The 72,089-nt window shown below is 44.8% G+C and overlaps 1 long non-coding RNA gene across 1 annotated transcript; it reads left to right on the top strand.

Annotated features, from left to right (window-relative positions):
- The first annotated feature begins 43,138 nt into the window (after positions 1-43,138).
- LOC112678506 (uncharacterized) lies at positions 43,139-65,792 on the top strand. The gene is made up of 4 exons (XR_003147619.3): positions 43,139-44,863; positions 63,523-63,662; positions 64,052-64,198; positions 64,519-65,792. It is a non-coding gene; the product is annotated as an uncharacterized LOC112678506 (long non-coding RNA).
- Positions 65,793-72,089: the final 6,297 nt, after the last annotated feature.

Genomic DNA, 72,089 nt, shown 5'->3' with positions numbered 1-72,089 from the left:
CTTGCCAGTAGCCACCTTCTCCAACACTGCAGAATCCTGTCCCAAAGTTGCTTTGTCAAGATATTCTTTATTTATGTATTTATTTCAGTGAGAGAGAAAGAGAACACCAGCAGGGGAGGTAGGTAGGGGCAGACGGAGAGGGAGAAGCAGACTCCCCCTGAGCAGGGATCCTGACACCAGGTTCCATCCCAGGACCTTGGGATCATGACTTAAGCCAAAAGCAGACACTCAACCCACTGAGCCATCCAGGTGTCCCTGCTTTGTCAAAACGGAGAGTAGGACTTTACCCAGCACTAACTCGCCACTACTATTTGGTAGATGGATAAATGTAAAGTGTCCAAAGTACACCCATGTGTGCAAAGACATATTCACATTTGTTGCTCCCTAACCAAACGTAGCTATCTCCAGAGATCCCCATTTCTACTGATGTTGAAAATTTTAGTCTTACTAATTTCATGATAATTTAGCCAATTGCAATTTTATTTCAATCCCTTTTGGGTACTTGGTCATTCAGACATCATTTCCCATGCCTTCCCATTTCTTCCCATGCCTTCTCCCCTTAGGGTGATCTAAGTTCCGTGGAAAGGAACATTTCTTCTAAAAGACTGAAATTAGGGGCATCTGGGTGGCTCAGTGATTGAGCATCTGCCCTTGGCTCAGGTCATGATCCCAGGGTCCCAGGATCCAGTCCCACAGCAGGCTCCCCACAGGCAGCCTGCTTCTCCCTCTGCCTGTGTCTCTACCTCTCTCTATGTGTCTCTCATGAATAAATAAATAAAATCTTAAAAAAAAAAAAGACTGAAATTATTTCTGAATAAAATGTCTTAAAACCATAGTCTTGTTAGTAGTAAGTGCTCCAGTCTGCATGGAGACACAGGCACGAGTCTCCTGTGGTTGGCCCAGGGCTGCCCTGCCAGGCATACGCAGTGGATCTGCCACCAAATGGGCAGCCCAAATGTGGCTCTTGAGGCTGGGCTGTGCCAGGGCTTCAATGAGGATTCCAGTGGTTTCTGGAATTACTGCAAAGAGACCTTAGATGCAAATATCTTTCAACAGAAGGGATGGGACATAAGAAGGACTTCCTTCCCCGCAAACTGTCATGGAGCCTACTCTGACTTCTAGGAGCTTGACGATCACACTGATGGGCCCAAATATGAACTAAAATCACCCCCACCTTCATCCTTGTTTTGCACCCTATTATCAGTAAAGGCAACAAATAAGCACCAAAATTTTTGTGGCTGAACACAATCAAAACGTATGTCTCATCCAGATAACTGCAAAACAAGAGCTCCCCTCTAGCCACGTCCTTTCAACGCAAAGTTCGTCCCTCTCCCGGCAGATGGAGGAAAGTGTGGTAGGGGCATCTCTGATTCTTAAAAACCTCAGCCCCGAAGTGACATGTTTCACTTCCACTTGTGTCCCCGTGACTGATCTCTGTGCCCCTCCTCCCCCCCGTCCCTTCTTCACAGTTGACCCACTTTCCCTGTGTGGCTGCAGGGGCCCCGCAGGAAACCAGACGCGCACAGGGAGGCGACACCTGCCAGGGCTTCAGGTGGAACCTCTTGGCTGCTTGGGAACCTGACGTTAAGAGGCGAACATTGGGGACCAATAAACCCGGGTTAAAGTCTCAACCCACCTCTGCTATGCTAGACAACCTTGAGGAAATGACTTGATTTGTAACTCAAAGGGACGCATGAAGATACACTTAAAACATTTAGCAGAACATTCGGCACGTGGTACATGTTTGATAGACATTAGCTGCTAGGTTCACTGAGTTCTCCTAGGCAGACTGCATGGGCCAGAGCAGGTCCCCAGGCTCTGTGGCATCTGCTTCTGGCCACTGGAACCATCTGGATGGAACCCATCAGTTGGGGGAGAACAGTGAGCCCCCTTGCCTCTTTATCCTCCTCGGAGCTGCCATCACTAAAGAAGAATTGAAGCAGAAACAGATTCAGGGAAGTCCAGGCAGGGAAATGGAGGAGGGCAACCAGCAGATGGAGGATGTGCTAGAAGGGAGTAGGTGGGGGTTGGCCAGGAGTCTGAGTGAAAAGCAGGATCAACACAGAAGACTCAAGCTACATGGGGCATGCCCTAGACTTCTCCCAGTCCAGCCCCTGTCCACTTCTCAATGGATATGGGTATGGGTGCTGAAGGTTGTCCTGTCCGAACTGCGTTGGGTAATGATTCACCAAAGCATTCATCTCAAAAATGCACTCACGATATTCACCATTTGTGAAAGGTTGAACTACGTTCCCCCTCATCAAAAAAGGTATATTTCCATCCTAGCTTCTGGTACCTGGTATGAATGTGATATTATTTCAAAATAGGATCTTTCCAGAAAGAAGTCAAGATAATGTCAGCCAGGAGTAGAGGCATGAGCAGAATCTTCTGAGAAGATTCTGAACCTCCAGGAAGGAACCAACCTATTGATGCCTTGGTTTTAGACTTTTAGCCTCCACAACTGTGAAAGAATGAATTTCTGTTGTTGTAAATCATCCAGCTTGTCGTATTTTGTTACAGCAGCCCTAAGAGTCGGATGCAACACTGATGGATTTAACAAATACTGTTAAGACTCTATTACCCTTCAGTATTAGAACGAAAAAGATTTCATTCTTGCCCTCCTAAAGTTTACAGTGTGGTGGGAAAAACAGACATTAATCAAATAGTTCACTATGAAAGTCCAAGGGGCCTCCTCTCCTTTTGCCCCAATTGTGAGAGCAGAAATGAACTCGTAGTCACTCTTTATTCCTAGACCCTAGCATAGTGCTTGAAATATTATATTAAAGTTTAATTAAAGGTAGATCACATGAAGCTTGGTTATCTCGTGATCAGTCTGCCGCAGCATTGTATTCAAAACAGCAAGGCCTCCAAAAGCCTTAAATATAATGATATAGGTCTTGAGGCAAGAATCCTGGAGAAAGTGGCAAGGGGTGTGTGGGGTGGGGGGCGTACATTGCAAAGCACACAGCAAGATTTCCTAAAAGTCCGACTTAGGATTTTCTTCTTCAGAGCAGCAGCTCCAAATTCCTTACCTTTCACCTGCCTCCCTCTGGAGGTTTGCCCCAACTCCTGGTCTTTTCTCATGCAAAGGAATATGACCTCTCTTGGCTTCTCAAATATGGTTCTGCTTAGATACTGGGAGAAGAGAGAAGCTATCTGATATTTAGACTTCATTCTTTGTGTTTCTCATGGATTTGTGAATTACCATATGAATGAGCAAACAGCCAACTCCAAGGTTTCAGGTCTTCGCTTTCTGCCAAGTAGGAATGATTCTGAATTATTGAAGCAGGCTCAGAACTCTAACACTATGCAAGAGCCCTTCTCCTAGGGCAGGAAATTAACCCATCCATAAAGGATCTCCAATGATCCAGTGTCTTACTGGGTGGTAAGCACTCTAGCATTTTCCTCTGTTTGGCCTCAGCTGACTGCCTGGTCAATGTGCCCTGTTGGAGGCCAGAAGGAAGAACCCTGGACCTGGGATATACAGGTATGGACACCTGGGGAAGTCCTTCCACTTCTCTCCCTCTCAGAGCAAGCTCCAGGTCATGGTCAACTTAGATTATAGGCAAGATCAAAAAGAGCAACCAAAGAGCAGAACCTCCTTTTGGGAATCTGCAAGTTCTTCGTTAACCAGCACCTCGTCAAGCTCCAAGCTCATCAGCGTTGCTTTGATGACAGGTTGCTCAGGAGACTCATGGAGCAGCCAGCACCCATAGAAGAGCAATGACCTGGATACCACTCTCAGCATTACTGGACCCACCAGAAGCCAAGTGGCCAGTGGGGAAATCTCAAATCCTACCATCAGGGAAACGCACTGAAAGACTGCAGGACTTCTAGAACGGGGCTTGACATGACCTGACACCTCAATTATCCTCCTCACAGTAAATTCATTCAGGATGAATTTTTTTTTTTTAAGATTTTATTTATTCATGAGAGACACAGAGAGAGAGAGACAGAGACACAGGCAGAGGGAGAAGCAGACTCCAGCCTGGGAGCCCAATGCAGGACTCAATCTCAGGACCCCAGGATCACGACCTGAGCCGAAGGTTAGATGCTCAACCGCTGAGCCACTCAGGTGCCCCCAGTATGAATTTTGATGTCATATATGCAATACTTCCATAAGAATTACCTTGATGATTAATTAACATATCATTAATCATCTTTATTAACCCATTATTAACTAATCAATCTTTTTTTAAGATTTTATTTATTTATTCTTGAGAGACGAGAGAGGCAGAGACACAGGCAGAGGGAGAAGCAGGCTCCACGCAGGAAGCCTGATGTGGGATTCGATCCCGGGTCTCCAGGATCATGCCCTGGGCCGAAGACAGGTGCTAAACCGCTGCGCCACCCAGGCTGCCCTCAATCTATCTTTAAAGTGAAAAGTTAACAATCAATTCATAGTACTTGGATCCTCAAGCCACTGGCAGAGCCTTTATTATAATTATTTACTAACTGTGCAAGGTATTTTTGAATACATGTATTCACAGGTTTCTTCCTGTCCCCTATCTATACATCACTGCTGCCTTGCCAAATAGATTTGTCTAATCAATACCTCAGTGTCCTTATCTTTAAAGATGTCACCTTGTGTTTGCAGCAGTTAGTCCATCAATACACGTAAAGATTTCTGAGCTGCTTCTGTAGCAGTGAAATGTATCATACATTCATTTATACCACATTCATCTCAAGGACCATCCAGATAGGGAAAACATCAGGATCTTTTCTATTAAAGCATGAAAATACTCTCTTGATTGCTTAACACACCTTATCACTGTGTGGTCGATTCGCCAATAAACAAAACCATATTTTAAAATGTGGATGTTAGAATCAGATTACTTTGAAGGGAATGATATTTTAAGTCCTAGGACTTGTTATGAGCCTGTTTAGTGTATCACCTCAAATATCCTGATGACAAATGAAAAATGAAAAACAATGCAGATATTTGTCATATTCTTACCGGACAATGGATACTGTAAATATACATAGCCCATCAGTTCTCTGTCACAAGGCGTGGAGAGAGACACAACACACCAATGCTGGAGAAACATATTCAGAAAGGAAACCCAAAATGGTAAATCACCGGAGTGTTGACACTTCTTGAACTTGACCTTAAAGGTCTCAACAGCAAAGGAGAGTTATTTTTAAATGGGCCAAACTATAAACTTAATTTATGTGGGGTCTTGAGATATGGACAAGTAAAGGTGACATACATATATAATTATGAGTCGGACAACTCATTTGATTCATTTTATTAATTCCACTTCAATTTTTGACATTTGATTAGCCGTCTCTGTATTTAATTCCCAAATCCCAAGAGCAAATGCCTAACATCTACTATGTTTGTGTGTGTGTGTGTGTGCGTGTGTGTGCGTGTGTGTAGAACACAACCTAACATAGGGTAGTGAGTAGTTTATTGTAAAGTACAGGATCCATATTAATGCACATCCTTGTTGACTTTTATCAGGAAGACAGGGTGAGTCTCCTTGAGATATTGTTTGTCTCACTCATGGGTGTGACAGCATGATATATACGATCTATCATGCTCATTTCCTTCATACGTTCTTTGCCCTATTGGAACAGGCACGAGATGATGGCAATCTCATGAAAATGCAACATGATTTGTTTATTACTGAAGGTTTATTTAAGGCTGTCACCATGACCTGTATCCATTAGTAACCTCACAGGTTCTTAAAGCGACACTAGCGACAATACTTGATGTTTTTTTAATTCTACTGAGCTTTGGGGAAAAGCCCCTGCAAAGGAGGTTTCTTTGCACCCCTTCTCTGCTGCCTTTCCATCCCTTTTGAGATTTATTTTTGAATTTTATCCACCTTTCCACAAAAGGCTTTCAGGACTATATAAGCCAGTGTTACACAGTGAGGCACTCTACAGAGAATAAGAATAAAAGTACTCTACAATCTTTTACAGTGAGACTGAGTTCCTGGGATTCGACCTGATTTTGAAATGTTTATTTACTTCCATGGGGAAAAAAACCACAAATCTGGCTGAAAGCTGTGCTCTTGTTTTCTCATGTCTACTAAACCAAATCCATCACGTGTAGCAGAGCAGTCCCTGTGCTTCCTGCATCCTCCAGATTGCAAGCAAGTGTAGTTTCTGGGGCATTTCTTATGAACACTGTATGGGATACACCCGGTGCCTGAATTCTTCCGGCAAAGAATTTAAGCATCTGACCAAGCGCTCCCTGGGAAAAACAGCTGCATGGATGAGAAGATGAATTGGGCAAGTCCTTAAAGAGCATTTTAGGATCAAGGCCTTCCCTTTCAAAGCACAAGCCCAAAGCTCTGGCCTCAGCCGTCCGTCTGGATGACATAGACAGGTGCGGCAGTACCTGAGGATTGAACTTGCAGCCCCGCGGAGCATAACTCTGTTCAAAATCACGTTCAGGGTCTGCAAACAGATGCATAAAGCACTGTGTTCTTAAAGTGTTTTCATTTCATCATGAAAGTGTTTATAGTGTCCAGACATATGAAACTAAGCAGAAGACAGGTACATCCATTGTGAACCAGGGCTCGCACACAGCAATGATGCTTCAAAGACTTGAGTGTACCTTGTAATTTACCCAGGATTCAGCAGTTAGGTTAGGGACACACACACACCCCCCACGGAGACCTCACCCCACGAAGCCCTGCCACCACGAAGCACACCAATTTTCCTGCTAGGGAAGAAGAGCCTCCGGCTTTTCAAAACAGAAGTCATTCTGGAATACCAAAATACACCGATGGCTGAATTAATTCTCTCACCTTCTGTATGAGTTTGTAAGGGCTGCTGTAACAAAAGATCACAAACTGGGTGGCATCAACATTAGCAGGAATTTACTGTCTTACAGTTCTGGAGGTAAGATGTATGAGGTCTGGGACACCTGGGTGGCTCAGGGGTTGAGTGTCTGTCTTCGGCTCAGGGCGTGATCCTGGGGTCCTGGGATCGAATCCTGTATCAGGCTTCTCACAGGGAGCCTGTCTCCCTCTGCCTGTGTCTCAGCCTCTCTCTGTGTGTATCTCATGAATACATAAATAAAATCTTTTTTTTAAAAAAAGTACAAGGTCAAGGTGTCAGCAGCTTTGGCTCCCTCTGAGGGCTCTCTGAAGGGAGGGTCTCTCTCTGTGGTGTAGAAATGGCTATCTTCTCTGTGTCCTCACATGGTCTTCCCTCTGTGCCTGCCTGGATCCTAATCTCCTTTTCTTACGAGGACACCACTCCAGTTGGAATAGGGCCCACCCTCAATGACCTCATTTAACTTAATCACCTCTGTAAAGACATTGTCTCCGAATACCACCGCCACATCCTGAGGTAGCAGGGGTTAGTCAGGACTTCAACAAGTGAATGGGGGAGGGGGCACAATTCGGCCCATAACACCTTCCTGTAGGTATTTCGATGTCAGACAGCACAACCTTTTAGACATCTTGTTTCTGTTTTTTTGCATAGAAGAATAAGACAAACAAATTAACCATTGGGTTTGGGGGAACTAGTGCATGCCCGGGTTTCTTTGCCAACTCCTTTAAACTCAGTAGAATTTTTAGAAAACCCACCAAATACTGTATTTGACCAGAACTAGAAAACCACAGCACTAAGTGGGGATAAACCAACATGCAGGTGGGTAAGTGCAGGACAGGGTGCCCAGAATCACCTGCTGGCTGCTTAGCCAAGACTTGCAGAACATGAAATGAGAGCAAGACCATTCCCACAGGGACCTATCCATCAAAACCATCTGAATGAGAATAATACCAAGAAGACGGAGTGCCTGGGCGGCTCAGTCAGTTAAGCATCTGCCTTCAGCTCAGGTCATGTTCCTAGGGTCCTGGGATCGAACCCTGCATCGAACTCTCTGCTCAGCTGGGAGTCTGCTTCTGCCTCTTCCCCGGCTTGTGTTCTCTCTCTCTCTCTCTCTCTCTCCCTCTATCTCAAATAAATAAAATCGTTAAAAATAAAAATACCAATAAGACATGAACTACAGGGCCAGGATATTCAGACGAGCTTGCCTTGGGTTACCAGATGGAAGAAAGATGGTTTTACCTGGAAAATGGACAACTTGACAAAATAGCCTTTGGTTTTTTCCTCACACCTCTGACTGGCAAAGAGGAAGGTTCTCAGGCAGGCCTCCAAGAATGGGATTTTTGCATTAAACACAAGCTCAGGGGGATCCCTGGGTGGCGCAGCGGTTTGGCGCCTGCCTTTGGCCCAAGGCGCGATCCTGGAGATCTGGGATCGAATCCCACATCGGGCTCCTGGTGCATGGAGCCTGCTTCTCCCTCTGCGTCTCTCTCTCTCTCTCTCTCTCTGTGACTATCACAAATAAATAAAAATTTTTAAAAAAATTATTAAAAAAATAAAAATAAAAAAATAAACACAAGCTCAGTAACAAGACCATCTAGCACCACTCAGTCTGCTTTTCTTGCATCGAATGAACAATATAGCTGAGGTCTGAATCTTGCTCAGAAGATAAAATGGTCTTAATAATCTTCAGAGATTTGTAACCGAGCTCGTGCAAAAGAACTATAAATTATGTTCCCAGTCTGGCTACTCGTCCTTTACACTTCTTTTCTGTACCAAAATCTGAAGAACATGCTTAGAAGCAATGGGGCATGGAGCTACAAGGGAGCAGGAGAGGTTTCCTGTTCAGGAGAGGGAGGAGGATGGGGAAAATGGATTATTACCACTGTTTGAACCACAGGACTTGGTGAAGAAAGTCCCATTTTTCAAAGAAGGTTCTAAGATCTTGTTTGAATTTATTAATAACAGGGTGGATTTAATGTTGAAATCCTCCTGAGAGGGGATCCCTGGATGGCTCAGCGGTTTAGCACCTGTCTTTGGCCCAGGGCGTAATCCTGGAGTCCTGGGATCGATTCCCAGGTCGGGCTCCCTGCATGGAGCTTCTGCCTCTGCCTCTTCCCTGCTTCTCCCTCTGCCTGTGTCTCTGCCTCTCTCTCTCTCTCTCTCTCTCTGTCTCTCATGAATAAATAAATAAAATCTTAAAAAAAAAAATCTTCCTGAGAAAGCACAAAATAGACCATCCCAAACTCAGCAAAAAGCCTAAAACACCATCTGTTGCTCTGTTGAACCATTTGACTGGGCTGGGGGAGGGAGAGGAGATGGCTGACAAATTGGAAGATGCTCTGAGACACACAAATAACCGCTCTGAGGCCTCTGCTTGGGAACCTAACGGAGAGAAAAGGAACTTCCTGGGTGCCTGGTTGGGTTGCCTGGATCTTAGAAATGTGTGAAAGCATGGAAATGGCACGCTTCCACAACTTTACGGAAGCAGGAGAGATTAAACAAAGGTGTCAGAAAAGTTTGGAACGAGGAATACTTTAATGCTGCTGCTTTGAAAGGATTTCCTTCCCAAAACGCACACAGCCATCATTTCACGGTGGTTTATTTATGAAACTATTAAATCGAAAGTACATTTAAACCAGCCTCTGCAACAAGGCCGGCCTGGCCGTCGCCCCTGCCTCCCCAGAATTCAGGAGTCTTGGGGGGGGGGGGGGGGATTTTCCTGCAAACAAAATGCTCTTTAAAATGCAACACATGGCAAAATGCAGCATTGTCTTTATCTGGGACATCATGCCTTTGGCACCAGCCGCACTGTCTCTAAACATCAGTGTCCTCTTCAATCGGTAACATGCATGAGCAGAGAATGGCTTTTGGTAACGAAGGGATGGCCTCCCGGATCTGCCGGGCAAACAGCAGTTTGATTAGATCATCTGGCCTCTAATAGCCAGGAAGGCAGCCGCAGAACACTCCAGACCAAAGGTGTCGGCTGGCTTTGCAGCCGGAGCGGAAAACCCTCCTCCAGCCTGCACAGCAAATCTCCCTGCGCTGTCCCCGCGACTTCAAGTTGACCCACAACGACGAAGCCCGAGGGAGCAGTTAGCACACTAGCTGAGAGCGTCGCCCGGGCTGTGATTTCCGCGGTGACCTGCGCGCTGCGGCCCCACTGGCTGCCCGCGGAGCCGGCCGCGGTGCCCGGACCGGCCGGTAGGTGGCGCGCCAAGCCACCGCAGCCGCTTCGCCCCGGCCAGGCGGGCAAGGATCGCGATTCATAAAAAGAATAAATTCTACTTGATGAACAATAATAATAAAGGAAATGGAGTACTGGGCACCATAGAGATGAAATTTTAAAGCCCCGAAATCAAGTTATTTGAGATTATTTAATTTAATTTACTAAATTTGAATAACTGTGCGATGTAATGATGCATGGCAGGGCATTTAGGTTTTATAGCTTCTAAATGCTTCTCTTTAGGGTGATTGCACTCAGTGGCACCGTCGCCAGAGAACTCTGTCCCCATCTCCAAGCTGTGTAAACAAATTGAGGAGAGAATGATTACACGTTGGGAAAAAGGCAAGGAGAATCTTATTGAGAGGAGACAGAGAGAGACAGCCCCCCAGCTACCAAATATCACCCCTTTTCGGATCACAAACTACCTCCCAAGTACTCAAAGACCAACAGCAAAGGTTGTATTCATATTAGCACAACAGCAGAACCCAAGCTAAGCACTGTCCAGGTGCTTCTTGAAGTAAGATCCTAGTAAATCGTAATAAGACAATTAGGATCTCTAGCAACCTTTACGTTCACGTCTCTGGGTTTTAAGTTGGTGAATGTACACGTCTAATAGCTCCTCAACCGACAAATTAGGGCACTGCAAAAATCTAGGAATTGATCCGTGAAGATTTTCCGCAAGCAGAGGTAAAGAAGGGTCCTTTGATAAAAATGCAGCCCCACATTCTCGTCAGCGTAGCTCCAGTGCACACATTCTACATTTGCAAAATGTGCGTGCCTAGCTGCATCAACATAGGGAGCTGCACACACGCGAGTATTAATTCAAATATGTGTGAGTGTGTGCGCATAGACGGGTATATAGATGCTGTCTGTGCACCACTCTTCTCTATTGTTTTCAACATAACTGGTTTTGGCACCCGCTCTGTAGCACTTTGGAAGGGCCTTCATTAGCACTGGGATAGTATCCAAAAGGAATCCAGAAAAATCAACACATGGCTGCTCTTGTTCTCACGATAAATGACAGCTTTGGTGGAAAACAACAACAGTCAAGAAGCAAAACAAAAACCAAAAAGCAACAAGAGTAGCAATAACATGAACAGAGGAAGTCAGACATCACTAACTCAGATTTTTTTTTAATTTTAATTTATTTATTTATTCCATTTTTACAACTTTCTTCCTTTCCCACTAAGCCTCGGGGTCCTTCCCCGCAATTAAAAATATAAATAGTGAAAGTATCTTCGGGACCCTGGGGCGGGGGGGGGCGGGGAACAACCGTGCGGGCTTCTGTCTCTTCATCGACACAGACATGCTTATTATAATCTTAAAATTGTGTGAAAGCGTGTAAGTGGCCCACTTGTGTGATTTTATTGGTATGGTGTGACAAAAAGCTGCCCATTAAACTATCTCAGCCCCTCCAGACTGAAAGGTGTCCCCTGAAACATCCACACCAATAGAGCACAATTCTTTGGGACCAGAGGTCTGAAGAGATGAGCCTTTTTTAGAAAACAGAACCTCCCTAGTTACTTGAACGTCTTCCCTCAGAATCCTAGATAGGAACTCTTGGGTCATTCAGATGCCACAAGAATGGGAAGGGAAAGCAGTAATCTCTAAATTAGTCAACAACTTCACAACATCCAATGTGTATGTGACTGTACCCTCACACCGTGGCTTAACAGGTAGATAATAAATCACACTTCAAAGAAAAGCAGTCGGGGCACCCGGGTGGCTCAGCGGTTGAGCATCTGCCTTTGGCTCAGGTCGTGATCCGGGGTCCTGGGATCGAGTCCCACATCGGGCTCCCTATAGGGAGACTGCTCCTCCCTCCACCTGTGTCTCTGCCTCTCTCTGTGTGTCTCTCATGAATAAATAAATAAAATCTTTTTTTTTTTAAATAAAGAAAAGCAGTAGTCAAACTATAGAAGATTCTATTCAAAGAATTGATTCCTTTGTACTTCGGCTGTCAAAGCAATAGTGGGAAACAGAAGTGTGTGTGGCCCTTTAAGGCCGGTGGCTCTGCCCAGGACACCAGACATCCAGGGGGGGACCCCCGGTGGGTCTTCAGAAAACAGAGGTTATGATGCTATTCAGTCCCCCATCAGCCCCCTGACTTCTCTTTCCTCGGTTTCTCAGATTCTGTGAGTTGTTCGTACTGGAGGGTCTTGAAATTTTTCAAGGAAAAGAGGAAAGTGATGAAATGATATTATGAAGAGGAGGGGGAGGAGGAGCCCTGCACGATGCTGGAGGTGAGGGTCCAAAGGAGGAGAAAGCTATGCGTGAGCAGGTGGCAAGAGGAGCATCCGAAGGAGCCAATCTTAAGCCTCCGACATGCTAGAAGGGTGGCTCTGGAGGGATACAAAATACAGGAACGGCCTGAGACGTAGATCCCAGCAGACAGGGCGCAACGCGTCTCCAAAGTAATCCATTCACTCCACAAACGTGGATTCTGTTGTGACGGGCCCCCTGTTAAGCACTAGGCATCCAAAGGTGAACACGGTATTCCTTCTCGAGGCCTTTCTGATGTAGAAGCATGACCACCATTTCGTCTGACTTTTAACCCCATCAGTGCGTGTAATCCAGGGGGCAGAGGCTGAAACCCTATGGGTCTGTGCACAGGGAGGACACCGAGCCCCAGGGCCCAAGGGTGCTGTGTTCTGGCAGCACCTTTAGCTGTCTTCCCTTCTCCCCCTGACCACTGCACACTGAGCACAGACCCCCTCGGGGGCTCGGGAGCTATCGCGTATGCAGCCTAAGTATCTGTTGACAACAGTTCATCCTTCGAAGCAGCTCCATTTCACCCTATTGCTGATAATTATTATGAATAAGCTAACACAATCTCATGTTTGACAGAACTGTCTCACTCCCCAAGAAGGGCCAGAAAGCCGATTGAAAGGTTTCCAAAAGGAGGAAAGATTCCAAGTAGAACCGTGGCTACTTCTCAACAGCCTTTTCAATAGCCCTTCTCTCTTTCGTCTCCCCCAAGATGAGGAGAGAAGCAGCCTGGCGTTTGGCAGGGAGACCAATGTCAACACTCTATATTTACTTATTTATTGGCAGTTTGGAAGGCAGCCACCATTTATGGTCCTTCATTCCCAAATAGAGGGAGCGATGATTCCTGCCAACAATGTCTCCACGCCACCTGACTGCCCTCTCTCTACACAAGCCAAGAGGGGAATGGGTCCAGGACGTTCACTGTTGGCCACCATATTTATAACACTTTTAATGCTGCCTGTACTCTAAAGGACCCCAACTGGAGAAGATAGTGGGCTACAACTCCCTGACATTAACCATGTGGTTGAGCTCTCACAGAAGCAAGGTTTTGAAAGGCAGAAGCTGACTCTATCCGTACCCAGCCACACAACCCCAATATTGATGTTCTCTTTGGAGGTGTGATGTAAAGACCTTGGAGAGAGTCCCAAAGTGTTTCACGGACACATGGATGGTGATATGTTTGGGAAATTGTCCTCCTGAGAAAAGACCAAATAAATTGGGATTTGTTTGGGGAGCAAAAAGAGACAGCTAGGATGGGAACGTAGGCCATAGAACTGTCTTTTAGAATGATATCGGGAGAGTGAGATTGTCTTTGAATGAGACCCAACAGAGGTTTTCAACTTCTAGCACAGCTAGAACAAGAGAAATCAGAACATTTAAAAACCAGATGGGCCATTAGCGAGAATCTGGTCTAACCTCTTCATTTAACAGATGATGCAGTTTATTCTTTAGGAAAAGATTCTAGACTAGATGTAGGTCCCCTAAGTCTAAATAGAGTGCTAGAGTCACTTCTCATAAGTGTCTCATAAGAAGAGTCACTTCTCATAAGACAGTGACACAAACACCAGAAAGATGAGCCTAGACATCATCAAAAGCACAGACACATGTCACCAAAAGCACTCAAACCACAAATTAAATTCTAGATCAAAGTAAGCAAGTTTGTTCAGTCAGGAGCACAGCACACCCCGGGTCAGGAGTCGAGAAATCCTGATGATGGGAGAAGACAGCTCTTAGTGGGCTGCCTATCATACTGCTTTTGAAAGCAACCTGACTGTGGCAATAAGAGGCAGAGCAAGTTCGACCAGTCGAGGGCCTCGGAGAATGTCGTCTTCTTAATTGCTGGACCAGGCCTAGTTATGAAATCCCAGCAGCCTTCTAGACAGGCACTCAGCTGCAACTTCCCAGGTTGTCCACACTCATGGGCAATTTCATGGGAAGCAGGTTGTGGACACACCACATAAGCTACAAATGCTCAGTTGGCCTCCACCATGGCTGCAGCATGAAATTTCCCGTTTGCTCCACAACCTCCAAATTCGAAGCGAAATTGCCACCAGCTGTGCTTTCAGCTTTCTCCACTGCAAATGAAGAACGAGACATCTTTGATGATAATGTGGGTGGAGGAAAATTTAGGGAAGCCCTCCTCCACTGAGAACTAGTCAAGGTTGACCAAAGTCAAAGTCAACCATACCCCAGGAGTTGTCATCCACTCTCAAAGATGACATCCTGTGGATACGGAGTCCATTAGCTGGAACAGTGAGATTGGACTGGAGGTCCAAAAAGACGAGAGTTCTCATCTTTCCACTAAGATAGTACGCAATCAAGATATAAGTGTGTCCGCAGGAGAAAGGTGACCTGGACGTTGTCAGCAGGTTAGACATTAATTACTGAGGCAGAAATGAAGTAGGTGACAGGCCTTTGGCTTCTGAAACTCTTCACTCTCCTTTTCACCCTATATTTTATGCACACCACTCCCTCCACCATTCCCAACCCATTTTCCACCCCTATCTGGTTAACCCCCGATCATCCTTTAAAAGTCAACACAGATATCTTCTCAGTGAAATCCCCCAACGTCTCCCAAACAGAATTAGGCACACTGTCCTCTGTGATTCCAGATATAAGATATGTATATACTTATCACTGACCACATTAGGCTGTATGAAACAGTAAGGAGGAAAGATAACTGAACTTTGGGATCAGGAATAAGACTCTGCACCTTAAGTCTTCAATTGATGAGCTCTGTGTCCGTGAGCAAAGTATCCAATCTTCCTGATCCTAAGGGCAATTCTATCTGTGCAATAGAGACAATAATGGCCACTTTGGAATATTCTTGTGAAGATGGCATGGCTCCTAGCATGGAGCCAGTCTCACAGTCAGTGCTCTATCAATCAGTCCCCTCACCTTCCTCCTCCCTCCAAAAGCAAAAAACATGTTTTTCATCATGTGTCCTCAGTGTTGAGCACGAAACATACTAGAACATTCTAGGGCCCTAATACATGCAATCATCAGTGAATATGATAACTAAGGACAAATATGGGCCTGGGGTTTTTGAAAAGAATTTATTTATTTGAGAGAGAGAGCACGAGGGAGCTCAAGCAAGGGGAGTGGCAGAGGGAGAGGGAGGAACAGACTCCCTGCTGAACAAGGGAGCTCCAAGCGGGGCTCGATCCCAGGACCCTGAGATCATGACCTGAGCTGAAGGCAGACGCTTAACCGACTGAGCCACCCAGGTGCCCCAGGGGCCAATTTTTTTTCCCCCAGGGGCCAATTTTTAATAAAAAAATGTCAGGCCTAGAAAGGGCCCTAAGCCAATAGCCTTTGGCCCCACGATCATTACAGAGAAAGCTCAGGAAAAGCAAGGAGCAGGGCAGGAACGAGACCCTCCTCTCCCACTCCCAGGCCCGGACTCTCCCACCGTGCCTCGCTGCCAGCACAGGCTCACCTGCTTCTAGGTGTGATGGACCAGAAGCTGCGTGGGCCTTCCTGGGGTCATATGTCAGCCGGCCTCTCTGCCCGTGGACCTGGAGACCAGCGCCAGCCTTGGTGGCTGTTCTGATATGAATCCCCCCCAGCTATTAGTGGTTACAGGCAATTTCTCATCATCCACACTAACACGGCTTCATTCAAATTGGAAATGATAGATGATTAACAGGCATGAGAAACCGTGTTGTGCTACATTCAGAAAGGATGCAAATGACAAAAACATGTTGCCTTCTGGATAGGCAGGGAAATGGCGTATAGCACAACGCACCCGGCTTCTTGCACCTCCGTGTCTGGCTAGACGGTTTTATGGCATTTAGCAGCGCTGCGCGAAGGCACCCACGGCATACCAGAACTCTCACAAAACAGCGTTTTCATGTGCTAATGGCAGCTGAATCAGAAACACATGGATTTAATTTCCTTCAAAATACCCCCGGGTATAAAAATCAATGCAGGCAAGCCATTTGGCTAACCGTCTTTGGGGCTTTTCTGAGCCCAAAAATGGCGAGAAATTGTCGGAGCTGGCTGGTGAGCCCCAAATCCCGCCAGGTTCAGCCCTCCCCAAGCACGGCCCGGCCTAATGCGATGTGAAGGCCCGGCTGTCTTTTTGGAGAGAGGCAGGTGCTTGCTGCGCGGTACCTTGCCGGCTGCCGTCTCTGCACATTTCCCACTTTCCGCCCTGAGTTCATTTCCTCAGCCTCTCCCGCCACACAGCCATCAGGGAGATCTCATTTTGGCAGCAGATCGGGATCCCTGCCTGAAAGTTGATAGAGGTTGAGCTATTTGCAGAAATAATGCTTTCCAGACGTACTAAACAGTACCCCTCTTTCCAGATGGAGTGGCATTAGTGTTGCTTCCAGCCATTTCCTCACCTTCTGGTATACTTGTCAGTTCTCCCATATGCACCACAAGCCTTCCGTATTCTGGGGAATCTCAGAAAACTGCTCAGGCCCTCCGCCTCTCATCACTTGCATGCACAAACGCACGCACATACACGCACATTTACACAGCCTCCGCTTCTATGGACGCACATACAGTTTTCTTCCCTGCCCCCCACCCCACCCCCGCCACCTCCTGGGAGCCCACGTAGATTTGCAAGAGAGCTAATCACTATATGTGATCGTTGAACATCCCCGGGGATTAGGAACATCCAAAAAGCCCCTCGGCTTCGGTGGATGTTGCTACCAGCACTAGGCATCAATGATTATTCACATAACTCACATTGCCTTTTGGTGGCCTCTAGTTTTGAATGTCAGAGGGGGGCCTTCGTGAAGAGGCTGCTCCCTAGAGAGGAGCGCAGAGGCTTTTTCCCCCAAATAAATCTGTTGGGAGCTGCGTTAAGCGTCTTTGTATGGTGGCCAATACATAAGACACTTTGTTTGGACGGCGGGACCCCAGAATGTCACCCCCACGTGCTCTTTCCTTACTGAGAAATTGTCCCACTCGCCACATTGTATTAGCTCTGGGTGGTTTAAACATGCCCAGGCCAGAAATCAGGCTACTTCGAACAGGCCATATATCGAGGTCCTTCCCGGCTCTGCGGTCTGATGCTCTCAGGAGTCTGGATGTTGCTCTCATGTCCGGAGAAGCAGGGCACAGGGAGGGTGGCAGCCCAGTAGGGAAGCCATCTTCATCTTTCTAACACTTTGCCTTTCTCCTTCCTTTTCTATTCCTTCCTGAAACTGGGCTATATTTTTCCAGGGGGAAAGCAGAGAGGGGATGAGAATGCTGTACACACATGCAGAGTTTCTCCTCTCCCATTGCTCTCTTTTCTCAATCTGCCTGACTTCAGTCCTGAGTGTGTTCAGGATGGCTATGCTCTCCCCCCAAAATCTAAGATCTGCTCTGTCTCTCTTCTCACAGAGTAAAGACCCATGCATCCTGGAGTGGATGAAGGGGTCAGGGTTAGCTTCTCAGGAGAGCCTGGCACTGGAAGCTCTCAACGCTACTACATGCCATGAAAGTCAGGTTGAACAGTCAAGGTCAGTTACTAAACACAACAAAGACAGAATAAAACAGAAAACGCATTAAAACAAAATACAAATCATTGGATATAACTGATACCTTCCTCCTCAACTCTTCAATTATTACACAGAGTCAGTATATCCTGTGTGACCTTGGCAAGTTACTTAACCTCTCTGTGCCTCGGATTCTTCACCTGTAAAATGGGGCTAACGCTAGTAAACACCTCACAGGTTTGTTGTAAGGATTAAAAGAGGGAAGGGAGATAAGGCATTTAATGTGCTGAGAAGGTGGTTGGAGTGTAGCGAGTGGTCTCCAGGTGTAGGCTCACAACCAAACCGTAAATTTTCTTTTTACCTCCAGGAAACCTTCCATGCTTTTTGGAACTGAGAAAACCTTGGCTGTCAACCTGGCAATTGCCACTGGTGGATTTGATATGTATCACACTTTTTGGGTCATTGTCTTTGATGCTTTTGTCTTTGGGCGAGTTGGGTGCTTAGGCTTCTTCCTGAGGGATATGGTCCTCAATGATGAGCCACTTCTTCTGGAAGGGCACTGTCCTGGCCATCTCACGAAAGAGCTCACACATTCGAGCCTAATTTCTTAATCCCCACATCTTTTGATCTTGCCAGAATGACAAAGATAAGATCATTTTTGGAATCTTTGTACCCGATTGTGCCAAGAGGACACATTTCGTCCAATCAGGAAAATGGAGAGCTTAGCAATCAAATAATTGCTTTATTTGATCAACTGTGCATCTTCTGGCCTTGATCAAGTCTCCAGATGCCTTGAGTCTTCCTGACCCAAAGCTTGGCAGATTTGCCACATTTGTTAAAAGCCCCAAACCCTTTTCTCTGATGCTTCGAAACACACAAAAGCAACAACAAAAAGCTTTTTACAAGTTTCGGCAATTTTTCTTAACATTTCAGAATGCATCTTACTGTTTCATTGATGCGTCTGTACAGTTTACGGGTACGAATCAACTATTCCATATTCATTTGCTCCATGCTCACACCCTTTCATTTTTGGAAGTCCCAAAAAGCAAATACTGCCCTCTCTAATTCTTTTGCACTACTGCTGTTGATAAAAGGAAATGAAACGTATTAGTCACCACCCCTCAACCCAGGCTTCTGATTACATTGCGGGAGCCTTGCTCATTAATGCAGGTATGGGATGCCGAGCAGAAAGGAGGGGTTTCCATTCAGCCCGCGATGGGAGTAACCAGTTGATCGGCAGGACAAACCAGCTCCACGAGGGGGAATACCTTCAACAATTCTATCAACATTGATTTACTTTAACCAGGTGATATTTTAATGAGCCAACCCCAGCGCTCCCTGGATGACACGACTTCTCACATGAAGAGAGCACACCACCTTTAAAGGAAAAAAAAATAAAATCATGAAAAAAGCCAGAGAGTTGACACTTGCAGATGAGTCTGATTCCCTTTGTCCTGTGGACATGCGCTGTGTTGGGAGAGCTCCAAGAGCATCGAGCTGATTCTTGCTGTCATCGGAACTGACCCTCGGGCCCCCAGGAGGCCCACAGCCTGTCTGCTCTATAGTGACAGGGAAAGGAGCCAAGCTTCAACTTGGGGTTCTCAGATGTGTAGCACAACAGGCTACATCCAACCCTGACGAGGGCAGCTGGATCACATGAATTTTTAAAGTAAAACAACTGATTTTGTTGGGGGGAGGAGGAGGGGGGGAAACGGGTCTTGCTTTTTCCCCCCTGTGAAATCCCCACGGAAGAAATGCACGGACCCAGCATGTTGATTTTGGCATCGGCACACACGGTCCCTCTGTTCTGAAGATGAGCTGACACGTGCAGATTTGCAGATCAGCCATTTCAAAAGGTTAATTAAATATTACCATTGTTTTCCAAGCTATTAATGTATGTTCTTTCTTCATGTGAAAGGCTTCTCCCCACTCAAAAATCAGGGTTTGGATTTGCTTCCCAATCTCTTCCCCTTTTAAAACCTGGAAAGAGAGTGACTGAGGGGCCTAGCGAGAGACAGAGAGAGAGACAGAGAGACAGAGAGGGAGATTCCCAGGCCAGAGGCAAAATACAGTTTGGAGCTGAAGAAGGAGCGACTGTGGCAGGCATTGTCTGAAGCAGCGCCCTTGAAACACATTCTCAGCTGCAGCTGGGGATTAGAATTATGTCATTTAAGGAAGGTTCTAGAAAGGGGCCAGGAAGGAACCCCTGCTCTTTTCACCTTTATTTATTTGTTGACATAACTGACCACACTGGAGCTCAGTGCAAGCCTTGGCCTGGGCTGGTTCTGGGGAAGGGTCAGCAGGTGCGTCGGCCAAAGGGCCAGTGAGGACTGAGGCAGGGACGTATCCCACTTTGCAACGTCCGTCTGTCCCCTGCTACTTCCGAATGATGTGGTTTGCTCTCTGCCTGAGGCATCCGGAGGCTGGCAGGACAAGGCCTTCGTGCAAACGGGAGAAGCATCCCAAGATGGACGACAAGGGATAATAAGACAGAGGTCAGGGAGAGGACAAGGTTTCTCTCCGGCAGGAAGTGCCACCCTCTGTGACTGCAGTTTACAAGAACCCTGAGCCAGGATGAGCACAGCAGTCTGCAGGAAATCTCTCCAGACAACCCATCTTCCAGGGCAAGCGGGACATGTTTTGTTTGCAAAGTAATAATGCCTCCCTCGATGTGGGGAGGAGAAGCTAACCTAACAGTGTAATGCATGGAAAACAAAGAGGCAGAATGAAGGCAGGTGATGCAGGGATGCGGTGGGCAGTGTGGGGCGGGCACCGATGGAGAGGGGAAGGGAGACAGCCGGTACCCAGTCTGGTCACGGGTAAAGTTGGAAGCGCATCCGCGCAGTCACACCTCCCCTGCCTATCTGCCTGCCCGCCCATCCGTATACCTACCAGGCAGCCTGAAATTTCATCTGCAGAGGGCTACGTGGCAGTATAACGTGGTGCTTACAACTGCACACTCTGCAGTCAGAAGATCTGGGTTAAAAGCCCATCTCCATCACTCTCTGGCTGGGTTTCCTTAAGGTTTTTCATTTCCTAATGTTTCCATTTTTTTAAATACAAATTGCTGATACTGTAGGGTTGTTAAAATGATAAAATGAAAAAAAAAAAAAGAAAAGAACAAAGTAGGTAGGGTGTCCATTGTACCGAGAGTGCTCTTGAAATAGGAGGAAAGAAAAGGAGAGCAAATCCTGGACAAGCGGAGAAAAGAGGAGGAGAACACAGGGGAAGAGGGGGAGCATGGAAGGGGAGGGCCAAGAAACCTTTGTCCTTCTGGAACCATCTGTTAACTAGCCATCCCAGGGTGTCCTGGGTGCAGCTTCCCTGGATGAGCTCATTTGGATCTCCTGCAGCCTTCACCGGTACCCTGTCCGCTGCCTCTGCCCCAACATGGTCTCCCTTTGCTGGTGGGATCACCTTGACAAGCTACCCACACCCAGGGCTGAGACCCTGCATACATGCAAGGCTTGGTGGTAACTGGGCGGGCTGGGATGGAAGGCGCAAAGGGAAACACATGCTTGAGTGGGCTGAAACCCTGGAGGAGGAAGGACCAGCACACGTGTCCCCAGCACGTTTGAGTGCTGAGAGGCAGCCTCCAGAGAATAGTGCTGGATCTCCTGTAGGATTGTTGCCTGAGGGACAGATGTGAAAGGAAAACCAGGTAACAGAGGGATTTGGGGCTGTACTCTTTCCAACCAGGTACTGCTAGGACCTAAGGCATGCTAGATAGACCCTTAATAAACTGTCGGAACGTACTGGAGAAGCCCCTGACCTCATGGAGGTTATATCACAGCACAAAGGACCAGAGACCGTGAATCATAGAGCACTGTGCTGGGGAGTCGGGGACGTGATCAGGTGCTCAGCACCAGGGGAGAGATCCAGCAGAAAGCCCATTCCAGGCAGAGGAACAGCTAATCTAAATAAGCAAGTATGGTGAACACTCTCAGAGTTGTCTGCTCAGCCTAGTAACCACCCGCACCCCCACCCATCAGCAAGTGAGCAGCGGTGAGGACACGATCTAGCCCACAGGCTACCACTAACTGATGTGGGGGTGGACAGATTCCCAGTTCCCTGGCTCTGGGCCAACTGGCCTAAAAGAGGGCTCCTTCCTGACTAGGGTTGCCAAACCTAACAAATAAAAATTTAGGATGTCCAGTTAAATTTGAGTTTGTGTAAGTATATCTCACAAAACTTTGGGGAGATACTTATAACTTAAAAATAATGAATTATTTCTCTGAAATTCTTACGTGTTCGGGCATCCCATATTTTATCTGGCAACCTGGACCAACCTGCTTCTGTAGGAAGCAGTTAAAAGAGAACTGAGTCAGCCATGCTCCAGGCGCTCAAAGTGCAAAATGTTTTCTGCCCTGTGAAGAAAGCCAATCTACCAAAGGAGAGAATAAAATGAAGTCAGAAGTCAGTGAGAAGCAGAGATGAAGGGAGCAAGGTGGCAGTACCCAGGTTCCAGTCTGCTCCCTGCCCTTCTTACACCTTGCTATTCTGCTCTATTTGCTGGACCCTACTCCCCACCCACCTCACCCTCGCTCCCAGCCCCCTTAGACAAGAGAGAAAGCAGAGGCATTTTAATTCATCAGCTCAAAGGTAATAAAGTCAAGCAAACGCACCTTTAATACAGTAAGTCCAGCGTTACTATGTTAAATGGTACATGGTCAAAGCCATATTACAAGAGGAAATACTATTCTTGTATAGATCAGACAGGGTGTTCTTCAAAAGGAAATTAATCCTCAGGATGGTGAATTATATTTGATTTCCAAATTTAAGGAGAATATAAGCCAGAGTTGAAACACACACCGTCTCCCCATCCCATCTCACCTATAGAGCCAAAGTTCTCTTGTAAACCAAGCAGAAAAGTTCACTGATAAAGCCTGGATACCTAAAGAGCCTAAAGTTTGTATGATAAATTATTTGCCATAAGTTAGATTTCTTGGGTTTCTATCCTATAAAGAAGTCCTATAAACCAGTAAGCAAAACATGATGGGCACCTCCTTCCAAAAATAGGCAAGGGGATATTTGCAAGAGAAATATGAATTTGCAATAAAAAATATTAAAAACATTTTCAGACTCATCATTAAGTAAATAAATGCAAGCAAAAATATCAAAATCCCCTTTTAGACTGTTAAATTGGCATGTTAAGAAAATTAGTTCTACTGAAAGGTAGCCAGGGTACAATAGAGTGAGCACTCTTTTGCACTGGTGGTGAATCCCTAAAATACAGTGTACCAGTGGTATGTCCCTAATGTGCAGTATACTAATGGTCTATCTCTAATGTGCAGGGTACAAACTGTATATCCCTAATGTGCAGTATACTAACGGTACATCCCTAGTGTGCAGTGTGTGAACAGCATATCCCTAATATACAGTATACCAGTGGTACATCCCTCATGTGCAGTGTGCTAACAGTATATCCCTAATATACAAAGGACTTCTGCAAAATAATAAATGACAAAGACCCCAATAGAAAAATGGGCAAAGAGTTTGAACAGGCAATTCATAGAAGAGATGCAAGTGGTCACAGTAGGATAATAGAGGCATACATTTCCATTTAGATGGGGATTTGGATTTAGATAAGCTCTCCTCCTCACAGTCAGGGAAGGTCAAGATGAAATGAGATACCAGTTCTTGGCCTCTGATATCATAAGACTGATAACTTCTATTTCTGAGAAGAGCTTTGGGGACTAGCCAGTCCCACACAGGCTATCGGTAGGCATAAATACCCCTACACCATTTCTAAAGGATAATTCAGCAGAACCAGCTGGGTAGCTCAATAGTTGAGTGTCTGCCTTCGGCTCAGGGCACGATTCTGGGGTCCCGGAATCCAGTCCCATTATCAGGCTGCCCATGGGGAGCCTGCTTTTCCCTCTGCCTATGTCTCTGCCTCTCCGTGAGTCTCTCATAAATAAACAAATAAATAATATTTTTTATTAAAAAAATAAAATAAAATAAAAATAAAGGATAATTCAGCAATATCTATTTAAAGCACCTGAAATCTCTGACAGCTCCCTGTTTCTTCCTTATAGATCGAAAACTGTTGGGGATCCCTGGGTGGCTCAGCAGTTCAGCTCCTACCTTTGGCCCAGGGCGTGATCCTGGAGTCCTGGGATCGAGTCCTGCGTCAGGCTCCCTGCATGGAGCCTGCTTCTCCCTCTGCCTGTGTCTCTGCCTCTCTCTCTCTCTCTCTCTCTCTCTATGTCTATCATGAATAAATAAAATAAAATCTTAAAAAAAAAAGAAAAGAAAAGAAACTGTTGTTTACCCTCCTCCTCGTAGAAGGAAATTCCCAATTCTTACTATCTCAGGAAATAATCGTTACCCTGCGGTCCCGTCTTCTCTAATTTAAGAAACACATTTTAAAACTTTGCAAACCATGGCATTATTTTCCATTTTCGGTGTTTTGATCCATTTTATCTATATTCCGGGCAGTCTTTGATGAATCATCTCTCATTTTTTAACACTCCATTAAGAATGCGGGGACTGACGTGGGCACAATATTATTCTAAAAACTAAAGCTCAAATGCCAAAGACTGTAACAGCAACAACGTTTTCAGCAAGGATGGGGAAACAGTGATTGCGTTCAAGTGGAAGAGGATGTCAGACATCCTGGGCATCCGAGCAGCCCTGCTACTACATGGCCCATTCCTCCTCTTCCTTCCTTGGATTTTTTCCCACTGCCCCTTCAACTAAGCACCATATTCCCTCCTTCAAGGTTTCCTTCGTTCCTGGGCAGGAGGCCCTGTGCCTGGAACCCTGCCCCATCCCATCTCCGCAAGCTGTCTCCTGCAATCATTCTACCAGCCTCTGAGATCCTGCTTCCTCCACAAAGCCCTCCCCAGCTGAGAGCAAAGTGATTCTCCTCCAGCTTCCCACCTGTTCTGAGCCACTGCACGCTCCCTCTCTCCTCCTCCCATTGTCTGTACTGAACAGCAGTGGGCTCGGTGATGTCCTGGCCACTAAATGGTTGCAGTTTTCCTTTCCTATGCCTGTCTGCATCCGCAATGGCTGAGGCTGAGTTTATAAATGTGCTCTGCTTGGATCAGCAAGGCGAGAAGCTGTCGAGGGGCTGTTTACATTCTCCAGAGATCACCTTGCACAGCATCACCAAGGATCAAAGTTCTGTGGCTTGGTAAACCGGGCTCACGTTAGGGTCAAGTGTGCTCCCCGTGAGACTTACTTCGACCTTTCTGGGCCTGGCTCCAGTGTCCTTGGGACAGAGCAATGCTGCCTTAAACTGGCAAGCTCTGATAATTAAACGAGTGATTGTGAGTTTAGTGGAACGGAAGAATGGCTTTTTTTTTTTTAAGTAGTTAAAAATGTCCTTAACAACTGAATCTAAATATTAGAATCCTTCTTCCCTCAATTATATTTTCCTCTTTTGTGATTCAGCATCATTTTAATTGAACTGGATCCCCCAAGACTAAAAATCTGGTATCTAGGACTATAAAACACCTCCAGTTGGTAAAATAGGTGAGAAGTTTTCTTTTAAATCCTTTTTTAGATTTTTTTGTCTCTATCCACCATTAAAATTAATTTCGCACCCATTTTCCCCCTTGTACCTTTGGGAAAGACTCTTGCTTTTATAGCTTTCTCTTAATGTCAAAACAAAAGCTCCCTTATACTTTTTAGAATCTTGAGATCTTTTTTCCAACAAAGAGGAAAACAAATGTGCTCAATTTAAGGCAACTGGGGAAGGACTGGATCACTTCAAAACAGAACCCGACCCTCTTCAACTTCTAAGAACCGGTAGCTCCAGCATCAATAGACAACATGAATGGGAGAATGCCAGGAATCACACAGTTTTCTCACTCACTTATTTTCAATTTTTTTCCTAAAGTGTGGTATGGATTTTTGTAAGCCACACTTTGAATGATATGCAGTTTAGAGTGAGATACAGAGATATTTTCACAATATCATATAAATGTTATTCTGTAGTCAACAATGAAGTGAAGAGCAAGGGTTTTTTTTTTTTTCCTTCCCTACCACCCCCCCTTCCCCACCACCCCCACCCCTGCTTTGAAAGGGAACAAGAGAAACAGAATAAACCCAGGGTCCAGATCTCTGGGCCATGTGAGTAATGTTTTCTTATTTTATAAAGGCTCTGACAAAAATACTCCAAGGAGGACAAACAATAATATATAATAAATTATAGATGCTGGAAAACTGAAGGACATTATGCTTCAGCATTTCTGCCTTCTAATAAACCAGTGGGATGAGATGCCCTTCTTCATCTGTCTGCTTGCAGAGCGTTTGTTCATTCACACCCACTGTGTCGTGGGTCACCTGCACAGGACCTCAGCAGACAGACTGTAAAAGGTGAGTGGCCGCTGACTGCTGAACCCTGCCTCCCTCCTCCTCCGGCCATCTGATTTGGTCCAAGGGCATCCTTGAGAGTGGGGACAGATGAGCGATGATTCTCCTCTCTGTTGCAAGGAGGGGCCATGGAGACCCACAGGTCCCAGTCTCTGCAGAACCTTTGTCGGCATCAAGGTCTCAGTCCCTCCCACACCGAGCTGACAATCCCGTCCCCAAATCCAGAAGATCAGCAATAATTGATTTGGCTTCTGGCCCGTACCCTTCTGGTGCAAGAGCAACAGCACAGTTCACTAGCTCTTTCCGATTCCTCCCTGCCCTCCCTTAAAGAGAACTCTCGCGTCTGATTAAAATCGGTAATGCGCTGATCCTGGAGTGAAGAGGTGCTATTTATTTCTGTCAAGTTCTGCTTGGAAGGTTTGAGGCTTCCTCCTACCAGACATTTTACTAGTAAACAGAAAAGTTACCCATATTGTCATGCTTGCCCTGACCTGCAAGCTAGTGAACAATAAATCTTAATTACAGTTAAATGCCAAAATCTGCAAAGAATGAGACAGCACTAGTCAACTGTGAATTGGTCCGACTCCTGCCTCGGCTGGGGTGCAGCTGCAGGAATACATAAATTAGTTTGTGATTTGTTTGTGCCGGAACAATCACTCGAGGCTGTTTCTTAAGAGGGTTTCCAGTATCAGTGGACGCACTGGCATTCATCCTACTGCCATGTCAGATGCAGGTGGCATCTGGGAAGTTTTATTTTAAAGGACTTCCAGCATTATGCTTGGGTTAATAAGAAAGCGCGATTTCTAAATATCTCGGCAGTTTTCCAAAATAGGGCTCAGTCTCCTGACATCTGCTCTGTCCATACTTGGTACCTTTGGGTTTATTCGGGGAACGGCTGAATAACCTTTTGTTGGTAATCTCCTTTTTTGCACCGTACAGGGCCACTAGAGCACGAGGCACGCAACCCATGCAGGAGCTTTTTAATTTTTTTTTTCTTCTCCTGCTGCTGGAAGGCTCATGAGCCCCTTGGTATTCAAGTGTTTGCTTGTCATAATGCTAAATAAAGCCACCCTGTTGTCCCCTTGCCTGGGTCCTCTTGACATATTGGCACCTATATGCAAGAATTAGAAAGGTGATTGCAGACATAACTCTGTTCAATGGCTCCAGGCTGTTCTATCAATTTTGAGACTGACAGGAGATAGGAGATGGAACCCGCAAGGAGGAATGGAGTTTGGGCTGCTGGGTGCTTTGTCCCATGAATCAATCTGCAATTTACTCATATTATTTTAGATGCAGATCCTGTTCTCATTGGGAGTCAATCATGTGTTAGATGCCCTTCCCGGCAGTTTCCTAAACAATAAGGCAGGCCCGGCTTTCCGGGGACTCTGGAAGCAGCGCAGGGTGATAGCAGGCCCCGCGCTGAGGTGCTAGTTCGCTAATTACCAGGTGGCCGTGGCCGTGGATGGAGGCAAGAAGGAAGGGGGGGCACAAAAGAGGCTGAAATAGGTTCTTTCTGTGCTGTTTTGTTTTGTTTTGTTTTTTAAGCGAATGAAAGGGGGATTGGCCCGGCCGGTGAGTCTCACCCCGCCCCGCACCAGGCCACCCTCCAGCCCAGGGTGCCCCCCCAGTCCCGCGCACCGGCTCCTCCCGGCCCTCGCAGGGCCCCATCCTGTCACCAGCGGTCCTGCTTCCTGTTTGTGTTGCCGCTTTGTTGCTTCCTGGTGGTCAGCCGAGCCGCCCTTCTGCTGAGCCTCCACCCTGGGGCTGGCTCTCGTCCCAGCCCTCTCTTGCGCGAGCAAATCTGTCTCTGGCTCCGGCTAAGCCCACGTTTTTAAAGGACCCGTCCTAGTGCAGGAGGCTGTGCCCCCCAGGCGCCCCCTCCGCTGGGCTGGGGGCTGGGGGGGGGTGTTGCGGGGGGCAAGCCTCGCACTGGACCTCCGAGCCTTGGAAGAGCTGGCTCGAAGCATGATCCCATTTGCCCCCCTGCCTGCCCTTTGGCCTTCCTTTGAGGAGGGGACAAGCGTTGTTGCCCGCTTTCACTGAATGAGAAAGACACCCAGAGAGTCTGGGGGGCTGCAGCGTCCTGGGGAGAAGTAGGAGGAGCACCCAGTCTGTTGGCCCAGACTGCACCCGGGGCACCCAGATCACGGCTAACACCCACCCGCGTCCAGCCTCCACCGCTTGCCAAGCCTCCACATGCTTTATTGCATTTAATCTACACAAGCACTTTGTCAAGTAGGTGTTAGTTTTATTTTAAACCAGGCAAAGGGAGGTTCACAGAAGTTATTATCTCGCCCAGGGTCATGCAGCTGGCACATTTGCCTGATTCAACTCTTCTCTCTGCAGATACCGCGGAGGTTCCCCCGGTGACACCCGTATTTCCATCCAGGTGTCTCTACTCCAGTGCCACCCCCTCAGAGGAAGCTGCCTTAGATAGATTGCTCTGCCTCACACAGCTCTCTGTTGCTCTCTGTCCCCTCACCCACCTTTATCTCCCTTTGGAGCATTTATCACTAGCCCATATTATGTATATTTCCTTGTCTGGCTGTTGCTAGCATATGTATGAAGTGAGGGACTTCCACTGTTCTGCTCACGCCTAGATCCTCCTGGCACAGGGCATGTACCTGATAAATATCTGTTGGGAGGAAGAAAGGGGAAGGAAGGAAGGAAGGAAGGAAGGAAGGAAGGAAGGAAGGAAGGAAGGAAGGAAGGAAGGAAGGAAGGAGGGAGGGAGGGAGATAAAGGAGGGAGGGAGGAAGGGGACTGCATTTCTCTCCAGCTTGAAGCTGAAACAGTCATAATGTTTGGCCAGGTTATCAGAAATGACAGGCAACAGTCTGATCTATATATGGAAAACTCAAGCTCAAGGTTGCCTTGCTCAAGATTCTACAGTAAGCCACTGGTAGATCTAGGACTAAACCATCTAACAGACTGAGTCATGCCAGTTATCCCTACAGTGGCTTCCCATACCCTGCAAATTCCTTCCTCCGCTCTGTAGCTGGGAGCTGCTTTATTAAGCTTCTCAAAGTTTTCTTCCCGCCTTCCTTCCTTTCTTCCTGCAAACTCTCTCCTGAGCATCACTAAAAGGAAAACCAACACTTCAGGGGCTCCGGGAAGCAGAAGGCAGCAAGCCTGTTGAGTTGACCTCTGCCTCTTCCAGACAGAACAGGAGTATTTTTTGTAGAAGTCAAAGAATTTAATTCCTCTGTTTGTCTTGATCCTCAGAAGTAACGCCCTCCAGTGTTTACTAACCCCCATCCTTAGAAGATCCAAGAGGAATTGTTTGGAGCAGGACCCTAGTAGAGACCCTGTGAGACTCTATAGAGCAAGCCCCCAACAAGAAACCCCATGAAGGCAACAGAGTCCCTTCAGAAACTGCTCCTTCTTCTTGGTCCTTTAACATTTTACATCAGAACTTCAGCAAGAGAAGGAAAGCAGCATATATGCAAGTCCATTCCTGGCCTCTGCTTCTGGGCCTAGAAACAAGACACCCACAAAAGTCCAAAGGCAGCAGCCTTGATGCACTAGACTAGACGAATGTACTGAACTCAACTGTTCTCTCTTCTTTTTTTCTTTTCTTTCCTCCCCTGCCCCATATATGGTCCTTTCAACATATACACTCAGTAGAAGTGAACCTAAAAAGAACTCACTCTGAACTGAATGCTTCCATCCTTCCTCAATCGTGATGGCCCACAGGAGGCAACACAACGAAGCTTAATTGCAGGTGGTGGCGTAGGGGGTTATAAAATGTGTGAGGCACAGCTTCACACATTTTTGTGCTTTCACTTCAAGGGGACAAACCTTTGGGAGTAGATGAGAATACCCGTTAGAGTGGATTGATTGGAGGTTCCAACGTGACTTAAAGGATTTCAAGACAGGAGAAATCACTCTTGAGGAAATCAGGAAAGATTTTATGGAAGAAGCGGCTTCTCGGGTAAATCTTGAAGGAACGGCGGAATTTTAATAGGCAAAGGTGGCATGAAGGGAAAATGCTCGAGATGGAGGGCATGACAGCTCATTGGAGATAAGAAGTGAGAATGAGGAAAGACTGTGTGAAGTGGCTAGAGTACAGGGTACCTGCCCACAAACTGGAAGAGAAGGCTGCAAAGGAAGTAGGCCAGTCAAAAGCATTTGCACTTAATTTGAAAGGCAAAGGGTGTAATGATCTATGTCTACCGTGGGATACTACTCTGCAGTAAGAAGAAAGAGATTTTTAAATTTTGATTTAATTTAACCAGTGCAAATTCAGTGCTGAAAACCGACATTTGATTCAGTTATTGGAAAATTTTAAGGTATATTTGAACAACCCGCTCAGTGAATCTTCTCTTAGAACTGTAAATCTTATGAAAGCTAAATACAAATTAAATATATCTGATTAAATTTAACTTCTAAATTAAGATGCACTGTAACTGTGAAGTACACACTAGATTTTGAAGCTCAGTATAAAGAAAGGATATAAGATATCCTATTCATCATTTTGATGTGGGTTACATGTTGCGATAATATTTTGGATTTCTTAGGTTAAATAAAAATGCTATAAAAGTGAAAACCAAAAAAAAAAAAGGGGGGGAGCCATTGAAGGTCTTGAAGCCAGGCTGTCACATGATTTAAATAATAATAATAACTTTGAGGAAGTGGGGCAGTCAGATTACAAGGGAGAGATGAGGCAGGGGGAGAAGAGGCAAGAAAATTTCACTGAAAGATTTTTTTTTAACAGTCGCTTCAGTAATAACCTATGTCAGAGACTCAGAAATATGCTTTTCAGTCCCCAGACGTGGCTCAGAAGTGTACTCCCTAGTTTTAGGGATATTTCCACTGGGCTAACGCTAACCTTTGCTCACTCCCCCAAATACTTCACCCTCGGGGAAAGTTATGGATTCTGTTGGGAGAGGTCAGGTCCCGTGAAGGATCAAAGGTCACCCTGAAGGGTCCTGGACCAAACCTGACCCCTGGTTTGATTTGGAGGAAAACCTGACAAAGTTTGTTATTGCATTTTGGGCTGGAATTTACCATTGGAAATGCAGCCTTTGTCACTGACACAGGGAGAACTGTTTTGCATTTGATGACATTTTCAAAATGGTGTGAAAAAACCTTGACGTTTTTATTAGAAAATCTATAAAGCCCAAACAAATGGTTTCATGCTGCTTTGCCTCATTCTTCATAGGTTCGTTGGCAATCCATCATCTCTCCCACCTCTCCCGTGCCCTCCCACTCCCCTTGAACCCATCAGCGACAACGTCTCACCCATGAACAAAAGGACTACTCAGAGAAGCCCTTTCAACCTTAGTTGTCCTTTGCCTCTCAACTTTTACCCCTTAAATCAACTACAATCATTCCATTTTCACTGGTTCCCTTCCTGAAAGGCTGAACAGTGTTGTCACCTCCTTGCAGAAACTCTTCCCTTAACTTCTCATGACACTGAATTACAGAAGCTTGACCTGCCTTCTCTTCAGTTAGAGACAGGACTCTCTCCAGTCCCCCTTGCCTGTGATGAAACATCCAGTTTAAAGCAAATAATTGGATTCAGAGCAAATAAATGAAAGTATTCTCTCTAGAAAAAAAAAATTGTAAGTCCCTTTCATAGATTGCCATTTTGAATCAAGATCTTATCCATCCTAAATTTCAAATAAGGTAACTTATCTCGTTCGGCCTTGCTTTTGACTATGGCCCGTGCAAACTTACCCCGTGTATCAGAATGCAACTTCTTACCTATGCCTCAGTCTCCCTAAAACTAACTGTGATTTGACTTTCTCTCTCCCATCTGTGGTTTCTTCCCTGCTGACCCTCTCCCAATCTCTGCATCCCCCTCATCAGCACAGGAGCTGACACGGTAGATTCTCAAGCATGGAGATTGTGCTCATTCAATGGACCTTGTCACTTTTTTTGCATTTTTGAATGACTCTGATGCCTCTCCCAACACCATCACCATTTGGTTCTCTCTTGGTTCTCTGCCTAGCTCCCTCATGCCTATTTTGATTAATCATCTTTTCTCCATATTCTGTTATATGCTCACCTACTCCTTTCTTTCTTCAACCAAATTTGCCTAATAGTCACAGTTGCCACGTAATGTGTTGACATAAGTCTTGGGTTTTAATGTTTCCATTGAATTCTCAGAATATCCTTGGGAGGTAGGAAGGGCAGAGGTTATCTTTGGCCAATTTAAAGATGATAAAATGGGGGCACCTAGGTGGCACAGTTGGGTAAGGGTTCAACTCTTAGTTTCAGTCTAGGTCATGATCTTAGAGTTGTAAGATCGAGCCCCACATCAGGCTCCATGCTCAGCAGGGAGTCCACTTGGGATTCTCTCCCTCTCTCTCCCTCTGCCCACCATGCTCTTTCTCTAAAATAAATCTTTAAAGAATAAAATAATAATAATAATATTATTATTATAAAGATGATAAAATGGAGGCTCAAAGACAGTAAATCCCTTTCCTAAGCTCCCTGGCTCATAAAGGGTAGAGGCGAGACCCCAGTCTTCTGCCCCCAAACCACAGTGCCTTCTTGCCATACTCGCTGTTTCACTTCCTCAATAGCCGTCATTCCACCTTTTCACTTGTGATTTAGCCTCTCATCTGTCTGGTCAGTCCTCTGCTTGGCTTGACTTCACCACATTGCCTCCTCTCCTCTTCATCCCCTGCCCCCCACGCTCCTTTGCAGAGAACCACCAGCCAGTTAGCCACACACGCTAAGCTGAGTGTGACAAGTCAGCTGTTCAGAACAGACAAGTCCTGTTCTGTCTTGGAGCAAATTCCTAGGTTTGGGTGTGAGCTCTTTAGAGCAGGTCTGTAATCTGAACTGCCGTCATCCATGGTCCCCCACCCTGCTCTCTGCCCCCTCTGCCACCCTGACACATCAGTCTCACACAAGCCCATCATACCCCGGGATGCTGGCCGTTTGATGGTGGGTCTGTCCCCTGCATTCCCAAACTACCATGGACTGTAAAACCATGGAGGCTCATTTGTGTTTTCTTCTCATCCTCAGTGTGTTTGGTAGCACTCCCTGGGAGCATACAGATACCAGAGGGAAGAAAGAATAGAAAACCCAGCAGGAAGAGTCTCCAGCAGCACGAGAAACTACCTGTGCCAGTTCAACGGCCACCAAGTGAGACAGTCGACAAACACATACTACACGTGAAGGGAAATGCTGCCAACCAACCAACAGACTGCTTGCTTATAGGCTTTCTCTTTTTAAACTGAGACTTTTGGGGTCACATTTACTGATTCCTCCCCTAGACCAGGAACAGACCCATAGAGCAGAAAATACAGAATCACTCATACACAATTAGCCAAAAGCCAGGGGCAATAGATGGAATTCTTACAGTATGCCAAGCCATCTCCTGCACCACCAAGTGTGACAGAAGCTAAACCAGGCAGGCACACAGAGCCATTGAGAAGAAGTGACACCCCCACCCTCACCACCAGGGGCAAGCTGAAACTTCAGTCAGGTATCCTGGTGTTGCACACAGCATTGAAATTCAGGTCACATAAGTTCACAGAACAAGAGTGAGTAGGTTCAAGCTTGAAGATGATGTTGGGATAGGAGGGGGCAGGGAGGTAGTGGGTGGGCGCCAGCAAGCCCGTAGCCCCGGCATGACAGAGGGCTCAGTTCTTCCCTCTGCCTGTCCTCTCAAATCTCTACCAACTACCAGCCTCAGTACTGTTAGCAAGAGTAGGACCAGCCCCCTCTGCCCTCCTATTTTATGTCCTCCCTGAAAAAGCCCTCAAGTAGGAGTCCATTATGTGGATTCTTCTTTATGCGGGAGATGGGCAAATCAAACCCTCTGTGCTTCACCATTAAAAAAAAAAAAAGAACATGATGCCTTCCTTCCTATTTATTCCTGAGCTGAGCTTCTCAAAATCACACACACACACACACACACACACACACACAGAAGCATCTTGAGGACTAGTAAGCATCCCAAGAGTGCTGAGTTCCTTTCCATGAACTCTGCATGAATATTAGAACATCTTCTTTGACAATGACCACCTGGCTATCTAAGGCGATCCTGTACTGTTTTAAAGGACATGTCTTAGGTTCTTCTCAGCTCAAGAAGAGAGAGCTTGAGTAAAGTGATAGACTCACCTTTCCTTGGTGGCCTGGCTTCCATGGAAGGCAAATAGCATGCCTGTGCCTGAGCCAAGCATCATCCAATGCTCCAGGAAGCCATTCCCTTCCCAGACAGGGAGCCGGGGACTTGTTCCCAGTAGCAACACAGGAGAGCTGACAATGGCTGGAGACTGGGAAAACTTCCTCCCCATTTGATTCTATTCTAATCAGCACAGATTTAACAAATGCGTAGTGTGGATATGTGTGTGTGTGTGTGTGTGTGTGTGTGTGTATAAATCATACATATAAATAATATAAAATTTGTACACAGTTGCCTACATCTACATGCTTTATATATAATCTGTTTGCCCTGAGCGCATGCTCCAGACCCCAAGACAGGATTGCCTGTAGGCCTGTGTTTTAGGCAAGGATGTCCCACAGTCATTTCTAGATGCTAATTGTGATGGCTTCCAGGATTCCCAGCATGTCGGCCGGCTCTGTGAAAGCTCTTTGAGAGCTTCTCATCATTAGAATTCCCTGAGTTTTCGCTCCTTCCTAGCAAACCATCTGGCCTCTCTGTACTCCAGCTGTAGCCCCCATCCCCTGCCACTCACACCTGAGCCTTTGACATCCCCCACCTGAAGCAGATCCGTCCATCATGAAAATCCAAAATTGCAACCAGAAATTCTGTGCCCCCAAAATCTAGATATAAAAGTGTTTCTTTTCCCTTTTAATCCTCCATTAGGTTTCATGCTTCATTTTCTTCTCAAATGCATTATTTACAGTCTTGGAACATACATTGCCATATATGGGGGGAACGTATCTACCTCCACTTAATCGGTTTGCCCAATTAGCTGAGGCCTCTTGCCTCAGTGGTAGGCCTCTTGAACATTTATAATTGTCATTAAGCAAAAGAGTAGAGAAGGTCAGAGTGGAGAGGTCTCTGAGAGTCAGAGGTGGCTCGCAATCGCGTGCAGGCTCACGAAGTCTCAGTCTGCCTCTCTTCAGAAGAAGGTGGGTTACCAGTTAGCCAGTCCTTGCTCAAAGTCATTAACCCTGGCCATAGGGACACTTTGAGTGACAAAGAGTCACCAGAGCACCACTCAAAGGAACACATTACTGGTGAGGAAGGAACCTGGAAACAAAGAGAGAAAATAAAATCCCAATAACAGGAGCTGCTACTGTGGGCCTGGTGATAGAACTTCCAAGAGATTGATCTAGTAAAAGAGGGCTTTTCACATTCCTTATCTTTGGACCCAATTCACTCTTTCCACGTCTTTTTCTTCATTTTTGTGCTGATTGTTACTGCTGCCAGTTGCTAGCTTTTGTTTTAATTGAAGAAATACTGAAAAGCTATTTTGTAAAGATTTTGCAAGCGATCCAAATGGCTCAGGACAGATTTCCTTTCATTTTACGAGAAGATAATTGTGAGCTTGTGTTTCAGTGACACAGGGGATGTGACTGACCATGAGAGCAAAATCCAGATGTGAGAGATAATGTCCTAAAACCACCAAGGATATGTGACCTGAGGAGATTCACCGAGTCGATTGACCATTTGAAAGCACTGACGCCCCCCCAAATCCTAAGCTCCTAACCGGTGGTGGCACAGCAGGGAGACAGGCATAGGACGTAAGGGACTCGTGCTTTGAGATAGAAGAAAAGAAAGCCCGATTACCAAGTCAGCCAAGTGAGAGCAGCAGGACCACCCCCTCCACAAACCACAGTTGTCTTAGCAAAGTGCAGTGCAGTGACATGCGTCAACATATTTAACTAGCACTTACCAAATGCCTGCTTTATACTAGGGTTTAACATACAGTGTCTCATTCAGCCTTCTGTTATGGGCCGAATTGTGCTCCCGCTCCAAATTCATACATTAAAATCCTAATGCCCAGTGTCTCAGAATGTGACTGTATTTGGAGAAGGAATGAAGGTAAAATGAGGCCATTAGGGTGGGCTTTAATCAAATCTGACTGGTATCCTTACAAAAAGGGATTAGAACACAGACATGGACAGAGAGACGACCACATGAGGACATAAGGAGAAAACGGCCATCTACAAACCAAGGAGAGAAACCTTCAAAGAAACCAATGCCACAAACACCTTGATCTCGGAATTCTGACCTCTAGAATGGTGAGAAAATGTACTTGTGCTACGTAAGCCCCCAGTCTGTGGTATTCTGTATGGCAGCCCTAGCAGGCTGATGAGCCTTCCCAACTGCCTGGGGAGGCCGTCCAGAAGCGAGGACACAAAAGCTCAGTGATGGAAAATAATTTGTCCAGAATTCCAAAACTATGATGTGGTGAAGCAGGAATGAAAACACATCATCTGGCTTTGACTCAGGGGCCTTGAAAAGACAATAGTGTTTCCCAGCCCCCAAAGACAGGAGAAGCACTAGACAAAAATATCCTCTCACCATACATAAGCAGGCATTGCTTTCAACCCACCACCCTGGAGAAGCTCCAGAGAACTTATGGATGGGGAAGTCAGTGACAGGCTGCCGTGGGGCTGACCCATCACCTCCCATTCAGGAAGGAGTGCCCTTCCAGCTGACTTCCCGGCCTGGCGAGGCTGGAGGAGCCAAATCTTAAGCAGCCATTGTGTGTCGGTTCCCCTCTCAGGGTTTCACATAGAGTATACCAGATAATCCTCAGCACCGCCCACGAGCCCGAGACTACTGTTATTCCCACTTTATAGATCAGAAGCCCGAGGAGGCACAGAGATGATTGGTTCAGGGTCACCCACCAGCAAGAAGCAGAACAAGATAAAAGCCCAGGCTGGTACAAGGGCCCAAGCGCTGCCCACTGCACAAAACTGCTTCTTCTGGAGTGTAGGCTCCTGGAGTAGAATTCCACGTTTGGAACTTTTAGAAGAACAGCATAGGGTATTCCAAACTGACAATATGTAAGGTAAATGGGAAAAGATTCTGTGGTTTCGGAGGTACTGTAAATCTCTGTTCATAGTCCCAGAAGGTCAATGAGTAACTAATGACGAAGCTGTGCTAGGGGCCTTCCCCTCACCACGGTTCGGTAGGACTGAATTTTCACACAACAGTCCATGGAAGTCACATAAAGAACAAATTAAAGAGAGAAACCCCCACGCACACAACTTTCCAGTTGTTAAGTCTTCGTGATCCCCTCATGAGAGCCTTATGAGGTAGATGAGAAGGTATTTTCGTAATGCTCCCGAGCCCTTCCTTCTCCTAACAGGGAAAATGAGACAGCGAAGCAGATGATGTCCTCACAACTCAGATGATGACAGTGACGGGGCTCCTCCATGGGTTTCAGTGCCCTTTCATGACCTTCCCTACCTCTGCTCCCCACCCACCTCTGTTCTGTGAAACACGTCCAGCATTCACTTCCTGGTTCTCCTCTATGTCACAGGCTAGGTTGTATGGCCTCCTGTCTTCCTCTTCTCTTTACTTCATGGTTTGTCTAAGCCTGACAAGATCTTTTGTCCATCTTAAATCTCCAGACTTTCAGGAACCTCAAAACACTATGAAATTTGCTCAGGGAAAGAAAAAAAATGCATCTCAACATCTCCATGGAAACTTTCATGTGGTTGCAAGAGGTTCACACACCCCCAAAAGCGTGGATGCAGCTACCTGACTAACAACACTGCCCTGCGTGTTTCCCTCTCCTCTAATAAACTTTAAGTCTTTTCTTTTCATCCATATTTTCCCATGGCCTTTTTCTCTCCAACACATTTTCTGCCCTCCATTATACCGACTCAAGAGAAGTCCATGCTTCTTCCCTTCCTGTCCTGCTGGTTTCTACTTCCTGTCTGATTCTTCCAACAGTCTTCCTTTTAGGCTTCACTTCTCATGAAAAGTCTATTAAGACTCCTTCATGAGCACCTAGGTGGCTCAAGTGGTTGAGTGTCTGCTTTTGACTCAGGTTGTGATCCTGGGGTCCTAGGATCAAGTCCCTTGTTGGGCTCTGTGCAGAAATCCTGCTTCTTCCTCTGCCTATGTCTCTGCCTTTCTCTGTGTTTCTCATGAATAAGTAAAACCTTAAAAAAAAAAAAAAAAAAGACTCCCTCATGCTATCATAACACATGCAACCTGATTGTCTCTTTATTTTCTATAACTGTGACCCCGTCACTTAAACATGCTATCTTACACTCCCACTTACTAGGAGGCCTAGAAATAGATGATGGGACATGAGAGAAAATGTGATGTAGTTACACTCTTGTAGGGCTTATAGATGAGTGACAAAGGGATAAAATCAGACCATTACCTACAAATATGACATGTTACCTTACCAACGTAGAGATGTATGGGGTTCTTGGGGAACATATAGCAAAGGGTCCTAAAGCAACTTGCTAAATGGGCTCCAGGGATTTGAGAAGGAGAGGAGAAGCTTCCATCAAAGTGGCATCTCCAACAAAACCCAAAGAATGAGCAGAGGCTGGTCAGACCAAGCAGGAGGGAGACCAAACCAGGCAGAGTGATGAGCTTTTTGGCAGCCAGCATCAGAGTGAGCGTGGCTGAGCTGAGAGCCTGCAGAACCCCACATGACAAGCTCAGAGCCCGAGGAGTGCCAGGCACACCAGCCAGATCAGGCCACCCTGAAAAGCCACCAAAAGGACTGTGCATTATATAGCAAGGGTACTAGGACCTGATAAAGGGTTTTTGATAGACGAGAGATGTGGTCTGCTATGAGGGAGGAGCTGAAAGCTTATTTCATTTTTTATACTAAATTTTTGGTTACCCAATACGTTCTTATGTTTTTCAAAAACCAGAAACATATGAAAAGGCATTCCGTAAAATTTTCCCTGGCCCTCAGTTCATGTCTCTCCTAAATAGATGTCAAGTTTTCATAATTCTTAGGAGTCTTTTTTGACTGCTTTCTGCTTGTACAAGCTAATATGACTAAGAATTCTTGTTTTTCTCCTTATATATTCAAAAAGTAACATACCATGCAGTGTTATGTCCTTGATTTTTTTAAACTACAGATTCAGAGCCCTACACCTACATTTTTCAATTCTAAGTTTTGAGAATCTACATGTTTTTTTTGGGGGGGGGTGCAAAGGGAGAGAGAGAGAGAGAATTGTAAGCAGGCTCCACATCCACTGAGCCAGATGCAGGGCTCGATCTCATGACCCTGAGATCATGACCTGAGCCAAGATCAAGAGTCAGACACTTAACCAACTGAGCCACCCACGGGCATTTGTGCCTTGATTTTTTGAGATACCTTTTGACTCTTTTGCATATTGTCAATTTAGCTCTTACATCAGTATTCATATTCGTGTTATTTACCTTTAACAAATGTAGGTCTCTCCTCCCCTACCTTCTGAGGAGCAGAAACTGTGTCTTATTCCATTTTGCATGAGGTGGATGTTCAGTTAAAGGCTGCTGAATTTTAGTAGATGATGAAAAAGTATCTTTGTTGAATGAATCAGTTACTATTGGAAGGAACAAATGCTTCACCTGGCCCATTCTCTCAAATTTTTCACATTTAATTTTGCCACTTTTCAAACATGCATAAAAGTAAATGGAATAGCAAATGAACCTCCGTGTACCCATGCCCAACTTCAACAATTGTCAACTTTTTGGCGATCTTGATTCTCATCTCTGCCGACCACCCATCCATTTTGGGGAAAAATGGGGCTGCAGTATTTTAAAAAACAAATTCAAGACATCATGTCATTTCCTCTACAAATACCCAAGACTGAGCCTCTTGCTGATAAAGGCTTTGATTTAAGAAGATAAGCACATGCCAACAAAATTAATAGTAGTTCTCTAGTATTGCCACCATTCCCTGATTTTCTCAAAAATGTCTTTATACAGTTGGCTTCAGGAATCGGGAGCCCCACAAAGCCCACAGATGATATTTGGTCATTGTGTTTATAGTCCTTACATCTCTTTGATGCCATCACAGCCACCTCCTCTCTTCTTCTCTCTCTCTTTTATGCCATTGATTTGTTAGAGAAACCAGGTCATTTGTCCTGCATCGTGTCCCACATTCTGCATTTGGCTGATTGCTTCCTTGCAGTGTCATATAACTTGTTTTCCATCCTCCATATCTTCTTGAGCTGGCGAGATTTGTGTTTTGAAAACTTCATCCTGGCTGCTGTGTGGAGCAGTGAATGAAGGGCAGGAGAGAGAATAACAGTAAGAGGCTATGTTGGGTCACCCAGGCAGGAGGGTGGCCTCCAGATGATCGCAATGGCACATGGCTTCAGGGGTTGCATGGACAAAGGGAAATGGGCCCATTCAACGGATGCTTAGAGACAGGACCAACAGGACTCATTGACTAACTGGAAGGCAGCACGCTTCTCAATGCTCTATTAAGAATCTGGGCCTTACCATGTTTTCTCCTGAAAAAACATTTACATGTTTACTGACATTCTTCTCACAATTATCATTTATGGCAAGTTTTAAGGGCATACAAAGTTGTAGTATTATTGTTGGTATTAAATTTTATTGCTGTGGCTTTAAAACATAAACAAAAATAATTCCTTAAGTAGTTGGAAATTGTAATGATACTCTTGGGATTGGATTTTACTGCCATGGATACTGTAAAGCACAAAGATAATAAATTTAAATTGCAGTATTAGTATTGGGAATATATTTTATTACTTTGGCCAGAACACAAAGAAGCAGGATTCATAACTCTTGTTTTTTCCCAGCAGTGCGTTTATATGCAACAACGCTGGGTCTGGTGTGGGGAGGATCAGAGGTCACCAGCATCACAGGTCATGTGACCAGGCAAGAAGCCAGGCCAATAGGATAAGGTATAGAAGAGCTTAATTCCTACAGGTGGTTAGGGCACTGGAAAGAAGCAGATCAAGTGAGGAGGAAGAGATGCACGTGGTCACATGGCATTGAGAAAGGTTCATCTGGCAGGAATTGCTACAAACCCCATTTCACCAAAGTGGTTCTGCACCCCACCCACCGGCACACCCCATGGCTTCACATGCTCACCATTTGAGTCCAGTTTTGAAAACAAGTTCTACACACCAAGGACTGCTTTAGGTTTGGGTGTTGAATGGTCTGGCACTTTGTGGACACTGCCCATGACTTCCTCTGTGTCCATCTTACTGTAAGCCTAGCCAAAAACCTAGAACTTGTTCCTAATGCTCCTTTTCCCTGCCCCTGCCCATTGTCAGTCATTGGCCCTGCCCATCCTGCCTACTCAGTATGCGTCTCATCAGTCGCCATCTGTCTACCCCATCTCAGTCCACCATCAGTTCTCACTGGCATCTCATTCCAGCCACTGCTCCAAATCCCCCTTGCTGTCCACCCTCTATGCTCATCAAAGTAATAACGATCATCATTTACTGATCATTAATAATGTGCCAGGGCCTGTGCTAAGCATCTTATAGCAGTATCTCATTTGACCCTCACAGCTTCCCTATGAAGGAGGGATAACTCTTCTTTCATAAGTTATTAAACTGAGTTCACACGTTAAATATTAAAACACATCATGTACTTATGTAAATCACCAGACAAAAGAAGAAAAGAAATCTTAGGTCCTTCCTTGATCCTCAATACTCCCTGTTGCCATTTCTTCCTCCTTTCCTTCCTTCCCTCCTTCAACAAATAAGCCCCTTGGTATGAAACACAAGAGCACTACCAGTTTCTCCAGACTCATCCATCACCTGGATCCCAAGTAACCACGGCTCTCATTAACAAAGTAACTTGTAGTTCTTGGTATGCCATTTACTCTTGTCCTTTCTCTTATCTAGAATGTAACCTCTTTCCCTGTCATTGTCTAACTACCGTTTATCTTTCAAGATTTATTTTAGACATCATCATCACCAGGAAGCCTACTTTTAAACTATGCACTTCAAAATACCCATGAGCACACAGCCTGCTTGTACACATAGGCACGTGTGCTTGAGCATACACACACACACACACCCATACACACACACACACACACACAGCTCTCTGTAGCTATCCTCTTGGATTCTACTGTACCCCCTACTGTACCCTATCAGGGTGCTTATCATACTGTATTGGGACCATCTGCTTTATCTTAGAAACACATTTAGCCTGTAATTTACCTGAGGGCAAGGACTATGTCTTGTTGGTGAATTCCCAGAATCCAACACCTGAATTCAGCACATGGTAAATGCTCAATGGCCTTTGCTGACTGAATGCATGAATAAATGAACAGTATAAGATACAATGATTTCAACAGTAATTTGATTTTTTTTAAGATTTTATTTATTTATTTCAGAGAGAGAGGAAAAGGAGAGAGCGCACAAGCATGAGCAGGGAGAGGGGCAGAGGGAGAAGAAGCAGACTCCCCATTGAGCAGAGAGCCCAACATGGGGCTCAATCCCAGGAACCCAGGATCCTGACCTAGGCTGAAGGCAGATGCTCAACCACTGAGCCACCCAGGCGCCCCTCAACAGTAATTATTAAAACAATAAGACACGGGGCACCTGGGTAGCTCAGTGGTTGAGTGTCTGCCTTTGGCTCAGGTCATGATCCGTGGGTCCTGGGATCAAGTCCTGCATCAGGTTCCCTGCATGGAGCCTGCTTCTCCCTCTGCCTATGTCTCTAACTCTCTCTGTGTGTCTCTCATGAATAAATAAATAAATAATATTTTTTAAAAAAACAATAAAACATAAGCCTTTTGAACCTGAAAGGAATATCAGACTTTTATTCAGTTTCAGGAATTATATTTATATACTATGTTTCAAATTCATTCTCCAATTACTCACCTGTTTTCGTTCTAAAACCCAGCAAAGGGTTACCTATAAACTCATGGCAGAGTATAATTGGTGGAGAATACGCAAGTCCTTTCCACGCACTTTAGTGAGTGCATGGAAAATAGCACCCTGGCAACCACACAAATAAATATTGGGAGTGACACGTACCATGTTATAGCAAACTCAGAATGCAGCAAGTAGTCAAAGAAATTAGAAGGTGTCGTAAGTTTGAATCCTCCCAAATGCCGGTCGGCCTAACTTCTATGAGCTTCTTGTTTGGAGGGGTAACTCCTCCATTCTCAAGTTATGTGAAGCTCTTTTCTTTGTAGCTGGCCCTTGCTGAGGTCATAAACTTCCAGAACCAGAGTATGGAATTCAGGAACATGGAACGCGAGAGAGGCCTGACAGGAACCAGGCCTCTGACCATGGCCGGTTCCTGCCTCTGTTTCTGTTTCCATAGAAATGACCATCTGATCAGCTGAAATAAGTTCAAGATTCCTTTACATTGTTTTCCTTTCTTCTTCCTTTGGAGATAACCCCACAAGGTTTGGCCAATTGGAAAAAAATGGGCTTGTTGGCTCCAAGTCACCATGTTGGAGAAGTTAAATATTCTCCCAGCAGCGACAGCATGCTTCTACTCCAGCTTCACATTGGTCTGCTCCTGTGATGGCTACCACCCACCCCACCACCACCACCATCTGGGGTGAGGTGCTCACAACCTTTGAATCACCAATCATCTTCCAAGTCACTTCCGGCAGTTGGATAACCTTTATGACTGCACACGTTGCTGGGCATTCAGGATGGTCCCTATCAAACTGAGATGAATGTGTTCCCTAATGTCTGTTTTTATTACATTAGGCTGGGAAGATGAAATCAAAAGAACTACTTTCAACAAAAATGTCCTGTGTGGACAGTTCAATACTCTTTCTACAGGCCCCGGTGATTGCCCTCATTGTATGCGGGATAAAGGCTAAACGCGCAGCTACCCGCTAGTTTGACAAGGCTGTTCTCCCGCCAGCAGGTTGCTCAGACTTTTTTTTTTCATAGCAGCCCTCTGATTCCACCAAACCCACTGGATTAACAAAAACCTGAAAGCAAAATAGCACAAAATGATATCCCCCACATGCACCACTATTAGACTTTGCAACCTACAATTACACCAGTTCAATCTAAATGCCCCCAAACATAATTTCATTAATGCCAGCCATTTCAGAACTGGTAAATATTTTCTCTTCTTGGATTTTCTCTTATTATGGGTCTTCAGCCGAGAATGATGAAGCAGATAGGCACAGGCCACCCGAACAATGTAGTGGGGGAACCAACCGCCCGGTCAAGATGACAGGAGAGTGAGGGGCTGGTAGAGGAATGAAGAGGGAAACTGAGAAAGTCAATTTGGAAAGAAAAAGGGGGGAGGGAACAAACAAGCAGAGGAGGAGAGGGAAGGAGATCGAGGAGGAATTCTGTGGGCAGGTACACAGAGCTGTGCCCGGGACTGCACGCCCGTGGCTGGCATCGCCTAGGGAGCTGGGAAGTGCAGTCCAGCAAAGCTGCACGCCACCTGTGGGCACAGGACCTGGGCCTCAGAGCTGCTTTTAAAGGCCAGCCTTCAAGATGTCCTATGGTCTCCGACTCAAACCCTTTAAAGAGATTTCCTCCTGTGATAGAATCCTTTGACTGATACAGATGCACAGTGGGTCGTTAATTTACTTTATCAGAGAAAAAAAATTGTCCTAACATTCTTAGCTGATCCAAAATCTGCCTTCTGTAAAACAGCTTTCCGGAGTTGGCAAAGAAGATTAGGAGGAAGATTGCAGAGCTTGGGCACACCCCGGCGACGTGTGTGTGCTCTTGGGCAGCCCCGCGTCAGCAAAGAGAGGGCAGGACATGTGCACAGTGGATCTCAATGGGTGACTCATTTCGGGGGCATTGCAATGGTCCAGAGGAGGGATCAGGGAAAGACAAAGACCTCAATTTTAGTAGCGGCTTTGGCACTTGTGAGCTGGGACATGGGGGAAGCTCAAGTGTGTGAACCACCATTCGGTCAACTGGAACAAAGAAAAACAGCACCTGCCTCATAGAGTTCCCGTGACAACTACATGCCATGGGACAGGTAAGGTGCTTCGCACAGGTCTGGCCACACATCTGCCCTCAAAAGAAGGTTGGATAGTATGATTTGCAGTATAATAAAGAGTGATATGAATAGAACCAGAATAGACTCCCCTTTGGGAGTCTTTGGGAGTGGGAGGCCCGGTGGCTCAGTGGTTGAGCAACTGCCTTTGGCTCAGGTCATGATCCCGGGGTCCTGGGATTGAGTCCCACATCGGGCTCCCTGCATAGAGCCTGCTTCTCCCTCCACCTATGTCTCTGCCTCTCTCTCTGTGTCTCTCATGAATAAATAAAATCTTTAAAAAAAAAAAAAAAGGAGCCTATGGGAGTAAGGGAAATGGGTTAAAACCAGGTTTAGGGTTTTAATTCTCATCAGCAGATACTGAGACTTGAAGCCTCATTGGGGGGGCGGGGGGCGGGTAGCAACTTTCTAAAATGGGGTGAGGTGCTAGAATGGGAAAGATGTTCTAGACACCTGGAGATTCCCCTCTATACGGTCCCTTCATGCTGCTGAGGATGCAAGTTTGCACCTGTGAGGAAGAGAGGCACCCAGGAAGTGTTTCCGGGGGTGTGGGGGATCAGAATGCAGGTGGGGTTGAAGTCAAGGAGCTGGGAAAGAAATGGCTGGAATGCAGGTTAAGCTGGAAGTTCTTTCCAGAACAACAAAAGTCTCCTCCTGGAAAATGTCACGTCCTAACTTCGGGGGCAGCTCTGGCAGGAGGAAGAGCACCTGCCCACAAGTCCCTCGGGCAGAGCATGAGGGGAAGCAGGGGGTCTTTGGTTATTGTGCACGCTGAGCTGAGCGACCAGCTGGAGTTCACGGGCATTGTGCTAGCCTGGATTTCACACTGTTTGCACAATTATGAAACAACAGACAACAGAAAAGGTGCCAATTCACTCTTCAAAGGCACACGGACGCCCCTTGTTCCTAGAGTTGGTGTGCGGCACTCAGACATCACAAACACTGTGCCCACTTCCCTCTCTCGGGGGAACCTCATTCAGAGCCCTTCCTTAGGGGCATCCCCACACCCCCGTCCTCTGTATGGAGAAGCAGCTCCTGGCTGGAGCCATCTAGGCCCCAGGATCACCACACATTTTTGTGGCAGCAGAGCCTTTTGCGAACGCTGGCCCCTGGGCTCTGCCCTCCCTGGCTGCTGGGGAAGGAAAGCAGCTGCATCCCAGAAAACGAATCCACTCAACAAACAATGCAATGCCCCGACTAGTCATAATGAGGTCTGGTTCAAATGTTGGCACACACACAAAATATTAATTAAAATAACGTGCATGATAAATAATATTGGGATCCAAAGCACAGGCTCCTCTAAAATCACAGTTGGTAATTATGTGAGAGCCTGCTAACACACACTCAGAATTCCAGTGTTGCTTACATGACAAAATTAGTCTCAGGGAGGTGACCTTGAGAGGTCGTCTCGTGCGAATATCCTCCTGCTTAGAAACTGAACGATGTCTAAACAACACTGCAAGAAGAGCATTCGTCCTCAGTTCCAAGGGCTAAGGGAAGAAATTCCTTAAGAACTCAACAATTCAATTTAATAACAAATATTTGAGCACCGGCTGGTGTAAGGCTCTCTGCTTATCACTGGGGATAAGGGGTAGGGTGCAGGGGGAGGCACAGTTCACATTTTTAAGAAGTAGCTGGTTAAGGGGAGCTTGGGTGGCTCAGTCGGATGAGCGATCAACTCTCGATTTCAGCTCAGGTCCATGATCTCAGGGTCGTGAGATCAAGCCCCAGGCTCAGTGCTGGGCGTGGAGCCTGCTTAAGACTCTCTCTCTCTCCCTCTGCCCTTCCCCTCCTCCACCTCTCCCTCTCTTAAAAAAAGAAGGAAAAAGAATAGTAACTAGTTATTGGTTAATACCTCTCCTAGATAAAAAGTCCTTCTATATCCCTCACCTAAATCTTTCATGCTGCTATTAAAAACCAGTGCCACTCGTTTAAGTCCTTGACTGAGGACCTCACAGGATTCCAATTCTAGTGCTTCCAGGGTCTTTATCAGGTACCACGGACTTCAGGGTAGGCTGACAACAGGTAAGTATCCCCAGTACAGCTCATTACTGAGATACTGACCTGAAGTTCCCCACCAACTCCCAACATAATGAAGCAATTGTGCACCATCGACTTTATCTAGACCTTTTAAATTATTACCAAATTTGACATTCATTGCCCCAGTTAATCCAGAAGCCTAACTGGGAAAGGAAAAGACCTCATTATCCTAATTCCGAAACCATTTTCTATTTGTGGCTCAGTCAACATTTCGGCATCTCGTTAAACGTATTTAATTTCATTCCCTTAACAATAACCCACGTACCACACCAGTGACCACAACTTCGGCATCCCAGCCCCTAAATTCTATTAGTGTTCAGGAAGCCTCATGGTCGCAACATAATGTTCAATCAGTGCAGAGAAATTAATTAAATTAAAATTATTTTTATTGTGATTTAATTAGCTTGATTTAATTACTTTGTTCACGGACTGAGCATTCTGTTTACAGCCAGATCCCGGCTCTCATTCGTGGCATGAATGTTCCCACAGAATTACATATTTTCTCTGTTCAGCCATTGGAGCGGGCTGGGGGAGTTTGCCAGAAACTCACGATTTATCACAATCAGCATCATCACAAATTATAGGAAGCATCCAGCAATATGATAACTTCTAAATGAAGTGTCTGAAAGCAGGTCATACCAGCAGCCTCGGCTGTTAATCCGTCATATTTCATAGTCAACCTGACACCCTGTCCAATTTGCCGTGCCTGCGTTACCGCTGGGCAGCTCCTGTGAGCTGCTGCCTCTCGGAGGGCCCGCCTCGGGGTGCCCGGCTCCCACGCAGGCTGCGGACCTGCCTGGCCCTCCGCGGCCTCCCCTAGCCCTGGCTCCACGCAGCGGCCACTCCCCCTGGCACTGCTACTTCCTCTTTCTCTGAGCCGGGGTCCTGCGCCCAAGGTTCACCGTCTGAAATTCAGTATTTCCTTCGACCAGGGGATGTAGGCAGCAAACCACAGAGCATTCGCAGTCCCTGGGACTTGGTCTCAGGGAACACCAGCTATTTCCACGACTACATTGCAGTTACTGTCCATATCTTGGAATACTGTGATCACTACTTGAAAACAATAGCAAGTATTAGACCCCACAGGAGTTCATGCGCGTTCTCAACCTTCTTTATGGCAGGCCACGCCACAATACAGTGTGTGATTCCAGCTGGCCGGACAACAGTCCCCTTCCTATTGGTGTCTCTCAAAAATAAAATCAGTTCAGGATGCCTGGGTAGCTCAGTGGTTGAGTGTCTGCCTTTGGCTCAGGTCATGATCCCAGGGTCCCACATCAGGCTCCCCACAGGAAGCCTGCTTGTCCCTCGGCCTATGTCTCTGCCTCTCTCTGTGTGTCACTCATGAACAAATAAATAAAATCTTTAAAAATAAAAACAATAAATTCATAAATAAAGAAAATCAGCTCTAACTTGCCTGTATCAGAAATGTATTGTCTTGATGAGTGCACTCAAGGCTGTATGGAGCTGTTTTTTCATGTTCTAACAACCATATTTCAATAGTTGGGTTTCTCCATGGTCTTAAGTATTTTATTTTACGATCTGAAACCATGTTGCTGAGAATGGAGCCATAGGCTTTGCCAGACTGCTCTAACGAAGAAGCCTGAACTTTTCGTTCCCTGTATGAGTTTTCTGCTGTAACAGATAGATACGACCTTGGTGGTTTCAGGCAACAGAAATGTATATTCTTTTATGATTCTGGAGGCAGAAGTTCAACCTTCATCTCACTTGGCAGAAATCAAGGTGTCATCGGAGCTGTTCTCCCTCTGGAGGCTCTTGAAGAGAGTTGATCTCTTGCCTCCTCTAGCTTCTCGTGGCTGTCAGCAAGCCTTTTGCTTCTGGCCACCTCCTTCCTCTCTCTGCCTGTCTTCACATCACCTTCTCCTCTTTTGTGTGTATGATCTCCCTCTGCTTCTGTCTTTTTTTTTTTTTTTTTTTTTTTTTTTTTATTTTTTTTTTGCTTCTGTCTTATAAGGACACTGTTGATGGCATGTAGAGCCCACCTAGATAATGCAGGGTAATTTCCCCATCTCAAGGGTCTTAACTTAATCACACCTTCAAAAGCTTATTTTCTCCTAAATAAGGGGACATTTACAGATCCCAGGGATCAGAGCATGATCTTCTGGGTGCCACCATTCAGCCCACTAGTCTCTATGCTTATTTAATTCTTTCTTTTTTAAGATTTTATTTATTTATTCATGAGAAACAGAGAGAGGCAGAGATATAGGCAGGGGAGAAGCAGGCTCCTTGTGAGGAGGACTTGCAGGACTCACTCCCTACACCCCAAGATCATGCCCTGAGCAAAGGCAGACACTCAACTGCTTGGCCACCCAGGCATCCCAATGCTTACTTAATTCCTTACTGGTTGTACAGTTCTGGCCTTCAGGAAGGGGCATAAAATTATCTCAAAGATGTGACAAAATTGGCACCAAATCAAAATAGATATTGATGCCAACACCCATTAAAATCATTAGATAAAAGTTCATGAGATGGTTAAAGAGAAACACAAGGCCTTTGAAAAACAAAGTTATCACCAAGGCCTAGGAGAGAAACAGGACCTCTTTCTTCACATCCAGATGAAGAAAGCACAAGCTTTGCAAACTTTGCCACTGGAACACCCTTGGTTTTGGGGCCCTACCCGTCCCAGAGAGCTAAGGCGGGTAGCTCTGCTTGCCCCTCCTCTGCCTCTCATCCTGCCCCAAGGGTGCCGTATTTATGTGTTCTGCACAGTGTTGAATGAGGAACTTATGTCACTGACCAGAAGTGAAAAAGGGCAGGGACTGTGTGTTTTTCAATTAAATAGAACAAGAGGAAGTGAGTGTTAACTTTAACATGAAATACTTAAGCTACCGATTAGAGCTAAATCCCTATGGGCAGGTGTGCCAGACCAGTTTATTGCTAAATGAAGTTCTAGACCCGCCTCTTCCAGAATCATGAAAATGGTGGATGAGTTGACCCAGGGGCAGCCTGATGTCATTCTCTGGTCTAGACATCAGACCTGGCGTCCTGCCCCAGCTATGCCTCTTCTCATGTGATGTCATTCACAAAACCCAACCTCACCAAGCACCAGTCTCCTCATCCGGGGCAGATAGATTACTACAAACATGAAAAACCATTTCATTGGTGTGGATCTTGACTGTGTCATGATCTCTCCTGAGAGATCAAACAACTCAGTGATTTTCGTCTGCCATCTTTACCATAGACTACATGGGCTCCTTAAAAGCAGGGCTCTTCTGGGTGCAGCTCTGAGCATATTGCCTGGCACACAGAGGACCCTCAATAAATATTCCTTTACTTGAACTGAATGCCTGCCTTACCTGACTCACAGACTCAAAGTGATATTGGTCACACTTTGATTCATGCCCAGGAGATCTGGCCAAGGGCCTGCTAGGGCAGCTTCGGTTTCTCCTTTGCCCTACCCCGTGGCCTCCCCCTTGCCCTGGCCAGCGGCAGCATCTACATCTGCCTGTTAAAGCCAGGAGTAAGGGTCTGCATTGCATTGCTACGCTAGCCAGCTCTCCACTCCTGCCCCCAGCATCCTCCAGAAAATAAAAACAAATAAAAACATTTAACCACCACCAACAACAACCATATATATATATATATGGCATGCTACTTCTGGAGGTAACTCGGAAATGCTACACAGACAGAAAGTATCAATATTGTGATGGATCCTGTTCCTCTTGCACAAAGGACCCTTTTGCAAGTTTCCTTCCAGACATATGACACCTTCGCCCCTTTTAAAATTAGCTTCAGAGAATGCCCTTTTGCACTGGGAATGAGTAGACAGAGGTCTCCATTGCTCATGCTCTCCAATTCAGAGGGCAGGCCCTAACTTGCAAACCTTGGTGCTCTTCAGCCAACTGGAAAGACATTTGAGATGATCTAGTTCAACCTCCTCTCTTTAGGGAAAAGAAAACTAGGGACACCTGGGTGGCTCAGTGATCGAGCATCTGCCTTTGGCTCAGGTCATGATCCCAGGGTCCTGGGATTGAGTCCCTGGCTTCTCTCTTCGCCTATATTTCTGCCTCTCTCTGTGTGTCTGTCATGAATGAATGAATGAATGAATGAATGAATGAATGAATGAATAAATATTTTTTGAAAAAGAAAAATTAAGAGTTATCCATCGTCATAGGGCTTGTTAGCAGCAAAGCATGCAAGCAAGCAGAACCCGCTTCTACTGTCTTCCAGTCCACTGTGGTCTCCATTCTCTTGTGCTCTTCCCTGAACCCAAGGCCTTCACTTGGCCTTGTAGATCTGGCTCAGATCTCACAGCTGAGTGTTCCAAGCTGCCCTAGTAGGCTGAGTTATGAACTCCCTTCACACGTTGGGTGGTGAGAAACTATGTAGAAAAACCATGACAAGGTAATCTGATATAGAATATTTTGGTAGTGTGATTTTGTAGTATGCCATTTTAATTCCCTCTTCTTGCCTTTCCTGTATTTTTAAAAGTTATTTTATTAGTCATATCTTAGAGGTTACAGTTAACATCTTAAACTTGTAACAACTTCATTTGAGTAATACCAACCGAGTCTCAAAAGTATACAAACACTGTGCTCATAATATCTCCATCTCTCCCCCTTTACATGGTTATTGTCACAGATTGCACCTTTATACATTGTTTGCCCATTAACATACACTTATAATCATTGTTTGTTGCATTTGCCTGCTAATCACACAGGAGGGCCACCTGGGTGGCTCAGTGGTTGAGCATCTCCCTTCGGCTCATTGTGATTCAGGGTCCTGGGATTGAGTTCCACATCAGGCTCCCTGTGGGAAGCCTACTTCTTCCTCTGCCTACATCTCTGCCTCTCTCACTGTGTCTCTCATGAATAAATAAATTAAATCTTTAAAAATAAATAAATAAATCATATAGGAAAAAGAGAGAAGTTGTAAACCACAACCAAAGTGCAATGATACTGGATTTTATAGTTAGTTATATAGTTACCTTTACCTATGTTCTTTGTGTTTTTTTCTAATGACTTTGATTTAGAGTGTACTGTCCTTTCATTTCAGCCTGAAAGGCTCCCTTTAACATTCATCATACACAGCTGATTTACTAGTACTGAACTCCCTCGGCCTTTATTTATGTGGAAATGTCTTAATATCTCCCTCATTCTTGAAAGATAGTTTTCCCAGATATAGGATTTTCAGTTTTTGGGTTCTTTCTTCCAGACTTTAAATATGTCATCCCACTGCCTCTGGCCTCCATGATTTTTGAAGGGAAATAAGTTGTTAATCTTACTGTGGATCCCTCAAACATGGTAAGTCCTTCTCGGTGCTTTCAAGATTATCTCTTCATCTTCGTGTTTTAATAGTTTGACTATAATGTGCTTCAGTGTGGGTCTTTTTGAGTTTCTCCTGCATGAAGTTCATTGAGCTTCTTAAACATGTATGTTCATGTATTTTTTTCAGATTTTAGAAATTTTCAGCCATTATTTATTCAAATTGTTTTCTTCCCTTTTCTTTCTTCTCCTAGGACTCCTTCCCAAAATGTGTATATTAGTATGTTTCATGCTATTACACACATCCCTCATGCTCAGTTCACTATTCTTCATTTTCTTTTCCTTTTGGTCCTCAGACTACAAGTTCATTGACCCTTTTTTTCCTGCTCAAATCTTCTATTTAACCCCTCTAGTGAGTTTTTCATTTCAGTTACTGTTCTATTCACCTCCAAAATTTCTGTTTGGCTTCATCTCTTTGTTGATATTCTTATTTTGTTCATGCATTGTTTTCCTGATTTCTTTTAGTTCTCACTGAACAGAGTTAAGACAGCAGATTTAACATCTTTGACTAATCATTCCAATGTCTGGGACTCCTCACAGATGATTTCTATCAAATTTTTTTTCTCCTGCGAATGGGCCATATTTTCCTGGGATTCCTCAGTTTTTGTTTATTTTTTGGTAGATTTTGTATTGTTGAGAACTGGACCTTGAGTATTAAATTATGGTAACTCTAGAGATTTAACTCTCCTATCCCTTTAGAATTCCTGAATCTTATTTGTTGAAAGCTAAAGCCAACTGTTACTTTTCCAGACTATTTTCGCAACATATGTATTCCTTGTTTTGTGTGGTGCCTGATATTTCTGTTCTATCTGTAATCAGCTGGTAACCTGACAAAGATTTCCTTAAATGTCCACCTTTCAAAAGGGGTGAAGGGCAGAAAAAAAAAAAAAAAAAAAAAAACTGTTCCTGTCTGCTGAAATCCTTTCAGAGGCTGCTTCATTCCATAAATGGGCTGAAAGTTCCTGCCAACTCAATCATTGTTTTATTGAAGGGACAGATTCCTAGAGCTTTCTACTCTGCCATTTTTATGATGTCATCCAGTAGTGATTGATTTTAATTTAGAAACGATAGAGAGAAAATAATAATTAATTCAAAGTCCAAAGTACACGTGTTTCCCAAACATGAAAAAACATTTCATCCGTGTGGATCTTGATTGTCTCATGGTCTCTTATGAGACATAAAACAACCCAGTGATTTTGTCTGCCATCTTTAAGACATATATATTCTAAATTCTAAAAATCCCTCTAGGAGGCAGGCAAAGTATAAAACTTGCTGGAAGCATGATCTAGAAAAATCTTCAACCTACAAAAGTCTAGCAGGAGGGTCAGAATTGAAAGATCAAAGTGATATTGCTAATAAGAGACATCTTCTAGAGCATGAAGAGGGAAAGCCAGTTCTCAGGATCAAAGAATGCTTGATCAAGAGAAACACTGAGTCTGACCACAAAGGAGTCCCCAACCTCCCAGTACTTAACCTTTCTTTTTGTGCTATGGAAAAAAATGCTATAAACGTTAGAAGTAATCACTGTATGTTGTACAAGCATTTGTGGACGTGTAAAATAAAAGTTACATATAATGAAAAAAAAATGCACTATGCACTTAGCATTCAGCCACCTGGCAGCTTCTAGCATCCTCATCTTATGGTTCTGTTTGGTCACTTAACTTAAATATCATGTGTACTTTGCTCTCACGCAATTAGACCTCTCTTGAGAACAAGAATAATTTCTTAAACATTATAATTAAGCTAAAGGAGGAAGAAGGAGAAGAAGGAAGAGGGTATGGGGAAGGGTGTATTCATTTCCTGGGGCTGCCATAACAAATTACCACAAACTTAAATGGTTCAAAACAACAAAAAATTTATTCTCTCTGGAGACTAGAAGTCAAAAACTCAAGGTGCCAGCAAGAAAGTACTCCCTCCAAAAGCTATGAACTTCACCTTGCTTCTTCTAACCTGGGGCCTGGTAGCTCCAGGCATTTCTTGTCTCATCGTAGCATAACTCCTGTCCTGCTTCTGTCTTCTCATTGCCTTCTCCTCTGTGTATCTCTCTCCATTCTGGTCCTCTTACACAGATATCAATCACTGGATTTAGAACCTACCCTAAATATAAGATAATCTCATCTCAAGATCCTTAATTTAATTGCCTCTGCGAAAACCTATTTCCAAATAGGATCACATGCACAGGTACTATGGGTGTGGTATAATACAAAAATATATTTGGTCTTTGTCCCCAGTTCCTGACACAGAGCTCTTAAAACCCTTGGGATTTCCTGAGTGATAGAGTGTGTTTGTTATTCATAATGTGCCTGTTTCATGACACTGGAGTTTTATGCTAATGAGGTAACTTAGGGCCTCTTGATACCCTCAGCATAGGACTAGTCACCAGAAAAACCAAGTGATTGGAGACTTGGAACTTTCAGCCTCACCCATCAATCTCTTGGAAGGTGAAGGTAGGAAGGCTGGAAATTGACCTCTATAAAAACCCTTTAACAATGTGATTCAGAGTTTCCAGTTGCTGAATACATAGGGTGATGGGAGGGTGGCACCACCAGAGAGAGCACGGAAAGTCCCTACTCTTGGTTCACACCTTGCCCTGTACATCTCTTTCATCTGGCTATTCCTGAAGTTTATTCTTTCAAGTAAACCAATAAACATAGGTAATCTGTCTTCCTGAGTTCTATGAGCCATTCTAGCCAATTATCAAACCTGAGAGGGGTTTGTGAATAGCTTCCATTTATACCTGGTCAGTCAGAAGTCTGGATGGCCTGAGACTCACAACCGGCATCATAAGTGGGGCAGTTTCATGTGGCTGAGTCCTTAATCTGTGGGGTCTGCACTAACTCTGGGTAATACATGTTGGAATGTAACGGAATTGTTGGACAACCAGTTTTAGTGTTGAAAACTAGAGCACTGGGCAGCCCTGGTGGCTCAGTGGTTTAGTGCCGCCTTCAGACCAGGGTGTGATCCTGGAGACCAGGATCAAATCCCACGTCGGGCTCCCTGCATGGAGCCTGCTTCTCCCTCTGCCTGTGTCTCTGCCTCTCTCTCTATGCGTCTCTCATGAATAAATAAACTCTTTAAAAAAAAAAAAGAAAACTAGAGCACTAGTTGGTGTCAGAGAAAACACCCCACAAAAGTTATGATTTGGATGTGTCTTTCGGGGGAGATACATAATTCAACTCCCTATAAAGGGGAAGGGAAAGAAGCCAGATCCTTGTATTCTGACAAAAATCTACAGTACCAAGTACGTATTAATTACATGTATGAATATGTTACTTATGAAATCAACTTAAGAAGGCAGAGAGGTTAATGGTGCTTCATGACAGACTTCTTTTGCTCCTGGTTAGACAGGAGGTCTTTGCACAAACTTTATAGGAAAGATTATAAGACTTCAGTACCTACTTTACCTTCCCATTAATCCTGAGTTTACATTGCAGGTGCTCTTTTGGGAGGACAGGCAGGAAATATGGATAACATTAATGAGGGTGAAATCGGTAAGCTGATCACTGAAATTATGACTGCTGGTAGAGCTAAGGAAGCATTCAAAGATTTGGAGCCAGAATTTGGGTACCTTTTGACTCCATTCTTGGAACATCCCCTGCAGTTTCTCACCACTAAAAAAGAAGTGATTTGGATTCATGCCAAAGTCCACAGCCAGTAGAAGGGAAACCATTTATTGTTCTCAATCTATGAATTTTTCTTTTCTTTTGTGTCATTTGTCTTTCTTTTCCAGCACTACATTTTCTCTCTTTATTTCTTTAAAACAACGACAACAACAACAACAACAAAGAAAACAAACATTTGCTTTCACAGACATGAAGTTTCATCTGCATTAATACCATGTGGTAGATATCATTATTGCTACCTTATAGAGAGTGAAATGGGGCCTTAAAGACATGCTGTAAGGTTATGCAGACACTCAGTTGTGAAGCTGAGAATAGGACACAGGCACTAAAACCCAATGATGACTCCCTTTCTACTCCTACCGTTTCTTTTTTCTCCTTTTCCCCATTCCAAAGGGACTCACAGGCTTACAACATGCACCCAGGATTCTAAGATCCATGGGTTCCAGCACTCTTGGTACCAGAACTACCTGGAAACTTTTTATGAAAGCTGATGACTGGCCTGATCTTAGGTCAATCAAACCATGACATCCAATGGTGCAGCCTGGACATCAGCATTTTTTTCAAAGCCCCCCATGTGACCCTAATGTGCATCCAGGATTGAGAATCATTGCTATAATGTTTACGCCTCTTATTAACCATAGAAAAGAAAATATTCACTCCCCTCAGACTTAAGCAAATCTCTGGAGCATGTCTTAGTAAAACTGGTTGACAAAAACCAAGGGCAAAGTAACAATGAGACTTACAGATGATAATGTGAGCTGACACATTTAATGCCCCTCCCTTCTCAAATCCCACTGAAACCATAGACTCATCCTATATAGAGAAAAGTCTTTAACATTCATGCAAAATAGGGAAGAATGGTATTGATGCACTAGAAACTTTGAGGAGGTCGGCATGATTTGGTGGAGGTGAAAACAGAGGGGTCAAAGTACTGACAAGAGCTATATAGCGCTGACAAAGAAAGGCTATGTGGGGAGTAAGTGAATGAAATTTCCCACAAAGACCTGGGAAATTCTCGCATGTGAACTACAAGAGAATGGGACTGTGAGACAGTTGGTGGGTGGAGCTTAGGGCAGTTTGGCAACTACACCAGTGTCTCACACAGAACTGCTGGCCACCTGGAGGGATTTGGGGAAGGCCCTCATCAGTGACCGAAGAAATAAAAACTTAAAATTTTCCCTCTGGGACTCAGAGAACAGAAACCAACACTATCACTGACAAAATCATCTCAAATTTCCAAGCCAGGTAAATATAGATCTCCTTTCAAAGAACAAGGCAAATCGAAACAAAATTAAAATCCCAGAACATGAAAAGATTGAGCACACAAAAAAGAAAGAAAATACTTTGAAGAATCAGAGCAAATGTTTAATCTATGAAATAAACTTATTCCAAAGAGCAGGGATTTTTAATTTGGATTTTCAACATGTTGGAAGGACCTTATGGAGAAGAGCTACAAAGAAGCAATTGATAAATACTTCTATTGGTGAATAAGGGCAGCCTGGGTGGTTCAGGGGTTTATCACCACCTTCGGCCCAGGGCCTGGAGACCCAGGATCAAATCCCACGTCGGGCTCCCTGCATGGAGCCTGATTCTCTCTCTGCCTGTGTCTCTAACTCTCTCTCTCTGTGTCTCTCATGAATAAATAAATTAAAAAAAACCTTAAAAAAAAAAAAAGATGTTCTATTGGTGAATGGCATGCTGGCTAGAATCTTGTTTAAATCAACTTTAATCTGAGTTGTGTGGCAGATTAAAACTTCCAAAGATGGCAAATCTCCCAACCCACATGCTCATATGCAATGTGACCTTCCTCTTTCATCAAGAAGGGGAGTCTAGGGATGCCTGGTGGCTCAGCGATTGAGCATCTACCCTTGGCTCAGGGCGTGATCCCAGGATCTACGATCAAGTCCCACATCAGGCTCCCTGCGGGGAGCATGCTTCTCCCTCTGCCTATGTCTCTGCCTCTCTCTCTGTGTGGGTCTCTAATGAATAAATAAATAAATCTTAAAGAAGAGAGGGAGTCTATTTCTCTACATTTTTTAATTTAGGCAGAGAGCAGGAGGATCAGTTTGACCTTTCTGACCAATAGAATATGCTGGAAGTGACACTATGCCAGTTCTGGTCATAGTTGGCCTGACAGCTTTTGCTCCCCACCCATTGAAAGTTAACAGCCATGTAAAAGATATGACCACCTAAGACCACCAAGCTGTAGGAAGCCCAAGCCTTGCAGAGAGACCCCAAAAAGTGAGACACCACAGAGAGAAAGAGAAATTGAGAGAGGCCATGCCTTGGGACTGAGAAGATAGCATGGAAGTGGACCACCCATCCCAGCTGCACTAGCTAAGGCAATGTGATCAGAAATACACCACCCAGCCAAGCTACTAAATTACTGACCCTCAATATTATATGCAAAATAAAACGGTGGCTCCAAGCCACAAAGTTTCAGTGTAGTTTGTGAAACAGAAATAGATAGTAGTAAAGGCAGCCCACAGCAACCTGGGGTGTCCCACAAGACAGGAGGGTTGAGGGAATGTTGAAATCCCAAGCCACCTTCCCTAGCTCAGCTCCCAGAATCCTGGCAGCCAGTACATTACCCTACAGGCAAGACATAGCAGCTCTTCTCTGGGAATTCTGACCAGTTCTAGGGAAAAGACCTAAAGCAACTCACTTGAGAGCGCCCCACAGTAGTCCTACAGAAAAGCTCCTTTCATTAAGACCTTAATCACCTTTCAGTCCCCTTCCCTAAACATATGCAAACAACCCAGGATTCCCAGGCCTGTGAGAAAGCCTTTAATATGAAACACTCAGAAGAAAGGAGATTTAAAGGAAACAGATTATGAGGGGAGGAGAAAAACTAAAAATCAAAATGATCATTATTGTCCCTAAAGAAGGAGACAGAGGAGAAAACACTGCATCCATAAAACAAGAACAGGATGCTATTCAAAAGAACAAGTAAAAAAAAAAAAAAAAGAAAGAAAGAAAGAACAAGTAGTCCAAAAACAAAACAAAACAAAAACAGAGCTTTTGGAAATTAAATATATGACAGTATAAGTGAGTAACTCATTCAAAAGGTGATGATAAGTTGGGGAAATTTTTTGGAAAATAAAACAAAAGTCAGAGATTAAAAAGAAAAGAGGAAAGATAAGAAAATTAGAGGACAGGTATAGACCAACAATGATCTGTTCCACCCAAACAATAAAGAGTTCCAAAGAGAAGGAACAGAAAAAACGAAGTGGAGAAGATCACCAATAAGGTAATTCAAGGGAACTTCCCAGAATTGAAGGGAATGACACACATCGAGTCATATCATCATGAAACCTCATATCATCATTTAGAAAAAGAAGATTCTGCAATGAGGTGGAGGGAGGCCAGAGAGGGACAGAGATTGAGAGACAGAAAGGTCACATACAAATGAAAAGTAACAGAATGACTTAGGACTTCTCAACAGCAACAAAGAGCACTAAAAGACAATGGTGCAACATCTTCCAAATTCTGAAACATTCTCTCCACACTGAACTTATCTATGAACATGTGCAGAATGAAGATATTTTCAGACATATGAGAAATTAATCTCCCACACACTTTCTTTTAGGAAACTATGGGAGAATGTGCTTCATAAAACAAAGGAATTAACCAAGAAGGAAGAAAATATGAAATCCAGGAAACAGGCTTCAACACAATAGAACAAAGAGAATTCCCAGGTGTTAGTGAAGGGGAAATCTCAGAATGAGAACAGCCAGTTCAGACAAGAGCTGGTCAGAGGACTTCAGGAAAGACTACACCAGAAGTCGAAGGGACAAGATGTCTGATGTGAATGCACATCTCAAGAAGAGATCTAGAACCACTGGTATAGAATTGGGGCCAATAAGTGTTATGTGAATCAAGGAAAGACACAAAACAACTACAATCCAGAACAGCACTCTCCGGTCAAAACAAAGTATGAACAAATAATTTTACATTTATTATGAGTCATATTTTACAAAGAAAGAGCTGAAAGGTGCCTGGCTGGCTCAGTCAGGAAAGCATGTGGCTCTGGATCTCGGGCTCATGAGTTCAAGCCCACGTTGGGAGTAGAGTTTATGTAAATAAGTAAATAAGTGGGCTGAAATTTTTAATTGGTATCAATAACATGTTTTATTTAACCTAATATATCTAGAATATTTCACCATAAAATCAACACAGAATTATTGAGATATTTTATATTCTTTTTTCACACGAATTCTTTGAGATCCAGACTGTTTTGCATTGACAGCCTACCTCAATTTGCACACTCTAATTTCTCAGAAATCCTTGATTTCACCTGAACTTAGTTTTCCTTAAATTTGCAGCTGAAAAGGTTCTTCACACACCAGAGGTGTTCCAAACATACTTAAAATTTTTCCAAAAGCCATCACCTTTTAAATTCAGATGTAAAAGAATTAAAATTAAATAATATTAAAAATTAATTCCTTAGTCACACTAGTCACAGTTCAAGTATTCAACAGCCACATATCCCTATTGGCAAATGTATTGGATAGCTGAGATCCAGAGAGATCAGAAAGTTATTCAGAAAAGAAAAAGTAATCATTGTCACTATAGAGCTCAGCTTCAAATAACATACTCTGAGTATTCATTTAATCAAAATTATAAGATGAACTCCATGGGGAAGACAGGGATAGGAAACATTCATTGTGTCAAAGGGGGAAGAAGAAAGAAAGCTAAGTCTTAAAGTGTCTAAAACTGAAAAATTAAAAAGTACTAATATAATCCTGTTAAATAGAAACAGAAGTAAATACAAAAGGAATCTATCAACATCATTTCAAGTGAATGCCTATGGGTAAGGAGAACTGAGGGAAAATGGGTTTGGGACTCCTCTATTTCTCTGAAACATCACAGTATTGGTTGACTTTTTAAACTTTAAGATTTGATTTTTGAAAAGACCTTGACAAATGATCAGTGGACAGTCTATCCACAAGTGTGTGGGTTAAGAATTTTCTATGTAATATTCTCACTCTCTTACTCCCTCTTTCTCTATAAAATAAATAGGTATTTTCAAAATGAGGGAGGCCTGGGGGACTCATTCAGTTGAGCATCTGACTCTTGATTTTGGCATAGGTCGTAATCTCAGGATCATGATATCCAGGGTCCCACTCTGCTCAGAGCAGAGTCTTCTTCTCTCCCACTCCTTCTGCCCCTTCCCCTGCTCACACATGTTCCCTCGTGCATTCTCTCTCTTTCTCTCTAGAAAATAAAGAAATACATCTTTAAAAAATAATTTTCCATTTAATATTGCAAATGTAGGGTCATCACTTTAAAATACAATGCCTCCCCATCATCCTCTATAAGGAGGCAGCCCCCAGTCTCAGATGGAAAAGAAAGCTGACAGAGAATGCAGTGCAACATGCATCCCCTTGGCCAAATCCCAAATCTCACTCTCAAAGACCCATGCCTTGTGCAGGCTTAAGAGAGGCTTTGAAGTCATACAAAATGACTTCCTGAGGGTGTCTGGGTGGTTCAGTTGGTTAAACGTCTGCCCCTGGCTCAAGTCATGATTCCAGGGTCCTGGGATCGAGTTCAGACTCCCTGCTCAGTGGAGAGTCTGCTTCTCTTTCTCCCTCTGCCCCCCCCCCAACACTCTCTCTCTCTCTCTCTTTATATATATATATATATATATATATATATATATATATATATATATATATTTAAATGGCTTCCTGAGAATCACAAGGGGATAGAGGAGCCAGGGGAAGGGAAGTGTGGTCCTTAGATGAATGTCACACAGGCCACAGGGTAAGTGGGCATTGCATCCCACTTTCTCCACACCTCAAACCTGCCCTTTTGATGGAGAAAAGCTACTCTCCTTATGGTCCCATTGGTACCTCCTCCAAGCCAAGGCCTACCATCCTTCCTGGCTCAGTGCAGAGGTTCTCCTTCCTTTAAATTCTCCCTGACTACTCCTGTCCTCACCAACTATCTTTTTCTTTTTTTCCTTTTTTTTTTTTTAACTCATGTGGTACATCTCACACAGTTTGGGCCTTAATTATAAACTGTGGAATCGTATACTACAATCTCACACATAATTTCCAAGCTGCATGATAAGAACTAGGACAATACCATATGCTTCTGCATGCCCCCATCACACTGAACATAGGAACAAATCCATAGTATAGGTTTAAAAAGTATTTGATGATCAACTGTTGACAGTGATACTGAAATGTGTTCATGCATTTTTTGTAGTACCTCTGATTTCAGAAGTTATGGTATTTTATAGGTAGGCAGATCCCTGAGAGAGAGAGCATTTTTTAGACATAGGAACTCAGGTACAGAGCTGAGTTCATTTCCCTTACAGTTCATGATACAATATTGGAATTGGGCAATACAAAAACTTCTCCCTTCTTTAATTTAATTTGGATTTTTTCCCCTTTATCCTCAATCCCCATGACCTGTCTCCTTCCTCTCCCCACTCAATAGACAGTTGTCGAATGGATTAGGAATTTGCCCTTGGAAATGTACATATTTAAAAATAGAGTGTTTGTCTATATTATGCTTCTCTTAACTTTATTAAAATAATATGCTACAGATGTTCTTTTTCATTTAGCATTCTTTCTAAAAAACCTGTTTCCATTGCTTCAACTGCTGCATAGTATTCCACCATCAGCATCATACTTCATCTATCCATTCCCCAAATGATGCAACCCCCTGAGACCCAAAATAATGCCATGAGGAACATCCTCACATATCTGTTTCCATATGGACATATGCAAGAGTTTCTCTGGCATATAGTGAGATAGCTGTGTTACAGAATATAAAAATATATAATGTGGCTAAGTATTTTTGAATTGCCCCTCACAATGGCTACACCCATCTCACTTCTACTAGCTGTGGATGAGAATTCGCTGTTGTGTAATTCAGAAACAGCTGTCAAACAAAATGTGACAGAAACAGCTTTGGGAGCATAACTGAGGCCCTCAGCAGATATGATTCTCATCATCTCCATGGAAGGAGAAGACAAAAAAAAAGGTGGGGGGAATCACACAAAACAAGGCTGTTGCTTACAGGTTTGTTTATCTGATTCACTTCCTTTTTTTTATTATTTTTATTTTGTTTTTAAGAAAAGAATCTCATTCTCTTCTCTCTCTCTCTCTCTCTCTCTCTCTCAAGGATTTTATTTATCTATTCATGAGAGACATAGAGAGAGAGGCAATGACACAGGCAGAGGGAGAAGCAGGCTCCCTGTGGATAGCCCAATGCAGGACTCCTTCCCAGGTACTCCGGGATCACGACCTGAGCCAAAGGCAGACACTCAACCCCTGAGCCACCCAGAGACCCCTGGTCCACTTCCCTTTTAAGTGAGGGACAGGACTAAGCTCTGGCTAAGAGATGCTGCTTACCCAGTCTCCCTATTCTCTGCTTCTGACTCTTGGATGTACTAGTTAAGGAACCACTAATTTTTAGACAGTCCTTTTGATTCATATCTCAAAAGAATTCTCCAACTTGGGAAAAGAAAGAAAGTGGGGGAAGAAACAAGAAGGTGTTAGTTAAGCCTACCGAACCCATAGGCCTGAAATGGTAAAGGCTCACACGATCCACTAGAAGAGGTAAGGCTCTGAAGTTGACGTTTATTCCCTATTAACAGAGGAACTGACGATCCCTTTGCCAGCAGGGCTGAGTGAAATATCTCTGTCTTTTCCTGCTCACATCCTCGTGTTTCATCACCCAGGGCTGCAGGGTCCCAAGGCATGAGCTCGTTTGTTGACTCCTCTTCCTGCCCCACATCTGGGATTTACCCCACCGTGGCTCCTCTGGGGACTCCTCTGCCGTCATCCTGTGGCCTCATGTCGGAGCTGGAAGATCAGCCAAGTAAGACTCCCTTCTCCCACTCTGCCTCAGCTGCCAGACCTAGGGCGCTGGGTGACAGGACCACAGACTCGGGTTGGGGTGAGGCCAAGGCCCCCGAGAAAGGGCAAACAGCCTTCTCCCCGCCAGGGCACAAGACACCTTCCATGAGCCCCTCAGCTTCCCTTGCCGGATTCCCACCATCTGGGGTCCACCTCTGACTTGACAGACTCCTGTTGGTCACATCTGGCTTCAGAGAAAGAAACCAGGAGTTAGAAGGCCTAAGCTCACAGGCAGCACTTGGCACACACAATAGAAGCAGCTGCTGTTTATAGTTCTTTTTAGGGTGGCCTCAAGCTGGACCTCACACTTCCTCTCCCTGGCTTTCCCCTGTGGGGCATTGTTTTACACAGAGCATCTGGAACCTCGCAATCTTGCAGCTCAAAAGGAAGAAGAAAAAAGAAGAAAAAAAAAATCCACGAATCCCATGCATCTGTGAAACTCCAATGAACTCTCTCCCTGGGAAAAGTTCCCAGACTCGCTCTCGGCTTCCCACTCAGGTAAGGCAGGTCCCTACGGTCCCTGACCCTCACCTCTCTGTCCATTCCATGGGAATACAAAGGCCAGCCATTCGGAGATCCAGTAGAAAAGCTACCCCACAGAGGCTTGTTCTAAAGAACAGCCTAGAAGGCCTGAAACACTTCCAATTTCTTAACTGCCAAAAAAACCCAGCATGAATTCAGGTGGGCAGTTCAAGCCCAGCACCACATGGCGTGGGAGGCAGGTAGCAGGGGCCTTCCCAGAGCCTTCCCGCTTGGTACTGTTATCTGTGTGCCTCCTCTGACCCCAGGGCTTCTCTTCCCTGGTCCTGTCCCCATAGAAACAAGCGCAGAGCTGGCAGGCGCCGAGAAGGCTCCGCGCACCATCTGACTCCGCGCCCCTCCAATACCCACTCCTGATTTCAGACGCCTGAGCTGGCTCCGCTGGGCAAGGTGGCGCCTAATTACCTCCCTTCTGTTTTTTTCCCTCCTCTCGTCCTCTCCCCTCCCCACCCCTCAGAGGACAGCCTTTCCAAGAAATAACACACACGCACACACCTGGCACGATGCGATAGGGAAGCTCACCATGGATACCGGGCTACCATTCCCACTCCGGCAGGGGCTCCTGGGAATAAGTAACTATCTCTAGAATGCTACAAACTCCAGATGTGCACCGACTAGTGCCTTGAGACCCGGCTTCCTTGTCTCATTATGCTGAGTTTTTTCACAAGTTTCATATATGCATATCAAGCCTTCAGAAGGGGAAAAAATGGGAAATGGTAATCTTCCTTTTAATATGCTACCACATGCCAGCCCGGAACAGCTGTGCACACACACCACCATGGACTGGACATGAAATATAGCCCAGGACCATTTTTTAAGCATTCATTCCCAGGGCTTACAAAACACATTTACTTGGAGGGAGGTCACACAGTCTTCCTTCTGCATAAAAAGGTGGCTTTGAAATAGGTACAGCCATCTGGAAACAGCCTCCTCTGCCATTGATATGTAAAATGCACATATTACACCATCTTGCTCGGGACTGTACGGCAGGAGGCAGAGACACGCAGAGGCCCATAATTGTTTAAATATACAGCCTCCGGTTCTCCACAGTGCTTACCTTGCTCTGAAAAAACCATTTGCCAGCAGTCTAGGTGACTCTGGACAGGCTGGAGAGGCAATTTGCTCATGGGGGCGTTCATCTGTGTGCAGGAGGAGTGTCCTGGAGTCCAGATTTGGGGGGAAATTATTTGCACGCTCTCCGGTGCTGCTCCAGCCTTGCTAATAAGAAAGAATATGTCAAGTGCATGACTGGGAGTAAATAGCAAACACCCCATCGAAATAATGACCCCTGCTCTTTTGCTCATTATAGCCGAGCATTTGCTTCCCTCCCTAGAAGACTTAGATCCCACCTTTAATAACTGGTTTTGTCAGGCATTTAAAGGAAAAGAGCAATGGGTCCTATTTCACTAATTGATCTCGATGTAGTCAGGGGGATGCTTCTGTATGTTTATTAACATTTGCTCCTTAAAATGAGTGCGTTCCCCCCACCCCACCCAGCAAGACCTCACTGTTGCAGACCTTATCCAAATAAATTCTTGACCTCTGAAGCTATTGAACTTGTGTGTTGTTTCTTCCATTTTTATTTCCTGGGCTTGGTTTTCATCTCTGTTCATTTAAAAAAAATATATATATATATATATACGATTTGGATAATATAAATCAGCTGCTTTAAAATGTAAAATGCCACCCCAAAGCTAAACGCTGTCCCTCTAAAAAAAATACCCCTGAAAGAATACAGAGCCCTGGAGTAACTCAAAGGGTTAAGCTGTTAAATGCACAAATAGCAGAGCTCCTGTTAGTGAGAGGAGAGAGAGCCCACTGGAAGGAGGAGATCACTCTAGGTCAGCCTGTCCTTTACATTGTGAAGAGCTAGAAAGGGGCTAATAAACCCAGCAGCCTATGGCAAAGGTAATTTATTTTATATTCCTAGTCATCACACGCAATATTTTTTGGAGGGGGAGAGCAAATATAATTCAAAGAAAGTGATAAACAATAAAAAAAAAAAAACCACAATGTCTAGTGACACTTCCACCCCCAAGTTCAGAGAACGGGAGCCTCTCTCTGCTTTTGTGGTGCCTTTCTCATCCTGTTTGTGTGTCAACATGTTCAGAGCACCTACCCAAGGCGGGGGTGGGGGCTGGTGGCTCTGCCTAAGCCTGGGGTCGCTAGTCCTTCTTACAGGCTGGAACCCCCTGAGATAAGCGACTCCCAGGTGTGGGCACACACACAGGCACCCCCCAGCCCCACTCCCTGGAAGACACATCCACTTGACTTATGCATGGGCCCCTGGCCGGCAGCAGCTACCAAGTGGGCAGCTCCTCCGGCCCTTCCTGAGCCAGCCTGGGGGACAGCTACTCCCGGGGGGCTGCGAGGGAGAAGCTGGGCCCTCTCTGCTCCCTGCTCTCGTCTGGCACTTGCCACATTGCACGTGGATGAGGTCATTGGACTGCAGATGAGGTAACCGTGCAGCCTGCCCGGGAGCTGGGAGAGGTTGCCATGTGACCGTGGGTGTAAACACAGCGAGGTCCCCGGGGCACCGACAGCTGGGCTCCGCTGCAGCGGGTGGGAGTCTGGGCAGGCTCTTAAAGGGCCAAATCGCTGCCTGAGCTGGGGTCATGGCCACCTCGGACACTGGCCTCAGGGCACGGCAACATCCTCCAGGGAGGAGGGCTGGCTGGTCCTGTGATGGGTTGGGGGGGCAGAGGTCAACAAGTAACACTGCCCCTTAAAAGGGGAGCTTCCTGGGGCAGAGACTGCAGACAGAGGGCTGTGTGGTCCTCTTCTGGTTCAGCTTTAAAATCTCTGCACCCTCCCCCCCCCCGGGTGGTGAAGGTAGTTCTAGCATGTGAACATTCAGTCACATTGTCTAACGGTCTCTAAGTTCTAATGGTCTCTAAGTTTAAAAACAAGCATTTTTTAAAAACCAGTATAGAAATACATTTTTAAAAAGATTTTATTTATTTATTCATGAGAGACAGAGAGAGAGAGAGAGGCAGAGACACAGGCAGAGGGAGAAGCAGGCTCCATGCAGGGACCCCGCTGCAGGACTCGATCCCAGGACCCGGGGATCACGACCTGAGCCAAAGGCAGACGCTCAATCACTGAGCCACCCAGGTACCCCAGAAATACATTTTTTTAAAGCTCTTCTGTATTATAGAATGACAGAGGGCATTGCCAGATGCAGAGCTGTGCCGCTCAGGTGTTCCACGGTCCCGTGATTCTCAGGGGAAGGAAGCTCTTTTCAAGGTCACATCGCATTAACTGAATTCTGTATCTATCCCATCCCTTCCCCAGGTGCGCCTTTTTACTGAGCCCTCCCACGTACAAAGCAGTACTGTACCTTGGACTATACTGAACACTGGGAATTTTTAGGAAACGTGATTGGCCTCCTGCTCTCAGTGCTCACAGCACCAGCAGACAATTCCTGTTAGTACACACTAGAGATCATCTACGAATGACTATGAGAAAGGAGATGCATGCACGAAGGGGAAATGTGAGAACCAGGAAACAGAGGGCATCTCAAGGATGACCTCCCTGAGAGCCTCATTAAGCTGGGACCAAAAGCCTAAGAGTCACCACAAAAGTCACAGCAGTAACAAAGAGGCACTTCTGGGTATGTCACGTGTCTTACAACCATCCGTCAGTAAGTTCACTGTGTTCCCCATTTTCCCGACGCTCACACAGCTTGAGAGAAATTAAGTAACCTGCCCAAGGAAGTGGCAAAAATCAGAATTTGAACTGAGGGGTGGGAACCCAGAGGCCTGCATTCTATAATCACTCTGCCCCAGACACAGTCAAGGGGACACCAAGACAAGAATCTCACAGCCAGGCGTGAGGCCTATAACCTGCCAGCAACACAAGCAGCTGAACTCACAGGAAGAATGGGAAGACCCCAGGAGATGAGAGCTAGGTGATGGGGAGAACGTTTTGGAAAGAGAAACCAGCATATGCATAGGATCATGTGTGTGCACACTCACACGTGCACGCAGACACACAGACATGAGAGACGGAAAAAGAGAGGGACTTCATCTGCCATGCTAAAGAATTTGAACTTCTGGGGCGCCTGGGTGGCTCATCTGCCTTTGGCTCAGGTCATGATCCCAGAGTCCTGGGATCGAGCCCCACAGCAGTCGGGAGTTGCCTTCTGCAGAAGAGAATCACCAGGGCCTGGTAACTGATTGGACGTGGGGCGGCGCGTGGGTGGAAGCGGGAGGAAGATGTTTTCTGGTGGAGCTGCAGGATGTGGAAGATCAGGTTTAGATATGCTCATTAGGCACTCAGACATGCAGGTCTCAAGCTCAGGAACCAGATCTGGTCTGAAGATATCATTTTAGGAGTCACCAATGTATACAAAGCGACCGGACCTTGAGAGTTGCTCAGCATGTCTGAGATGCTACTAATACCCCATTTCTTTTTTATTTATATATATATATATATATATATATATTTTTTAACCCCATTTCTTTAACATGGGTCTTTTGGATCCTTTTAGAAAGGCACATTCTCCTCATGAGGACAAGGGACATTTTTTGGTCTTATTCTACAATTGTTCCCCAGTACATGGCATATAGAATATGGTAAATATTCCATAAGCATTGTGGAATAAATGGGGTATTCAGGCCTGAACAAAGTAGAGAGATGAATAAAAGAATGGAAGGATGACTCTTTCTAAAATAAGATATGAGGGGCACCTGGGTGGCTCAGTGGGTTAAGCATCTGCCTTCGGCTCAGGTCATGGTCCTGGGGTCCTGGGATCAAGCCCCAAATCAGGGGTCCCAGCTAAGCAGGGATCCTGATTCTCCCTCTCCCTCTCTCCCTTCCCCTCTCAAATAAATAAATAAAAGTCTTTTTTAAAAAATAAAATAAGTTATGAAAACAAGACAGGCAGAGTTTTTAAATGTTTTCGTGTACATTTTAAATGGGAAATTTTAAATTTAAATTTTCCCTCAAGCCCTCATGCCTCAGAAGCACTACAGGAGCTAAGGAAACAGTATAGCAGGGATAGCAGGGGTGCTCGTTACCCCCTGCCTTCTTCAGCTGCCCCCCACACACACTTCCGCAGTGCCCATGTTTACAACATTTACCTTCTGTCCTCAACTATATTTCAGTCTTCTTGCTTTGTTAATGAAGGTTGAATCTAAAACTTTAAACTCCCAAACAATAACTATAATAGAACTATTATTGCATAAACATCACCCATCACAGCGCTGAGTACTGTGATTATACTAATAAAAAAGCCAGTGCAGCAATTGGACTGTGCGTCACTAAGCCAAAGAAGTATGTTCCATGCATCAAGATCAAGCGTGTTCTCTTTTCTTAAATTACAACAACTGCTCTAAATCATGCCACATCTCAGCTTGCTTCGTATTTAAACTATAAATTTCTTCTAAGGGGCACCTGGGCAGCTCAGTCAGTTAAGCACCTGTCTTTGGCTCGGGTCATAATCGGGGTCCTCAGATTGAGTCCCAAGTTGGCTCCCTGCTCAGTGAGGAGCCTGCTTCTTGTGCTCCCTCTGACTTTCCCCCTGCTCATGTTCTCTCTCTCACAAATAAATAAATTAATTTAAAAAAATAAATTTAAAAACTAAAAATAAATAAATTTATTTTATAATATTTCTTTTTCTCACAATTTCTATTGCTGTTCTTGTCTTGTGATTAACAGGAGACATATGTGTTTGTCTTATCATGAAAATCTTCCAGGTTCTTAATCATACTATGTCTATAATAGAACTCTCTTATTGAATCCATTCTTTATTGGGCCCCCTGCTTTCCCAGCAATTTGGACCAATTGCTTTCTAAGATTGCCACCCAACTGGCATCCTAGGGCCCCTTTTCATTATACTACTGGGTTACGTCCACCATTTCTCAGATTCCCTTTTTTTTTCCTTTAAGACTTTTTTTTTTTAATTTTTATTTATTTATGATAGTCACAGAGAGAGAGAGAGAGAGAGAGGCAGAGACATAGGCAGAGGGAGAAGCAGGCTCCATACACCGGGAGCCCGACGTGGGATTTGATCCCGGGTCTCCAGGATCTCGCCCTGGGCCAAAGGCAGGCGCCAAACCGCTGCGCCACCCAGCGATCCCTCCTTTAAGACTTTTTTGTGTCAATTTTGTTATCACTATATCTCAGCCACATTAGCATCCTCTCTGACCCCAGAAAATACCCAGACTACTCCTAATTTATGGCCTCCACATGGCTCTTGCTCTGTGTTGAACAGTCTTCCCTCGTTGCCTTCCAGAGCTGTTCCCTGTATCACTCGAGTCAGTTTTAAATGTTGCCCCCTCACCTGAACGCCCCTCCCCTGCCTCTCAATCTAAACAAACAAATAAAAACAATTTGGCAGCCATACTCTATTAAAACTGCTTCTTTTATTTTCAACATAGCACTCTCATTTCCTGATTTTTCTGGTTTTATTCACTTTTTATAACCTTGTTCCTCTCCATTAAAATGCCAAGTCCAAAAGAGCAGGATTTTTTTTCTGTCTCATCCACTGGCAAACCTCAGCCCCTAGAGCAGTGGGAAGCATGTAGAAGAAGCTCGATAAACATGGCTGAAAGAATTTTCAGAAGGCCACATCCATATATAACACCCAAATTTCTTCTACTCTATCCTCCTACATGACAGAAGAGAGGTCAGAATCTTAGTGTAACTCCTCTGAAATCTTGCTGAGACTATAAGCTCTCAGATGGAAGAGGAGCTATAAATCAGTGCAACAAGATGTTAGAGGGCTTCAGGAAAAATAGATGGTTGTCACTTGTCAACTTACCAGCTTTTGTTCAGGTGAGAGCATATGTAAACCTAAAGGGGAGAGATAAATTGTTGGGTTTTGCTATCAGAAATACAGAAGGCTAGGTATCGTGAAAATTTCTCCATCACAAAATGCTCATATGCTGGAAAAAGTGCGATATCAAACGAATTGATTAACTCTCAAGATAATATGAAAAATTCTTGTATTTAACATACAGAGATAAAACAAAATAAAATGAGCCATAAACCAAAAAGTAAGAAACTCAGGAGGTTGGGGCCACTCAGGAAATAAATGCCAATATCAGGATTCTAAAGCAGAGGTTGGCAGCCCATAGTATGCAGGTGAATCCCTTGTTTTTGTAAATGGCTTTACTGCCAAATGGCCACACCCATTTATTTATAAATCCAACAGAGTTAAGTAGTTGCAACAGAGGCCATATGGCTCATAAGCCTAAACTATTTACTATCTGATCCTTTTAGAAAACCTTGAATGGTTGTGCAGGGAAATGGGGTCTTCAGGCCTGAACAAAGTAGAGAGATGAATCTGAGTTTCACGTAAAGCTTGAACCTTCTTGAAAGGAGCTCATGTTCCAAGGAAAGTGTAGATTAGAAAAAACAGACCTGCAGGCAAAATAAGTCAGAGGGAAATCTGTTCCTGCCACAGCTCCAGGTAGAAAATTTTATCAATCATATACTAATAACAAAAATAAAAAATAATAATAATGGTCTCCCTGGGAATTTTTAACTATGAGCCTCCTGTCACACAAATCTCAGGTTCAATATCTCATCACCCACCTAATCTTGAAAACCCCAAAGAAAGAAAACAACTTAAAGTGGTCCCACTTTGGTAACATCTGTGTACCTGATAAATGAAAATGCAGATCCATTCCAGAGCAAAAGCTTCTTAACCCAGTCATGTGAGGATCCCCATAGTTTAAACTCAATTAAATATAAGTTTTTAAAAAGAGAAAAAAATGTATCACACCACAAAGTAACCAACCCCTATACGTGAGAGTCAGCAAAAACAACAAGCATGACTTAAACCTCCAAAAACTTCAAATATTGGAATTAACAGGTAGAGGACATAAAATAACTATATATA

This window comes from Canis lupus, chromosome 29 (assembly GCF_003254725.2).
Source record: "Canis lupus dingo isolate Sandy chromosome 29, ASM325472v2, whole genome shotgun sequence".
NCBI classification, from domain to species: Eukaryota; Metazoa; Chordata; class Mammalia; order Carnivora; family Canidae; genus Canis; species Canis lupus.
This window is presented reverse-complemented; position numbering and strand designations above follow the sequence as displayed.